Consider the following 72,089-nt stretch of genomic DNA (forward strand, 5'->3'; position numbering starts at 1 on the left):
ATTATTCCCCACAGTATACCTTTTTACTTTTTTCCCTGATGGTTCAATGAGCTATCTGCCCCATCAGTAAACTGACTGGGGACTTTTACTCCCAACCTTCCCATACCAGAGAAGAGAAACCCTCCAGACCACGCAAGAAAAAAGTGCATGGGTGCAATATTTGCCCATTCTAGCATTGGGCTGTACACCCTACACCAGAGCACCATGAAGTCTTTCTGCCCCCAAAGGGCTGATTGAAGAGTTCATCACTAATCATCCTCTCCCAGAGGGGCTTAAATACCTCTAAATGCAGGGCATTGATATGCAAAAAAGAAATGGTGTAGGGCACTGTTGTCCCACCGACCGACACCAGGTAAGCTTTCTGCCCTGTAGGGAAAATAAAGTTGCCCCCTATGTGCCAGAACATATGTCAGAACTGCACTTGAAAAATCAAAATGTCTTCCTCCTTTCCATGGAGGATGGCAGCAGTATTTGGACTCTGGGCTTCAGGGGTGCACAAAGCCTGTTTTGGGTAACAGGGTGGGATGGAAGGTTGAGGCTAGAATGGGTCAAATCCCTAATCTCATGTTTTTAACATTTGTTTACTGGGGTCTAGTGGGCTTTCTGACCCATTGGGCAGGAAAGTTGAAGAGAAACCTCCACAGGAACAAAAAAGGGTATGGCAGGGCTTCCCAGTGCTAGACTGGGCTGCCCCCCTAGTAATTTTGTAACAAAAATCAATCATACCCGGTGTTCCAGTGATCTTTCTGTCTCTCTCTTGGCGGGGCAGATTGTGGTCAGCCACACCTCCCACATTGCTTTGCCAGGAAGGCAGACAGGCTGTGTTTTAACCTGTGATCACAATGTGGCCCAATGCCAAAAAGGGCAATCCCTCCAAAACTGATTATTTAAAAACTCATCTCAGCTGATTTATTATGCTTTCTACCCCCTTTTCCCTGAGGTGGGCAAATTGAGGTTAAACCTCCTGCTAACATGCCCCCCCCCCCCATGGCAGGAAGCCTGAATTTTCCCTCAGGGTAGGGGATGCAGTCCACTGCCAGAATATCTAAAAAATATGATCCCCATTGTTCTAGTAGGCTTTCTGTTGTCTTGCCTGAGGCAGGGAAATGTGGGTTATATCCCCCAACCTGCCCTCCCAGGAGCAGAAAAACTAAACACAGTCTGGGGTGGGGAGGTCGGGCGGTCCATTGTCATGATAAGCTAGCCCCATTGATAATGAATAAAACATCCTTGGGTTTCTAATGGGCTTTCTGCCCCCTTCCATTGGACAGGCATTGTGGGTATAATCCCCAATCAGTCCCCAGTGATGCAGAAATACCTGATTTATCAGTCAGGATGGGGACAAGGGTGAGGCCTGATGTGATGATGGGTTGGCCTCCACCATATTTTTTACAAAATCATCTCTGTTGTTCCAGTGGGATTTCTCCACTCCCTCCCATCCTTCCCCTGTATAGCCAGATCCTGAGTAAAACACCCAGGGGTCAGAAAGAATGTGCTAACCATTTGTGGGGATGGGCAATTGCTCATTTCCCCTCTTTTCAATTCTCCCTGATGTCTAATGGATGGAACCTTCCTTCAGGATCACCCTTCTGTGGAGATCCCTGAGCAGCATCCTCTAGGGGAGGTAATCATGGAAAGGTGAGGGTCTCTCATTTTTAGTGGTAGCTGTCCTATTGAGATCGGTACTGGTGGCTGACATGTGCCACTAAACACTGATAACACTGATATCAGATGGAGTCTCTAGGTTTCAGCTACGTTCAGTTTCCGAAAAAGTGACATCTGTGCACATAGCACATTGTGCATCACTTTCGTGAACACCACACATCCCCAATGTATGCCACTTCTTTTTTTATCCTAAGCCTCCTTTCAGTGTCTTTTATCAAAGTGTGAAGTTTTTAGGAATGCACAGAAACGTTAGCATCAGGTCTCTTTACTATCTAGGCTGACATTTTATTTGCCATTTATTGCCATATTGCCAAAACATTATGGAGGCACACTATATAAGCTGTTGAAAAATATAATCAATATGTGAACCAATATGATACATTTATCGTGTTGGCCCCAATTTGGTCCTGAGACTTCTTAGGAGGAGGCAAGCCCTTAGAGAATCTTCTCAAGCAGAGTACCAAAGCAAAAGGACAGTCCGTAATCTCTCCAAGACAGAAGCAGCAACTGCAGGACAATCCAGCAAAGCAAACACAGCAAAGGGGTAGTACTCCTGAGAGCTCTCCAGCTCTTCTTCTTGGAGGAGTTTCCTCTTGATCCAGAAATGCTCTAAAAGTCTAGGGTTACAGGTGCAATATGTATACCCCTTTTGTCCTTTAAGTAGGCACACTTCAAAGTATAGTCATTGTAGTGGAAGATCCGGCCTTGCCCTGTCCTGGCTCCAGACACACTACAGGGGGGTGGAGACAGCATTGTGAGAGGCCAGGCACAGCCCTATTTAGATGTCAGTGACAACTCCTCCTACCACTATAGCTCAGGAAGACCCATCAACCTGGTGAAGGGCCTATCAGGATATGCAGAACACACCGTAGCTCCCTTTGTTTGACTGTCTGGAGCATGGGTACCCACAAACATTTGTCCAGGGGCCACAAAGTACGATTTTGGATGTGAATTACGATGCAGCACTCCTGAGGCAAAATAGCCGGGAGACATTTTTAAAATTGTGATTATTCTGTGTTACTCTGTGCTTTTAAAATTACTCTACTCACCAGTACCAGCTTGTACTTTACAGCGGATTTATCGCTGATAGCTCAAGGCGCAGGACGCTTCTACGAGCGCTTTGCCTCGCCCGCAGGCCACGCCCCTTTTTTAGGCCACGCCCACTCCGACATCATAAAGGGACGCTGAGAACAAGCGCCACCATTACGATGCAGCACTCCTGAGGCAAAACAGCCGGGAGACATTTTTAAAATTGTGATTATTCTGTGTTACTCTGTGCTTTTAAAATTACTCTACTCACCAGTACCAGCTTGTACTTTACAGCGGATTTATCGCTGATAGCTCAAGGCGCAGGACGCTTCTACGAGCGCTTTGCCTCGCCCGCAGGCCATGCCCCTTTTTTAGGCCACGCCCACTCCGACATCATAAAGGGACGCTGAGAACAAGCGCCACCATTACGATGCAGCACTCCTGAGGCAAAATAGCCGGGAGACATTTTTAAAATTGTGATTATTCTGTGTTACTCTGTGCTTTTAAAATTACTCTACTCACCAGTACCAGCTTGTACTTTACAGCGGATTTATCGCTGATAGCTCAAGGCGCAGGACGCTTCTACGAGCGCTTTGCCTCGCCCGCAGGCCACGCCCCTTTTTTGGGCCACGCCCACTTCCCCTGGCCCTCCCCTCTCCAGCTTTAAATCATGTGCGTTCCTAGGAAGCGCAGCGGACGAGCGCAGCGAGAGCGCCGTTTGCGCGCCGAAGGCGCGCTTAAGGCAAGCTCGTCTGCGCTCGTCCGCGCCCGGCCGGGCCCAAGGGCCACGTCCCCTGGTTCCCCCAGAGGTGACAGACTGGTATATAGCCCTGACCTCCTATGGAAGCTGCGGCCACCTACTTCTCCCAAGTGCGGATCCCTCTTACACCCCCTAGAGATCCCGCGACACTGTAAGTACTGCAACTTAGATCTATGCACTATAACCAACAAACCCAAAGTCGAGCTAAAGAACTACTCCATGCTTCTCCTCAATTGTAGGTCTCTTGTAAAACACTGCCTAGAGATCTCCCTATTATTAGAGGAACACTCCCCAGATGCAATGTTCCTGACCGAGACATGGCTGAACCAAGACTCTCAGCCAGACCTAGCTCAAGCTATCATCCCAGGATATCATATAGCGTGAGCCGACCGACCACTGGGCAGAGGTGGCGGCCTCGCGATCATATATAAAGAAACCTACACTTGTCGCCACTTATCGGAAGATATTGAAGACTGTGAGAATTTCTCCTTCTCTATCGAATTTTCTCCCAATGCCTGCTTTACCGGTATTCTCATTTACCGCCCCCCCGGTCCCATAGGACAATTTAATACATCTTTACTCTCGGTGACCTCCCAGTCGGTTATCTCTCCCTCCAACTTCTCCCTACTCGGAGATTTCAATATTCATTTCGACAACCCACTAGACCCCTCGGCACAAGAAACCCAGTCAAGCTTGGCCGCATGTCAACTCGAGCAACGAGTGCCATCTGCTACACACGAAAAGGGGCACTTGCTAGATCCGATCTTCAGCAACTGCGACCAGCTCAAAGTGGGCAGCATAACCAGACTTCCTTGGTCAGATCATTTTTTAATAGCTTTCAATTGGACCACGAGTAAACCACCCTCTTCCTTATTTACCATGAGGAAAACTCGTAACTGGTCCAAACTCCCACTGACAACTGGGTTCAAGCTTTATGTACTACGAGACCTTCCCTCTCCCAAGACCCAACCCTTAACAATAAAAAATACGAGGAATGGATAACCACCTGTCTGGACCGGGTCCTCCCAGAACACGCACCAAAGTCCAAGAGACATAGTAAAACCGCTCCCTGGTACACAGAAGAGCTCAGGAACCATAAACGCCTCTGTAAAAGACAAGAGAGAAAGTGGCGCACTTCATACAATCCCGAAGAAAAAGCCACCTACAGGGAAATGATCAGGAACTATAAGCTTGCAATTAAATCCTCGCAAGCTGCCTTTTACAATTCTAAAATCACCATGGCAAAATCCAAATCTAAAGAAATTTTTCGCATAGTCAACTCCCTGATCAAACCCCCATCTCCGGTCACAGACAACAATAACTCACCGACCAAGTGCAATGATCTGGCGGAATTCTTCTTCCAAAAAATTAATAAAATTTATCTCTCCTTCCCTAATCCATCCACTGATTCCCCTGGTCAAAACCCGCACTTGACAGTAAATCCGACCAAGTGGTTGGAGTCTCTCCCCCTGATAACATTGGAAACTGTACAGAAACTGGCACAACGAATAAAATCCGGCTCCCCGTGTGACCCTGCCCCCCCAGGCTCACTAAATCTTGCCAGCGTTGCTATTCTCCCTACGCTCCTGGATCTCATGAACTCCTCTATAACCAGTAGGACGGTCCCTTCAACATGGAAGCACGCTATGGTACGGGCTCTATTGAAGAAACCTTCCCTTGACCCGGCCAACCCCAGTAATTATCGCCCGATCTCGTTACTCCCCTGGGCGTCGAAAATTCTGGAGAAACATGTCAACACCACTCTGACAACATTTTTTGAGGAAAACCACCTCCTCGACTCCTGCCCAAACAGGTTTTCGTACCAAACATGGGACAGAGACCGCTTTATTGGCAGTGACTGAGGAGGCAAGACGGCTCCTGGATCGAGGAGGATCAGTGGCAGTGATCCTCCTCGATCTAAGTGCCGCATTTGACACGGTACATCACAAAATCTTGTTAACCCGCCTTGCCGACTTAGGAGTGACCGGAGACGCCCTGACATGGTTCAACTCTTTTTTATCTGACAGAACCTTTCAGGTCTTCGACGGCACATCCCGCTCATCAACTCGCCCCCTGGGATGCGGAGTTCCCCAGGGCTCCTCTTTAAGTCCTACGCTCTTCAACGCATACATGAAGCCACTGGCTGAGGTAGTTCGTCCGCATGGTGTTAAGATCATCTCCTATGCGGACGACACCCAGCTGGTGGTCTCCCTTGCTGAGAAGAGCGGCCTCCAGTCGCCACCAGACCTAGCGGCCTGTTTGGAGGATGTAAAGAAGTGGATGATGAGCTCATGCCTAAAGCTAAACGACGATAAAACTGAGCTGATGATCCTGGGCCCAGCCTCCCCCGCCTCCATAGAGCTGATCTGGCCATCAAGCATGGGAATGGCCCCACCCCCCAGAGACAACATTAAAAGCTTGGGCGTCTGGCTCGACAAGTCTCTGAGCCTTAACACACAGGCCACTAAGATCTCAGCTACCTGCTTTGGCCTCCTTAGGGTGATTAAGAAAGTCCTTCCCCTCCTCTGTTCTGAGGCCAAACAGATAATTATACAGGGCCTCATCCAATCTCGTTTGGACTTCAATAACGCCCTTTATTTGGGAGCACCAGACTATACCCTACAGAAGCTCCAACGCACCCAGAATTGTGCTGCCAGAGCGCTGCTGGGAATCCCCCGGAGGACTTCAGTAAGAACCGGTTTAAAGACCCTGCACTGGTTACCTGTCAGGGACAGAGTAAAATTTAAATCACTCTGTATCGCCCACCAGACATTCTGGGAAACGGGCCCAGACATCAATCGCCCCCTGATTTCTCCCTACAGGCCCAACAAATCTCTTCGCTCTTCAACAGCATTTTTGGCCGAAATCCCCAGAATACGCAGAGCCAGAGCAGGAGGACGCTCCTTCTCGTATAATGTTTCCAAACTCTGGAACTCCCTCCCTCTGCAGCTGAGGAACAACCCTAACCTGACTACGTTCCGGAAACAGCTAAAAACCCTGCTATTCAATGCCTAAAAGTAACCTCAAGAGTGCTTCTTCTGTTTTTAGCGCCTGGACGCCTCAGGGCAGCTGCAGCGCTTTACAAGTCACATTTTCATTTCATTTCATTTCAACGAGGGCCGCACTGATGCCAGAATGGTGGTGGTAAGGGGTCTAGGTGGGTCAGAGATTGTGTAAGGAGGTCTTAAAACAATGTTAAATAAACGGGCAAGCATTTCTTTGCAGGTTGACAAATGCTTGCCCATTTATTTAAAAAACTAAATCTGGATATTAGTGCTCAGCAACTAAACAGCAGTTTGTGCTGCTGTTCACCGGAGGGGCCGCATGTGAAGGTCAAGAGGGCCGCAAGCGCCCCTGAGCCGTACTTTGAGTATCACTGGTCTAGAGTGAATGCACAAACAACCCAACTGTCAGTCTAAATCAGACGTTGATTCTGGCAGACATAGGCACAGGAAAATAAAGTAAGAACATGCCTACTTTCTAAAAGTGGCATTTTCAAACACACAATTTGAAAACAGCCTTCACCAAAAGATATATTTTAAAATTGTGAGCTCATAGAGCCCAAACTCGAAATCTGTGTCTGTTTCCAATTGAACGTTGTAAGATGTTACAAGGCAGCTCCAATGATAACTAATGGGAGAGATAATCCTTGCAATAGTGAAAAATCAAATTGGCAGTATTTCATTATCAGGACATATAAACCACACCAGTACATGTCCTACCTTTCACATACACTGCACCCTGCCCATAGGCTACCTAGGGCCTAACTTAGTGGTGCCTTATATGTAGTAAAAGGGAAGTTTAGGACCTGGCAAGTGGGTGCACTTGCTTGGTCGACATGGCAGTTTAAAACTGCACTCACAGACACTGCAATGACAGGTCAGAGACAAACTTATGGGGCTACTCATGTGGGTGGCAAAACCAGTGTTGCAGGCCCCACTGGTAGCATTTGATTTACAGGCACTGTGCACACAGTGCACTTTACTAGGGACTTATCAGTAAATCAAATATGCCAATCATGGACAACCAGACATAATCACAATTTACACAGGGAGTACTTGCACCTTAGAACTGATCATTAGTTGTGAAGTGCCCAGAGTACACAAAGCAGCAAAAACAAAGTCCAGCATACAGTTAAAAGTACAGTCGGTAGAGGCAAAAAGCCAGGGGAAACCAGTCTAAGGATGCCAGGTCTAACAAATGGTGAAAATATCAAGCAAGTGAATCCTCTGGATCTCAAGCTGATTCAGGTATATAAGTACCAGCCTTACTAGGTAAATACAGGCTCGTATCCTGTGTTGCAACACCATTTGAGGTAATTGATTGGTTACCTGGTTTTCATCCTCATGCTGCATGGTTTGTTGTAGCAGATGGGATCTGGCATGGCATGATATAGTGGCCTTACAGTGTTGCATACATTTCGGTGAACTGTAAAATGGAAGTGTGAACTGCTTCAATGAACCTGTGAGAGCGTTTCCTGTCTTTGGTTGTTAATGTAGGTCTGGCCCTGTGTGCAGATGTGTGTGATAGTTTATTATTTTCAGCTCAAACAGTACACCTGCTGTGTTTTTGACATTATTGTGTTTTCTTTGAATTTGTATATTGTTTCACAGCTTTCCTTTATTCTTTACACTTTCTTGAACTCCTGCTTTTGAATGAAGGTGTTCTAAGGTGGTATTTTCCACTGGTTTTTAATTACCTTTCATACTTGTAATTGGATGTTATTTACCACTTGCGTTATTTTCCGCATGTGGTTAATAGCGCATGCATTAATTAGCATATGCGTTAAATAGCGCACATAGGCTACAGACATGCACTACTTTGCATATGTGCTAAATAACACTTCCATTGCACTTCCATTGCATTTAACGATTTCTTAAAGCCATGGGCCATTTAACCCATCATGCGGTAATTACCAATATACCTAACTCATAATCAGGGCCTTAGTGGTGGCAACAGGTACTGTTCGGGAATTTGGGGACCAGCCAGGACTGTGTTACAGAGACCTGGAGGTGTTTGTAGGGATGTATGACTAAACCACCACTTTTACAACGAATGCCTTAACCACGAAGGCTAAACAAATGTAGTACTAGATAACCCCCTAAACCATACTATATTTGTACTACATATTTAAATATATAGAGATTTTCAAGAAAAGGCAGATGGAGTTATTTGTTCAGAATAGAACAGTTTTTAGTCAATCGTGGAATCTAATATTAAAACTGCAGGATTTTAGTTTCAAAATTTGAAATTTAGCCACACATTTCCACTACCCCCACCCCCTTGTTTTCTGTCTCAACATCGGGAGACAATGATGGTATGAAAAGCGAAATTGCTTATGTAATTAATTTTATAGCTTCTAACTTGCCACTGTACACCGAACAAAACAGTCCTACTGGGAAAAATAATGTACGTTATCTCAAAGTCTGACAGGCCACCCACGCTGCCTCTGTTCCAGATTCCGCTTTTTAATCTGGTAAAAAGCATTCAATCATTCTGAACATTGCTAGTAATGATGGCAGTGATGACAGACGAAACAGCTGCTCTTGGAAATTGTCTAGAAAGTGACTGAGATGCAGTCGAAAAAGACATGGGAATTCACAAGGAAGGAGAATAGGAGGTTTAGGAAATTGTTGATTTTATTCTCATGAACAAAATGTTGAAGACGAGTTTCATTGGGAAAGTTGGCCTTTATAATAACAATTATGGGGTTAGGCAAGGTTTACTCAAGCATGGCAGTTTACAGCCATTATAACTCAGGGGACCCACAAAAACAGTTTTCAGTGCTCCTATGATGAATCTTCGACGTACAATATAAATGCCAACTATTTGAAGGGCGGTGCTTCAACCACAATGTTCGAGACAGTATGCGAAGCGCTATAAATACGAGCCGCTATCGTTATACAGCTGAGCGCAGTTTAACGTTGCCGTTTGAAGTGCTAAATTATCATTAAAAACACCAGAGTGTTAGGAAAGATAAGACTTGAGCCTTATCGTGCAACATAGTGGTGGTGCTAATATGCTGCAAAATGCAAAAAATAGCCACTTTCCGTGTGTACGGAGAGATCCATTAAAAAAATCGATTTTTGCCTGCATCTCTGAAATTCTGCACACCGTTAGTACTTGTAGGCAGTGTGTGTAAGATGGACAGTGTTATTCACAGAGGCTATGAGCGGGAAATGGATTATTGCAGACAGGTTTGCAGAAGCAAGCTCTTCATGCAACTGCGAACCCCTCTGAATTTATTGTACTGAAAGAATACAAATAACTAGGTTTAATACAGAGATCAATATGGGAGAAAAGTAGGCCAAGCTCATATAAAGAAATTCAAATTGAGATACAGATTTGCAATGCCAATGCTAAAAATCATTAATTTTAAAAAAGGTGCCAAAACAGAGAGCAATTGGAACAGCAATTGTGTCTAATAAAAATATAGCACTGCCAGGTGGCATAGAGGTAGATAAAGGATGTATGAGGGAACTCAAACCTGCGTGCGGGATTACAACATGTATTTAGTTGAAATCAGGCTGACTGTGCGACTTTTGTCCAAGACTTCGGCCAGAGCTCTTTTAAGGAGCTCATCCCTTGAAGAAGCAATAGTCCGGTGGAAAGGATTGGTCGTAAATTACAAGCAAATATGTTGCTGCACTCTTTGGATAGACATACCATGCCATGCCATACATACCATGCGATTGTGCATGGTATGTACAAAACTGTATGTGGTAGTGTGTGACATACCATAAAAATAGCTTCGGCATCTAATATCAGGACAGGTCAAGGCATAGGTGCTGGAATTTGGAGTGCGCAAAATAGCCATGCTGGAGTTCAGATGGTGAGTGAGCTACAAAGGTGCCTTTACATGTAGGGCCATATTATCAAGAATGGCGATAACATTATCGCCGCTTTAGCGGCAGGAAAGTGCCGCTAAAGCGGCGAAAAGGGGCTTGATAATATGCCCTTGTGAATTCCAATAGAAGCCCAGGTTCTGGTGTGAAGGACATCAAACCTGGGCTTCTATTGGAATTCACAAGGGCATATTATCCAGCCCCTTATCGCCGCTTTAGCGGCAGTTTCCTGCCGCTAAAGCGGCGATAATGTTATCGCCATTCTTGATAGTTTTTATCTTGTAACATTTTTTTTTTTACAGAGTTTTATATAGCGTGAACTTGACCCGAATCGGGTATCAGAGAGCTTTACATAGCACCAGTTGCATTACATGAGGACACATTCATATTTGTTAGGCACGGGGAGACTAAGTGATTTGCCCAGAATCACAGGATGTTCAGTGTCATTGCCGAGACTGGAACCCAGTTCCCCAGATTCGAGGTCAACCGCCCTAGCCGTTAGGCCAACTCCTCACCACATGCTGTGCTTTCAAAGACAGAGGGCAAATGTCAGTCTTTAAATTGCTGATAGAAAGCCTCATTAGGATGTCGGACGGACCGCCACTGACAAGCCGTCGGTGGCGGTCCATCCGACAGCTAGAGAAACTGTCTGACTGATGGATTAAGATACCAGTGGCCAGAGCGCAGTGGGTGGAGGGAAAGAGCGTCGCTTCTGTCAGGCTCAAAGAGCCCGTCGGCACAGCGGTCGGACCATAATCCCTACAATGGGGGCAGTGCCTGCGCAGGCACCTCCATTGGAATTATGCTGTCCATTTACCACAGACTTTTGATGGTGAGAATTTGGGGGCCCCTAGCAGGGGCCTTCGCTATGTGGCCAGGGTGGCACAAGGGGTACCCCCCCCGAAACACACAGTGACTGGCACACGGTGCATGGATGTTTAAAAACATCCCTTTCTCTATTGCGGCTTATGCTGCTGCCCTTTTCTGGGCTGTAGCCATTGCCCCAAAAGAAAATGGGATGTTTCTGACCGCCTACATGGCAGTCACATCATAATTTGGCGGGTGGAGCTGCCGACTACTTGTAGGCCGGTCCCCATCCCACTACGATGGAGGTCGTACGGTGGTCCGACCACCATTTTAATGAGGCCCAGAGGTTTGTGTTTATTCTTTATTCTTTGACTGCAAAGTAAGAGGATTTTTTAAACTGGCCTATCTAGCAATCTTGCTGGCGTATGGGAAGAGTCAAAGAAAATGCTGTAGAATGGCAGTTTTTTTTCAACAGATAATAAAATTTAAATTCCTATGACACTTTTTTGCAAGTCTGAAGTGTGATGAGAGCAAAGATTTTAAAAGAATCAAAACAAATAAAGAAATATTTACTTATTAATGTGCAAATGATAAACAATTGCTGTAAAACCACTTGTCACTTCTAATTTCGTGGCATGTTCAATGAAAAATTGTTGTCTGTAAATTACGGTGCACTACTATGCTTTAGTAATATATTTCCAACAGTGTGTTTGTTAGAAATGGGATTCCTGGTTGGCTGAGGTATGCAGCAAGATCATGCAGGAACCACCACTGTAGTAATGACAAGCTAGATATACAGCAAGATAACGTGTAAAGTATTTGTGAAACTTACACACACAGTAACACAATGAATACACCGCACAAATATTCCACACAGGGTTAACAAGACCAGAACAACAAAAATCCAATAAGTAGAACCAGAGTTCTGAATATTCAAAGAATAAACCAAAAACAGTGCTTAGAAATTAATAGCAGAAAAAGGTTACTTTAGGTCACGCTAGACCAGGGTAAATCCAAACTTCAAACTGACCGCGATAGAGCGCAGGTCAGATACAGTTTCAAACAAGGCGGTGATGCTGGCTGTGTGAGGACATGATGCTATGGTGGCTCGTGCTGATCTTTTGAAAGAGCAGCACAGTCCCTGTGCAAATGGGCTCATTTGTGGTCACAAAGAGCCCAAAAGCTTATTTCAGGGGCCCAGGAGCTGTAGATGATGAAAGCAGATGCAGAACACACTTCCGAGGCCCAGAGCTTGGATGGGCACCTCAGGCAAGTGTAGGACTAACAGAAGGCAACATCCAGCAGCACCAGCAGATTTGAAGGAAGTCTTTTGTGTCCCTGGCAATTCAGAAAACAGGAGGCAACCCAGCAAGCCTTTGGAGACCATTTGGATGGAAGGCAGAGCTCTTCCAACAGAGTCAGAGAGCAGCAACTAGCAGGACAACAAGCAAAACAGCAGTTCTTTTAGAAACACAGTCCAGTTGAGTCCTTTTATACAGCACAGCAGTCCTTCTGACAGAAGTTCAGTTCAAGATCCAAAAGTCTCTGATTTCAGAGAGTCAGAGACTGAGTACTTATACCCAAAAGTGCCTTTGATGTAGGGGGTGACTTTAAAGAAACTCTCTGAAGTGCACAAGGATCCCTTTTAACCCAGTCCTGCCTGCCTGACTAGCCCCGGGGGGTAAATCAGTACTTTATGTGAGGAAACGACACAGCCTATTCAGATGTAAGTGTGAGGCACCTCTCCTCCTTCCTGCCCAGGAAGGCTACCAGAATGCAGTTGAATGCAGAGGAGTGCTCAGTCACACCCAGCCCTTCCTGTGTTTGAAGCTGTCTAGCGGGAATGCACAAAGTGTAGCTGTCACCCAGCACAGACATGTGTTGGAGACAGGCTGTCAGACACAAAGAGCAGTAAGTACAGAGAAATGTCCACTTTCTAAAAGTGGTATTTCTAAAAAAGTAATGTTAACTCCAACTTCACCAGTAAGAAGGATTTATCATTACTGTGCCAAACATATCAAACATGAAAAAGCTACTCATCTTTGATCAGAAGTTACAGCTTAAAAGTGTGTAAGGGAATTCCCAATGCTAGCCTACGAGAGGAGTAGGCCTCAAAGTAGTAAAAAACAAAATAAGCTGTTTGTCACTACCTGGACATGAAAACATAAAAGTACATGACCTACCTTTTACTTACACACCATCCTGCCCATAAGGCTACCTAAGGCCTACCTCAGGGGTGATCTATGTGCAATAAAAGGGGAGCGTAAGGTTTGGCAAGAAGTTTTAAATGTCAAGTTGAAGTAGCAGTTTCATAGGCCCTGCAGTGGCAGACTTGAGACATGGTTAAGGGGATAATTATCAGTGCTGCAGGTCTACTAGTAGCACTTACTTTAATATAGTAAACTTTACTAGAGATTTGTAAGTAAATTCAATATGTCACTTGGGTATGAGCTAATGTTACCATGTTTTTGAAAGAAGCACATGCACTTAAGCACTGGTTAGAAGTTGTAAAGGACTCAGAGTCCTAGGGCCAACAAACAGAAGTTCAACAAAGAGGAGGAAGGCAAAAGGTTTGGGGTGACCCTTCAGAGAGGGCCATTTTCTGATAGTGTTCTTGATGCATCACTGACTACATACCACACTCTTACTACTCTCCTGATAAATGGGAATTGGTCATTTGCAAAACTTATTCTTTGTGTGATGCTTGGATTTTTCACAAGCCTCATGACCTCAGTGATGTAACATTGATGGTAGCACATCCACTATAAAAACAGCTCCAGCACCACTGTGTTAGAGATCAGTGAGACCGAGATTCAAGAGCCTACTTTGCCAAATTTCAGTGATAGAACAACTTTGGCAGAGGCCATGTGGAAGCAAGACTGAAATCTACCCGTCATATGGTCATCACACCCTGGCACAAGACTCAATGCAGTGTACAGCATATCTGTTCATTGAAAACTGCAGTGCTTCGTTGATAACTTTACAGGTATTTGAAATGCAAAGACAGCATTTGTGAAACGAATATGGGACATTAATGGACTCTCTGTGAGAACTCTAAATATGGGCTGTTGGCATGATAATTATCACATGGTCCAACACTTCACCCAATCCGGGTAAGTTTGGAGTGCAATCGTAAAACTTAACCCCTCCTCAAAGTCCAACACTTTACACAATGTGGCTAAGTTGGGAGTGTAAAAGCAAAACTCATCCCCCTCTACAAAGTCCAACACTTTACCCAATGTGGCTAAGTTTGCAGTGTCAACAGTAATTCTGATGCTAAGGTCCTGATTAAAAACTGCACTTTGTGGTACGCCAAGTAGTATTACAGTAGTACTACTTACTTACTACAAAATGTACTTCACAAACCTCAGAGTGTAAATATCTACTTTCCCCTCTCCTGTCTTTTCCTTATGGAGATCCTCACACATGTCATTTTACGACTTGGTAGTAAATGTGGGGTCAACCATGGAAGTGGCTGGAAAAAGGGGAATACTTGCTCCTAAATGAGAGGGGCATATGGTGGTGTAAGGGGTGGTTGAAAGGGGGCTAAGAATGGGTTTAGGGAGGCACAGATAGTCACCCACAAAAGAGTGTGTTCATTACTGTTCACAAACTGCGCTTTGGTTAAAAATATTTTGTTGAACATTTGTATTAAGACACAGTACAATAAAAAAGAGTACAGAAAAAAACAATAAGAAAATATTGATAACAATAAAGACATTTAATTGAGTGATACCACCATAATAAAAAAGTTATTAATAGAACAAAAGACAATATGCTACTTATCTAGTTACTGTATTACTAATACGAAATATAAATGATATCAATACAACATTAGTGTCTATGAAAGATTATAAACTTGAGAAACACTTCGATCCATTGGTTTCCAGAATATTTCATGTTTATGTAAGATATCAATAGGATGAAAAGCAAACATTCTAACATATTCTCTTTTAAGTGTAATCCATGCCCACCAGGTAAGTGTTGAAAACAGTTTAGAAAATTTCTACTTTGTCATAATGGATTTAATTGCTAAATGCATTAAGAAATTAAATGATAATTGTTCAGCGAAAGATAAGCTGGAAGAGAGGGCAAACGATCTATATATAAGAATAGGATATGACAATTTATTTGACATATTAATTTTACAGATAATACCCCATACTTCAGAACAAAATGCAGATGTTACAGTGGATGGCAAAAATCATCATAATATAACAGATTGGAAAAATTGGATGGATCCTGGAATGTTTAATCTATCTACCATAAATCAAGGAACTCCTTCTCATCATTAACGGATTTACAGTGAAGTCTACATCCCCAGAAACAGGAGGTGGAGGCACATTTATTATGTGATGTTACTACAGCCAAAAAGTAGACTTAGTATGTCCAGCACCACAGATGGGCAGCCATGTATACTGCAACACCCTCCCTTAGAACATAATAGAGTCAAGGACTTAAAATAGAATTCCATAGGAAATAAGGTTCAATTAAATTATCTTATTTCAACTTTTTAAATATATATAAAATTAGTCTAAGGTTTAAAAATGTAATTTTAAATATAAAAATAAATATTATTTTATAGTAAAATAGTTCTGTACATGTTTTCAAATTGAAAAGTAAATGCAACTTTAATTGGAAAAATAAATTTAAATTCATTTTGTACGTAACATTTTCTAATTGTTTATCTATGATATATAAATATAGCACGTTACTTTAGGTTTGATTTTTTAAATAAATCTTTAGAAACTCATGTTAATTTAATATGTTTAAAATACTTAAATATTTAACTCAAAATGAAGTTAATCGTGTTGTAGCATTTTTGTATTTTTTCTACATTTAAAGTAAATATATACGATTACTTTACATTAATCTTTAACATAAAATAATTTAACTATTTTCTTTCCTGTTTAATAAGCTTTTTAAATTTTCTCTATGCTGTAGCATAGAAAGATCACCCTAGTGGTGGTGATCTCCTTATGGTAATACATAAGGAAAAGAAAAAAAAGTCTATTAAATCTAAAGAAAATAGTTAAAATATTTTTAAGTTAGATATTAACTCAATTGAATTTTAGACATTTATTTTACATATATAGAACAAAATAAAAAAGCAACATCACTATTAAAGTAATTTAAATTTAATATTTCAATATTTAGAATTTTAAATTAAATGATTTTTTTGAAGTTCAATTATATAAGGAATTTTCACATAAAGTGAAAAAAAATATTTTTTATTTTGTATTAGTCATGACTCAAGGCAATGTATAGCAGGAATGATGCATTATTTGTCAATACAATGAAATTAATTTAATATTACATTATTTTTTAAATTCAAGAAAGATGTTTAGATTTTTTTAAACATCAAATTATAAATATATTCTTTCTATTTTAAATATGTTACGCTAATTTAAGTCCCAACCTCAATTGCTTTCTATGAGAGGCAGTAGCAGTGGCTGGCCATTTGTGTAGCTGAACTTTCTCCAGCTCTGACCTAGAGCATATTTACTACTGTTTTTGGTCCTTTTGGCTGTAGTATCTTCAGAAGTGTAGTTTGTACATATAATATCTGAGGTATGACCATCATTTTAATTGATTTCCTTTTTTCCCCACCAAGTGAGATTAAGAGTAGACCAATTTCCAATTTTACTTTTAACTTTTTTGACTCTTTCACTATTTAGGCGCGATTTACGATGTCGTCCAGAAAGCAGCCCAGCCAAATCAGTTTTGGAATGTTTTCCTAACAACTCAGGTTCGGAGAGTCCAACCAACTGATTACAGTGGGTCCGAACACCGTTAGGTCTGACTCCCATTGACTTCAATGGGAGTTTGTGTTTCGAAAGAGAACACGGGCTCCCATTGAAAAAAGGAGTGGTTAGGGAAAACCTTGCACCCTGTGGCAGGCCCCCCATGGTGCCTGCCACACTGTGTAAGCATGGAAAGGGAGGACCCATGGGTACTCCAACAGCCCCTATTCAGAGGGCCCCGGGTGAAGGGGGGCCTGCTACGGACCCCCAAAGTCAGATTCCGACAGCCGATCCGTGTCAGAACAACCGATTCAGAAAGGGTGTCTGAATCGAACATCCTAATCGCTCATTCGGAAACACGGCCCAAAGACCTGTACGAGTCGGCTCCGACTGACTCCGTTAATCCGAATGCCGTTCGAAACTGAGTCAGACTGTTTGAACAGTTTCCGGACATCATAATCGGTCGTCCGGAAATGTGTCCGAGTCGGTCGGAAACCAGGCTTCTGAATCGGATTCGACTGAATCGGATGCCATTTGGAGCCTTTCCGAAAGATATCGTAATCGAGCCCTAAGTGCAGAGCATTTGCAAAAATGATTTTCAGGAATTTTACTTTAGTTGGACACCAGCCAATATAATATTGTTTAATCATATCTGATATGCAATGTATATTTAAAGGAACACATTCCGCCTTATTTACATTTACAGTAAGGGTGTAACCAGAGACTACTGAGTAGGTTTTTAATTAAATGAGCAATAGTTTATCATCAGCAATACTGAAGTTTTATTAAATGTGCTATCAATCCTAATACCTTTATTATGTGGATTATTCCATGTAAGATTAGGAAGTATTTCAATAGGTAAAAGAAAGCGAAGCGGAGGGAGGGGGCACCCTGTCTAATTTCTCTAAAATGCGAAAGGAGTTGGGAGTATAACCATTATTTTAAAGTTTATTTGGAGCGGAAATATAAAGAGCTTTATTAATGTCAAAAAAGACCGATCAAAATGACACCACTCCAGAACCTTAAATTAAGATTTACTTTCTCAAATATGTTTTCTGCAGCTAATGCAAGTGAGCCTGAGGATGAGATTGTACTAATTATAGACGAAAGGACATGGCAAACCAGTCTGGTATTGTGTACAGATTATCTATTTTTCATAAAACCAACCTGGTCAGCCTGAATTAAGGGATTACATACTTTAGATAATCTAGTAGCAAGCATTTTGGCATTGATGTTTGCAATCCTGGATAATATATATCTTGGCGGGAATACTGATGTCCCACGCCGGTGGCTGTCCCAAGTACTCTGTCAAGCTGACAGCGGTCCACCCGCCATATTTAGATGCTGTGGCAAAAGATAGGAGGCCGCCACAGCGTTGGTCTCTGCTAGCTAAGAGTACACTGTCACTGTCATGCTGGCGAGTTTCCATCAAGCAGATTTAGATGTTCCTATTGTGCTGGCGGTGACCTGGCATCGCTGTCATGATGGAGTGAGGTCATAATGGTGTGGAGAAAGGGAAATACTACTTATTTTCTTCTCAAGACACATATATGTTGCAAATTTGCCAATATGTAATACTACATATAGCATTGCACAACAACAACAGAGTCACACTACTGAATGTACACTCACATCCACCACAAAAGCCTACCTCACATCCCTGCAACAACAGGGTGGCTGAGCATTGTTGTCAAGTAGCAGTAGCACATGATGGACCTGGTCAGTGGTGATAAAGACAGCGTCAGTGGTGGAACCTCCCAAAAAGGTGAGTTTTCACCTCTTTAAGTTTCATCCTGCCAAATCGAGCTTGGAGGTTTCCCTGCCACAGTTGCCTCGACGGAAAGGCATATCGTAATTTGGATGGGGGAAATCTTGGTGGGACTCCCTTTGGCAGCAGCTTCTGATACTGTTGACGCAGAGAAAGATTCTGGAATAGGTGGCGGGACTGCAGCAGTCTTCCCTTCAGTGACCATCATAGATCTAAATTGAGAAGGCAAACCGCCAAGGAGGCAGGCCTGGACACCGCCAAAAAAGTGACGGTGGGACCAGTCCCATCAAGATCTAAATCAGGCCATAAATTGGAAACAATTGTGGAGTCTTTATCTGGTGTAGACAAAGCTTCACAAAAAGAATTTGCAACAGTCACATTTTGTGCAAAATCTGTAAAAAGTGTAAGGAGATGGGGGTGTAATTTGCACATTAAGCGTTTTATAGAATTCCGCAGGAATTATATCAGGGTCAAAAGATTGTTCTAAATTAAGTGAAGCAGTGACAATTTGTATTTTGTAAAGAGAATTAATCCAAAGAATTTCAATTATCTTGAGCAAGAATAGGCAGAGTACAAGGTAATAAAAAGTCCTCAACTACTATCATTCATACCAGGGTTATATTATTGGGAATAGTATTTTTTAAATCTGGCTAACATATCTTTAGAAGTTGCCAATAATTGGCCAGAGTGAATAGAATGGATACGTAGTTTATCAGTTTTGGTACACAAATAATTAGCAAGCAGATTCCTAGACCGATTGGCTTGAAAATAAGTCTTTGCTTTATTCTTTGATATTTGCAGACCAGCTCATTAGCTGAGTGCTAAGTGATATTCATATCTTAATTTTTGTAGATGTGTTTTATAACTCATATTATTTGAGGAAATGCATAATCTTTCATATTTAGAAATCTCCTTTTTCCATATTAGAAATTTGAGAGTGAAATATCTTGTTTTTAGAGCCATAATAGAGTTAGTCAAACCTCTAGTTTAACACTTGAATGAAACCCACCTGGTTACATTAGAAGTATCATTGTCTCCATTAAGGATAATAAATTTGGCAATAGATTTTAATAATTTAATATTCTATTCCTCCTTGAGAAGAATATCAGCATTCATTTCCAGTGAGATCTAGGGAGATGGAGTTTGCGGACCAACCTATGTACAAATATATTTGTACTGGGATGCAGTTCGACATAATCAATTAATCTTAATGTTGTATTTCACAGGTTGCAACCCACTAAGAATCACAGCCATTACAGGGATGGTAGCCTGCTGAGGTCAGCAAACCTGCAATTTAACATATGTAAATATAAAATTAGCATTGCAACTTTTAAGCAAAATCTGAAAAGGAAGTCTTTGAAAAAAGAACGCAATTTTTTTATCTGCTGGAAAAGAAACAAAAGCTCCAAAGCAACCTTTAACCATTGAGGATAACATTGTACAATTCACATGCATCACCTAAATTATAAAGATATTGGTCTTATGCCTAGAAAGATAATAACTTGTCTTCCTTTGCATGGTTGAAAGTCTAAGGGCATTATTATGACTTTGACGGTCTCTGAGCGGGGCTGGCTGGCTGGCGGGCGGTTCTTTGGCGGTCCTACAGCGGTGCCTTTGAAAAAGCCACTGCAATGGGAGCACCAAAGGCAGTTCCTCCTGGGCATGGACTGTCACGTCCATACCCTGCAGGAACTGGTGGTGCATGCACACAGGGACCACAATGTGTCCCACTACATGCACCCCATGGCGCAGAGGCAACAGGGGGCACTTTGTTTCCTCACCAGCACACTTTTCATGGCATTCACACCGCCATGAAAAGTGTGGCTTTGGAAAAACTCCTAATATGCTTGGCGGTGCATTTGTGGCACCACAAGCATATCAGGGACTTCAGACTGCTACACCACCGCCAGGGATCATGGATCCCCGGCGGCAGCAGCAGTTCTGAGCAGTCCCACCATACAGTACTAATGCAGCGAACGGTACCGCCACTCTGGCAGTCAGCAGACAATATCAGGGCTTCGGCGGTCCATTGGACTGCATAACTGTTAAAAAGGGCCTAAGACTTTTGACATTTAATTATATGACCGAAAGGCATGAAAGTAGTAAAAGGAGGGAGAGAGACAACTATAAGAAAAAGAAGATTCAAAAGTACTGATAAGAGTATAAATAAAGGTGGCTTACTCTGTATAAACAACAAGCAAAGACAAACAATATATAATGGACAAACATTGAAAAATAAACATTCAGCAGTAGTGTATCTCATTTGGGTGAGATGGGCAATTGACACAAAACTATAAGCCAGCCATAGCAGTATGAGCTGAAAGATTAAAGATAATCTTTGTCCTGCTCCTCCATACTAGTAGGATCAACTAATCTTCATGACAATCATATTGCCTTTATTGAATGACAAAGTACATTTTAGCTTCAATACTAACTTGACTCTAATGCTATGTGGATAAAACTTGAAGAGGACTAAGGGCCTGATTACAGCTTTGGTGGTCCTGGAGCAGGCCACCACACTAGTGCTCCACTCCAGGACAGCCAAAGTCGACCGCTGCCCGCCCGTCAGATTACAAGTATTTTCAAGGTCTGGCAGGCCGGTGGTGTGGCAGTCCTGTGGCGATGCGGTTTACACGCTCATAAATTAACCATAAAACTGCATTGCAACGGGACCGCCAATGCATGTTCCTGCACGGCAGGCACTGAGCAGTCCATGCTGTGCAGGATCAGGGGTGCAGGCACACAGGGGGGCACAGCATGTGCCCCCTGTATGCACCCCCATGCACCTCACTGCCAGCCTTTTCATGGCCGGCTCACCTCCATGAAATGGCTGGCTGTGGGGAAGCTCGTAATATGTATAGCGGTGATGCAGTGGCACTGCCAAGCATATTGCTTCCCTAGACCCCTGCACCACTGCCAGTGTTCGTGGATCTTTGGCAGTTGTGGCAGTCCCAAAGGGCTTCGACCGCCATACTCATGATACAGCAGTTGGACCACTGGTGTGGCAGTCCCTGACCACTACTGCACCTCCACTGTGAGTTTGACGGTTTCATGGACTGCCAAACTTGTAATCAGGCCCTTAGTCAGCCCTTTTCCATTTATTTCAGTTTTATCTATCCCCAACTTTTAGGGCTTCAAAAGAAGCTCTCTTATCTTATGCTGCATTATTTTATACTTTTAATACACTTTCCAAATGGACCTCTTTATGGTGAAATCAGCTATTAAACTATTTTTTTTTTAGGTTTAGTAGAATTTTTTTCTTTTCCTTACCAGGGTGGAGATCTTTCTATGGTACAGCACAGAGAAAATTAAAAAAGCTTATGAAGGATGAAAGAAAATAGTTAAAATATTTTATGTTAAACATTAATGTAAAGTGAGCTTATATAGTTACTTTAAATGTAGAAAAAATACAAAAATGCTACAAAACTATTAACTTAATTTTGAGTTAAATATTTAATTACTTTAAACATATTAAATTAACATCAGTTTTTCAAGAGGTATGTAAAAAATCAAACCTAAAGAAAAGTGTTATATTTATATATCATGGATTAAGAATTACAAAATGTTACGTACAAAATTAATTTAAATTCATTTTTCCAATTAAATCTGCATTTACTTTTAAATTAGAAAAGGTTTACTGAACTATTTTACTATAAAATAATATTTATTTTTATATTTTAAATTACATTTTTTAACCTTAGACTAATTGTATTTATATTTAAAAAGTTGAAATAAGATAATTTAATTAAACTTTATTTCCTATGGAATTCTATTTTAAATCCTTGACTTCATTATGTTCTAAGGGAGGGTGTTGCAGTATAAATGGCTGCCCATGTGTGGTGCTGGACTTACTACGTCTACTTTTTGGCTGTAGTAACATCAAGCTCATACATTTGCCTCCACCCCCTGTTTCTGGGGATGTAAACATGTAAGTCCACACTTCTGGCAACTTTACACTTGGAAATGGTGAATAGCTAAAAGTAGTAAAGTTACATAAAAGTGTTAGAATATACGTGCACATGTAGATTTACTCACATGTAAGTTTACCTTTGTGAATAGGCCCCTACGTTTTGGTTGGAATAAGTTAATGAAACTCCCCCCTCCCCAAAGCTTAACAGTTTTCTCAGCTTGCAGCGGGAATAGTAGATCTGACACCCCTAGAGCCCAAACTGTTCTCTAATATGGCTATGTTGCAGTGGAAATAATAAACCATACATCTTCTCCACCCCAAAGTTCAACCCTTTCCCAAGTTGGCTATGCTTGATTTGTGAATAGAAATTCTGAAACTAAGGGCCTCATTCCGATTGACAGGCCGTCGGTGGTGGTCCATCTGACATCCAGTGTCTGATACCAGGATTACAATTCCGGTAGTCTGATTGAGTTGGGCAGGGGAAAAGACCGCTGCCCCTGACAGGTTCACATGGCTCGTCGGGGAGGAAGTTGGAGCCTCATTCCCTACAATGGAGGTGGTGCTTGCAGAGGCACCACCATAGGGATTAGAATGCCCCTTTCCCTCTGCCTCTACATCCCACCCATCATGGTGCACAGATGTTTAAAGACATGCCTTTTGCGATTGTGGTATGTGTTGCAGCCCTTTTACAGGCCACAGCCCAAGCCGCAATTTGAATAAGGCATATTTCTGACCAAATTCACGGTGGTCGGATCATAATATGGCAGGTGGGGCCGCTAACTACATGTCAGGCAGTCTCCATCCAACAACGATGGCGGTCGGATGCTTGTCAGTCCACCATCATCACGGGGCCTAAGTTTGAGCAGGAAAAACAAATTTCCCCCCACTGCCCCAATTCAAACACTTTCTATAATGTGGCAACATTTGGAGTGGGAATAGGAAATATAACTTTTCCAAAGTGTAATACTTACACCAATGTGTCTAACTTTGGATTAATAAGAGTTTATTTCTTCAAAGGTAAAAATTATTTGTATACATTGTTTACTATTTTATCAATTTTTATCATTTATGTTACTCTTAATATTAGCCACCGTTAATTTTAAATATTTATCAATTATATATTTAATTTGCATATGATATAAATATATAGGGCCTGATTGCGACTGCAGACACACGGTAGCACAGGAGTGGTGGCTCACCATATTGCAGATTGCGACTTACAAAGTCATATAAACGGTGGACTGCCTTCTGTGCCAGGGAACAGTCATTTCCTGGCAGTGGCGCAGAAAGGCCACAGCACAATATGCTGAGCAGGGACTGGTGCAGGGACTGGTGCAGTCCCCCTCATCATATATTGAGTTCTTGCACTGGCAGCCTTTTCATGGCGGAGACCCGCCATGAAAAAGCTGGCGGTGCTAGAAAAAAAGGGGGACCTTCAGGGCCCCCATGTCCCCCACACCACACGGATAAATTCAGGGGGGCACAACATGTGGCCACCTGTCTGTATTCCCCCCAGTTCATGCCGTGGCCCCCTGTCTGTATTCCCCCCAGTTCATGCCGTGGCCCCCTGTCTGTATTCCCCCCAGTTCCCACTGTCCATGCCGTTCCAGAACTTTTTAGCCTTTCCCAACTTTAAAATCTATTTCTGGGCAGCATTTGGCTCTAGATTTCGGTGTCTCCTTACTGACTGTAATCCCATCCCTGATACAAAAGGGCATCAATAGCTGTAGGTGCAGATTGGAAATACCTGTTGCGCAGACTGTCTGACTCAAATTGTTTTAAGCGAGTGCACTTTAAAATTATCATAGGCATTTGCAAGATATGGGGACAGATCTGTACTGAATATCGAATTCCATTTGTTCACTCATTTACACCACTTTGGAGCAAACCAATCCTTCTGTCTGTATCTCATAATTTGATAGCTCGGGCTTGGTATCAGTGCGAAGTTAGAACAGTAAGTCAGCTGGATGGCAGCCATGGATTACTTACTTTTGAAGCACTCTGCTTATAATAAAATGTTCTGGAATATTGTTTAATTATTTTTTAATTATATTGTATTTTATATATTTAGTAGAAGAAGTATTTTATTGATTCATGTGGACAATACTAGCTTGTGTTTGTTTATTATGCGTGTTTTCTGAATTAATTTTTTTATTTAAAAAAATGTATCCAGCAAAATTTGTTTTTGTTACTTTGAATTTGTGTTCTTAAAAAGATTCAATTACTTTTTTCAGTGATAAAAATAGATTAAAAATGTTGTTATTTATAAATTTGTTTAGAAGATAGTTTTTAGTTAATAGTTCATTTTTGATTGGTTATTTTGTTTTTTAGAGTGGTTTTCTGCCTATTGTTCACGATTGGATAGGTGTTCATTGTTAGACAGTTAAAGCACATTGCTTGCTAGTCTTTATGCATTTTCCACCTCTTTTGATATGATGGCTTAATATGTGTTAGGCATTGTTCTATTGATAGCACTTAAAACCTTTGTTCCTTTTTAAATATTTCAGAGAATTAATTGAGTGAGGGGACATCTGGTGTGCCATGTGTTGCTGTTGCCCTGCTGGGGACTTCTTATTACATAATTACTTCCTGCCTGGAGGAGGGGCCTACTGCGAGTTCCCCCACACCACGCACTGACAAGCACCCTCCACCTGCCACGGCGTTGGACTCCACACCTGTCAGAGCCTGGAGGAGGCTGGGCACCCCTCTCAGCTTTGCAAGCGTGTGTTGTCATCCGGCAAAGTTTGCTGGCACCTTCTACATCTGCTGGCGCTCCGCCACCCAGACACCTCGCCTGTGCTGATCTGGGGTCCATGGGAGCTTTGGTTATCGTCCTCTGAAACATCAGCAAGTCCTTGTCCATTGGTCAGAGTACACTCTACCACCTATCTAGGTCTGACTTGTTGTTTTTCCAGCTGTTATTCTGTGATTTTATGAGAGTCAGCCTACCTAGGGCAGTCATCATGCATGTTTAGTTTTAATGATACTCTGATCCTGAGAATTTCTGGGGTGCTTCTCACATTCTAATTTGGCTGCTGCATTTACCAGGTGTGTCTTAGCAGCCACATGATTAGTTCCTTATTGATATAAAGGGAGTGTTCTTAGGGTAGCTCCCTCGTACAAAACCATGTTCAACAGTATGACTTCCTCCATTTGTAGCTTTTGCTGAATATGGGGAAATGTAAGTTAGCTGTCTGTGCTCCAAAGCCTCACACTAATACTACTATGGAAGCATTTTTGCAACACGCTGTTGTCATTATTGACATAGATATTCAGCTGACTGAACGCTGCCAATCTCTCTTCTCTCCCATTTACTCACCTCCTGGATCCTTTGACACCTGCTTGTCTGTTTCCCCAGACCTCGGTCCTGGGCTGTTGATCTCGCCCTTGCTAGATCGAGGTGAGGCAGGACACTTTGCTGTTTCACCTGTTTCCGAATCTTTCTTGTCACTGAAGCCCTGTAAGATGACTATACCTTTGGAAATTGAAATACTGGTCTTTCCAAATAAGGGTCCTAGAGTGGTAGGGAAGAGGAAGAGAGTAGAGGCTAGCAGTAAATCAAAGTGCCCATGGGTTAATACAAACTTGCCAGGGAAAAGGACAAGATGGAAATTACAATGGCCTCTCTTTTTGATAAGTTGATTGCTGCCCTGGATGTAAAACTGGAACTGATCTGCTCATGGCTGAACACAATCGAAATGGAGCTCATTAAGCACAATCAGTTCATGCAAACCCTGGGAGCTCCTACACCTACCCCTGTTCCTTCTCTCCCTCCTATTGCTCCTATCCCCCTGTCTACCCATGCAGTGGTGGGGGGAACGAATGCTAGGCTGTCATGTGCTCAGGGAAATATTATATCCATTATATCCCATTCCCATGTAGTTTCTAATGCGCAGGCTTGCCTGTTGAGATGAGCTATTGTGGACAAGTCAACTCCTTCAGCCATAGCAGGGGGTGGAGGACATAGTGATGGATGTGCTCAGTCCCAAAGCACCTCACATGGCCTGATTGCAGAGGCCCGAGATAACACCTCCTCAAGATGGAGATGTTGCCTACTCCAACAAACACTGTCATTCTTAATCTACCCCCCAAAACTGTGCCCTATGTTGTTGTGTCAGGCAATGTGCCTCCGCTTAAAGGTGGCACCTTGGAAAGTTTTAATCAATTGAAGAACAAGGTAATACATTGGTTTGATTCAAACTCTTCTCTGGGGGCTCGTGTTGGAGGATAGATCAACATAGTACAAAGGGAAAACTGTCTAGGAAAGACTGAGAAAGCCTTTGAAGGAGAAACCATCAACAGGCTTTTGTAGAAGGAAGAATCCTTGCTTCTATCAGGCGCCCTTGCACTAGCTGTCCCACAACTTCCATCTCAGCCCTCTCTCTGGGGTTTTTCTACAGACCTGTGCCTGGGTTCCGCATCCCACAGTTTTCTCAGTGGCAGTTCCCTAGGCACCAAGTTCTGGCATGGGGTAGACAGCATGCAGTCCCTTGTGTGCTGGATCCTAGGTGACTGGACTTCATCAGACGCTTTGATGTGATCTGCTTACAATAAACCTGTGCAAAAACAACAGTTGATGGAAAGAATGCAGAACAATGTCATACATTCACCCCAGTACAGGGCCTAAATCCATCATTTTTTTGCTCACCATGCCGTTCCACTTTGAACCCAGCCATATGCAAATCAGTCTTGACCCTGTGCCTCATGGGAACAGTCCAGCCCGAACTGCCAAGCCAGGTCCTCGCTGGACTGGAAACAAGCATCCAAGGACCGGTTTCGGGGTTTCACCCCTCTTCAGCCAGGATAGCTTGATTCCAGTGGCATGGAGAGCACGGGACCCAGACAGGGGTCCCTTGCTCACTTTGCCACTGGATTCAAGCTAGCCTGGCTGATGATGGCTGATTAGCCAGAAACCAGTCCCAGTATGCTTGTTTCCGGTCCAGGGAAGACATGGCTTGGCAGTTAGGGCTGGACTGTTCCCATGAGGCACAGGGTCAGACTGATTTTCATATGGCCATGTCTGAACTGGGGTGGCGGAGTGAGCTAAAGAATGATGATGGATTAAACCCAGATCAGTTGACTGGGGGTGAGTGCTTGCAATGTCCAACACTCCGTCCATCATCCCCCTTGGGTTTACAATAAATCTGGGCAACTTCTAACTGTTTCCTTTTAGAGGGGTATAACAACTTCTTTCTACCTGCTTCTGAGTCACGGGCCGGTAGGCCAAAGGGAGGTTAAACAACTTTGTATCTCTGGCAGTCAAGGGCAGACTTTAAATTACACCCTCAGTAGTCTCTTCTTAGCAGACTCTATTATTGTCCTCTGCTGGCCCCTCTAAGTTGCTGTTGTTGAATTTATATAATGCTAAGTCTCCTCGTCACAATGTTTGTAATATTCAAGTATTGGGCTCCTTTCTGAGAAAAATACATGGTTCCAAACTGCCTTTGGCCAATATTATGGTTGCAGGCTATTTCAAAGTTCATTAATGCGGGATCCCATGTTCCATGGGGATTAGGCTCCTGGTTGTTTGATTTTACCTGGGTTGAACATGGTGCATTTACACCAAAGCTCAATTTTAAATGCTTTCTTGAATGAGTTCAATTTCGTTTTTTCCTTGGACAAGCTCTTCACATGCGCTAGGGATACTAACCCCACGTTCACCGAGTGGTTGTGAGTCATTTATTGATTTTATCTTTGATTCAGCACCCTTTTTTCACTATATCTCAAAGATTGGGATACCTTTGAGTCCCTTTAGTGACCATAATCCTGTGTTGGTCGCTCTATGTGGGTTCCAGCTCATACAAGAGCAACCTCTAGGTGTTATTGGAGATATTTGGACAACAAGCCAGGGCAGGAGGCGAAGGTGGTCAGAGGGAGTCCCTGATAGTTTTTGTAAGTCCCTTTACTCCGGTTGCGTAAAGGAGTTCACAATTTGTCAAGAATGACCTAAGGGATGCGGCATGGGATGATCTACTTAAGCCAAGCACTTTGAAATGAATCACAAAATTCTGGGATATAAAAATTAGCCCATTCCTGGCACCAGATGCTGCTGCTTTTTTGGGATCTCACATTTTTGAGGATTGCTGGATATCTTTCTTTGTAGAGTCTTATAACATACTACCCAATGATGCCTGTGGCGGGGGGTATGGCGGTAGAAGTTATTTTTAAATTGACCGTTGCCCTTGAGGAAGTTAAAAATGGCATAACTGTTGGAACTAAGAACAAGGCTACAGGTCTAGATGGAATCCCTCCTGACCTATATATAAATGATGTAGAGGTATGGAACCCAGTTTTGACCACACCTGTCAATGCTACAGTACTCGAGGGACCCCTGCAGTCTTGGCATTTTCCTGTCAATGTCCATGTTTTTAAAAAGGGGGTCAGGGGCATCCCTCAATGTTGAAGGCCCATTTTTCTGCTCGATTCAGTTGTGAAGGCAGTGGGACAAATTCTTCCGGACAGACTAGTGCTGTGGGTGGAGAAAAATAATGCCTTATCTGACATGCAATATGGTTTCTGTTCAGGTAGGTCAACAGTAGACCAGTGTTTGAACGTCTATTTGGTTCTGAGTGAAAATACCATTGCTCGCCCTGGTTCTAGCCATTTAGCATTTATGGATCTTACCTCGGCTTTTGACCAGGTACACCAATAAACACCATGGCATATCATGTTATCCATGGGGATGGACTGAGATATTGTCCTTTTCTTAAGAGAGCTTCACATGACAACCATTGCCTAGGTACGATATTTTAAAAATCTTCAGTGTACACAAGGCTTCTGTATTAAAAGAGGAGTCCGCCAGTGCTGCATCCTGGCCCCTTTTCTATTTAACCTGTGCGTTAATAATCTAAAGCAGGCCTGATTGCCACTAAAGCAGACTGTACAAACGTGGAGTCTCAATGTTTACCAGTGCTTTTATAAGTGGACAACCCTGTCATTAGGGCCAAAACTGCTAGGGCTCTGCAATTCATTTGAAATCCCTTTGCAAACTTTATGGAGGAGTTGGAATTCTCGTTCAATGTAAAAAAATCCCCTTTGTGGTGATGGTTGTCCCTCATACTACACAAAGACAAACAGAACATTTTGGGACTTGTGTTCTCCCAAAGACAAGCTTTCTCTTACTTTGGTATGCTGTTTTATTCCTCTGTGTGTTGGTGTTCCGTTGTAAGTAGGAAAAAGGAGGAATTCACATGGGCCAATGCTGCTGTTTTCAATTTTGCCTCAGGGCTAGGTAGAAGACCTATTAAAGCTGCACTGCAGATCTATAGTGCCAAATGCATATCCAAGCTAGTCTACAAAATTGAGGATTGGTAGTAAGTGAACCAGGCTGAGGTGCAGATGATTAAAAACACCTTCCTTTGAGGTCTTTTGCGTGTTGCACAAAGTGCCTCTATATTTTCAGGGCTATATAACCAATGTCATGGCATTTTACCCCCTTTCTCTCTGGCTAGATCTATAGTCACGGCTTTAGATTAAATTAAACAAGGAGATTATAAAGGATTGTATGTCTCTGGATAATTCACATCACATCCCTTAGCTTACGTATATCAAGGATACTCTTCAGAGCCTAGGTAGGGGTGAACTATTTAGCATCCCAGAAGGTATAACTAAGACTGATTGTAAATGGGTGAAAGAACATTTTATACGGCAGAGTTTGTTTGCCAGAGAAGAGGTTGCTTTACAGAAGAATAGGGGTACGTACGTATATTATGTTGAAATCCATTTCAACTACAGAGTCTTACCTTTTAATTGTAAAAGCATGTATGATGATTATTTGCTGGCCAGATTTTGGCTGGATTTAATACACTTTCTGTTAGCTTTTCCCCAGGACAGGAACAAGGGCCACACAGCTGTGACAGCAAGTCTCCACGGGACACCTTTCATTTTACAATGCTTTGCAAATTCTATTAGGTCCCAAGGAAGGTGTATATCATTTTGATATTAAAACAGGCAAACTTTCCCCACATGTGCCCTGCTCTTATCTACCTAACTACTCCCCGAAGACATTATTTTTGATGTAGTTGGCTTTTTGAAAGCCGCTATGAGTTTGAGAAACAGTTGTGATTAGCTATTTATCATGCTTAGTAGCGGTCATGTTTTTATATTTGATAGATATACCCAGGGTTAGTTTTTAGATGTTTTTGCCGTATATTTTGATTGTATTTTAGGTACAACATGCTTATTGTATTTGTTTATAATTAATTTACTATGAATGCTATATTGTTTGCATCTTGCACATTTTTATGACTGGATTTTAGTATAAGTTCTGTTTTTATGGTGCTTGCTTTTATGGACTTTTTCAAAAACAAAATAAAGCTTATATTTTATTGAACTGAATAGTAGAGTGTAGGGTGGCACCTTCCAAGTGTTCCTTTGAAGAAATTTTGTCATCCTTCCAATGCATTGTTAGTTTGTGCCTCGAGGGAGATTGCACTCCTATATACATTCCACTGTTGAATTTTAAACTTGGGCTGTTATCTACATCATGATTGGTGCAGGTGACCAACTCAAGTGTCTTCAAAGTAGTCCAATAGTGGAGAAAGATTGCAGTATTGTGGTCTGGAATGGGGACTCTATTAGCATATCATAGTGTGTTGTCACCTTTTATGTGTTTATCTATCTATCTATCTATCTATCTATCTATCTATCTATCTATCTATCTATCTATCTATCTATCTATCTATGTATATCTATGTATATATATATATATATATATATATATATATATATATATATATATATATATATATATATTCACTGAAAAAACCATAGGTTTCACACACGTTATAGTTAGGAATTAGCATTTAAAAAACCTTGCAAATTCACTTAAAAAACCATAGGTTTCACACATGTTATAGTTAGCTGGACATTTCACTCGTGAAAAACCATTGAAATGCCCCCGTTATAGTTAGTGCAGGCAACTATAACTCACGCGACCGCAATCCTCTGCTGATGACGTCAGATATTACATCACTGTATTTCCACACTTATTTACCCATGTCTTCTTCCATTAATCTTTAGCTATACATATATTACAAATATTTATTTTTCAGAAAGACACATATGTCATCAGTGATGTAATATCTGACGTCATCAGCAGAGGATTGCGGTCGCGTGAGTTATAGTTGCCTGCACTAACTATAACGGGGAAATTTCAATGGTTTTTCACGAGTGAAATGTCCAGCTAACTATAACATGTGTGAAACCTATGGTTTTTTAAGTGAATTTGCAAGGTTTGTTAAATGCTAATTCCTAACTATAACGTGTGTGAAACCTATGGTTTTTTCAGTGAATTTGTACGGTTTTTTAAATGCTAAGTTATGTTGTTTTTTTTACGTTTTTCACTGTGCGCGTACCGTACGCGCACGGTGCGCTTCGCGCACCGTGCGCGCGCTGTGGGCACGCGGTCTGCGAATTCGCGGAATTTTTCCATTTCTACCATACGCGCACGCTAAGCGTACTGCGCGATTTTTCGCAAAAAATTTAAAGGACATTTTGGCCCTTGGGGGTCCTTCTGGGACCCCCTGACAAAGGCTAGGGGGTCCGGAACTGTCCACCATGCCCTCTTTTCACGTTCTCCACCTTTGTTTTTCACCCCCTCAGACTGCGAGAGACAAAATGGCGGCCGACACTTCCTGGTTTCGACCGATTCGAATGTTTACTAAGATCTAACAACCAATCAGAATCGCGCTCGCGCATGGCAGCGTGCGCGTACGGTAAGTTTTACCGTACGCGCACGGTGCGCGCTTATAGATATATATATTACATTAAATGCTATTTTCTCAGGAAATACTGAACAGATTTACACCAGACCTGCAAAAGGCACATCCCTGACCTGAGGACTACCTCTCTGCCAAATTTCAAGTAATTCTGTTCAGCCGTTCGGGCTGTAGCTTGGACTAAAGGTCCTATGGAAAAATGCATGGGGAAAACGCGTTTTGGGACCCCCCCTTTTTCTCAGCCCCCGCTTGATGAATCCCCCCGAGACTTTGAGGGAAGGAGTGGAGCGGAGCGCCCCACCTATTTTGAAAATTTCGCGAGGATTCGTCAATCGGCGCCAAAGTTATTCCAAATAGAATGTTGCGGATTTCCTATGGAAACACGGTCCTAACCATAACTATCTACTGGCGACCGCCAGTAGATAATATATATATATATATATATATATATATATAGAGAGAGAGAGAGAGAGAGAGGGAGAGAGAGAGAGAGAGAGAGAGAGAGAGATGACTCAAGGCGCCATCATAAGCAAAGTGCAAGAGTGCATACAAACAGAAAATATATATCCACCACAATTAATCTTCATGAAATGGGCCCCAGACCCTAGCTGACTCCAGTGAAATGGGAACGAAGAACCTCATTTAAAATCCAACACATTCCTCTTTAGCAAGAAGATGCCGGCATCCCATTTGAAGAATTTTCAAGTGCTTTTATTTCTTTTAGGAGTATGCAGCAGTTCACTTCCCAAACATTACGTGTTTCAACTCTCTCTGAAGTCTTGATCACAGGTGAGCTTTCGCTTATCTTTTCAAAATGGCTACGTGATTCCCCTTCATTCAACCACCTTTTTATTCAGTGATTTTTGGTCGTGTTACTTGTATGGAGTGCGCAATGCAAACTTTGAAAGTCATTCTTTAAATACAGCAGCATGCTGGTTGCATCGTAGATAGTGGATAAAAAGGAGGAATTGTACTGCTCCGGCCCATTTGAGTATCTCGCAATTATCTACTGGAACCCACTCTGGTCAGATGGACCTTTTTACTTGCCCAATAGCGTGGAGGGAAAAACACAATTATCAAAATTACTGTCCGCAATTTGCCATAATCAAGGACTCGAGACTTAATCTCTTGGCTCTCTGGCTTTTATTATCAGCATGAAGATTTGCAGATACAAAGTCCTCAATACGAGGCACAACAAGTACATAGGCACTAACACAAAAGCTACTCTACGGAGAATCCGCATACGGCTAAAAATAACTAAAAGTACAATCTCTAAAAGCATGAGGTAGAACACCACCAAGCAAATGTCGATACTAGGGACACTGAACCATACCATCTCTGTCCCTACTCTGCACTAGATGACATCCCTACTTAACAATCCCTTGAGACCCTCATCGAATAAAAGGTGTCAGAGTGAAACTTCATAAGAAGACTTCACTTAGAGAGCTGGTCTAAGTTGCCCCCTCTATCTCTTCGCCTAGCCTTCCTCTGCTCAGGGCTGCTCTAATCTGCCTCCACCCTCGGGGCGCTGTCCCTAATACAGAACCCCAAATCCCAGAACACGCCCTTTGCGCCTCCTCTTCTGCGGGGTCGTCTTTCAGTAAATTTCCACAGAGCGCTGTCCAATTCCATCGTCCATCGCTTGGCCTTGAGTCCCAGACGCCATCCGCACTAGGAGTTACGATTGGCACATTCCAATACACTCCCATGTCTGGCTTTTACTACATAAGTCAAATTGTGAACAAAGAGCTTCTCTACTAACGAGCAACTGTCCTTGCACCTGGGGTGAGATCATGCAAAGCAGACATTCTTCACATCTTTTAAGTTGCAATTTACTACAGCCTAAAACCTCTATTGGAATAAATCCTTTTTGGCCTATTGCCCTTGGCTAACATAAGAAAATACCAGGCCTTTCGCCTCAACGATATATGCGAATTCTGGCCACTACTTCGGTTACACAAGCAGGTTTCAATCACAGTATTGACATTTACGTCTTTCTTTCATGTGTGGTCAAACTAAACAGTCCACAGACACGAAGTCTAATCTACACGTTTTAACATCACATTGTTCAAAAAGAACGAAGCTCTATACATGGCTTCAATATATACATACGATACTTGTACATAGCTGGCACTTCTATTAAAATCGATATAGGTTATACAATTCGTAATACATTGCACACAAAATACCTGAGTACACATTTGATTATATGCGGGTGCCGACTAACAATGAGTATAATGCACCCCTACAATTTTCAAACTTTTAAGCGCTACATCAGTTCCCCCCTTTGATGACATCCGTCATCACACCCTTACATTTCTCTTCTTTAGAACTGATTTAGACCGCGCTAGTCATAACTTGGCCATGTCGAACTCCCTCCAGTTTCTTAAGACTCTCATATTGCTGCTCCTGGAGCTTCGCCATCCTTTTCTCGTTTGCCTTAAGAGCCCTTTCAACCTTGCCTCCTTGATACCACTTCCATGCCTTCACGCATCCCCACAAACAAATCACGCAAACCACAGCAATGATAATTGGCTTCAACACTGATCCCAGAAATCCTCTTCCCAAATTCGCAAACCAGGTTCCCACTCTTCCAAATCCTAATCCAATCTTCTCCCACACATTCTCCTCCGTCAAATCCATAATCTCCTTGTGAATAGTCGTGATGTTATCTATGTACTTCCCTATCTCGTTCGTGTTGTCTGAAATATATGTGCAGCATTCCTGAACCTTCAATAATTTGCAGACTCCGCCTTCTTTTGCTAATAATACATCTAAAGCAAGGCGATTCTGCATAACCATATTCCGTATCGACAACATCTCTCCAGCCACCAACAACAAAGATCTCGCCGTGTTCATAGACAACTCATCAACCACAGTCGCCAACCTCCGAATCTTCACATCATTCAACACCACACCCATACTAGGTATCATTGCTCCGTATATGTCCCCAATCACTGCACCGGCGTTCGTAGCCCTACGTTTCCTAGACTGTCGCTTCATCTCTAACAACTCCAAGTCCTCGGGGTATTAGATCTTCGGTAATATAATAGCCAAATAGCATATGCCATACCAATTCGCAGGTAGCCTGACATAAGCATTCTTCCCACATACATAATATACTGTCGGAATTACCTCTACTGGACCTACCATAAAATTCTTAGCAGAAGCTTCCACTGTGAAGGTCTGAGAACAAGTGCTATGTCCAACTGCGACCTTATCCGTATCGGATTGAGGCCGTCCAATACACAAATTCCCTCTCTGTACCTCATCTAACGCTATTGGTCCATAACTTCCCTTGGATCTGTGAGCCCTCTCCTCGTCTGTCCAATCTACTGGGCTATCTCCGGTGTGTCGTGTCTGGGTCAACTGTCTGTATCTGTCCTCTACCTGGTCTATGAATTTCTTCTCTATCTCAGATAACGCACATGTCAGGTTATTCCTGTGAGCATGCGCCGTATCCAACTTCATAGTCGGTCTAAAATACTTCAGGAGTCTGTCCTCTTTCTTGCTAGAATCATATTTGTTCAAATGCTTGATTGCTGGAACTTCAGGAAGTACCGTGTCAAAATTTGAAAAGAAATACTCGAACTGTCTCCTGTCATAAAATAAACTGAGTAATAAACTACAAGAAATCCCATAAGTCAATGGGAGATGATGATACTTGATACCCTCATCCACTGAAGCAGGCAACTGCATACACACATAGCACTCCTTCACATCCATCGCATCAACATACTCATACAGCAACCTTGCATACGCATTAAGCTTGAAATCACCCTTGGACAAATCCATGTGGAGTCTGCGATCATCCCTCATCTTCGATGTTTCCTGTTCCCTGATACTGACACCACTCTGCCCTGGGGTAATAGGTGTGGGTGCTCCCTGAACCTTCCCCTCTTGCCTGTGAGCCACCATGTACGAACTTATCACTACCGCAAATATGGTGACTATCACAACTCCTACCAATGTGCCTATTATCAATTTAGCCCTACGATGTGGGTTTGCAGGATCTGCCATCTTCGGAATGTACTCAGTGTCCAATACAGTCTCTGAAAGGGTAAGTCTCTTTCTCATCAATGTCTCTTTCGGGAACTTAGGCAAACCTCCCTAACTTTTCTTCGTTCTATAACGGAAAAATCCCTAATTTTGTTCTTCTTCCGCTCGGATCTAGGTTATCTTCTTCTCTGCTTGCAACCTTCTCAAATCAATCTAACATAAGCGCTGGTCCTAACAGTTCCAGGACTCCCTGCAATATTTCGAGCTTAAGAATGATCAGTTCTTGTGGGTCTGGCACAGTCGTGAACGTCGGGAACTCCAAATTGTCCAAGATCATACCTCGAATGACACTCAGGAATGGCGGACTTGGAATATGAATCGTCAAAATTCCTTCGATCTCCAATCCCGGAACCTTCAGCAACACTTCCACCCTCTGGAGCGGGACACTGTTGACCAATGTCATCGACATCAACCTTCCCGTGCTCGGTAACCCTGGCATCAGTCACTTGATATGCCCACTCTGGTGAAGCGTACTTCCGACTTGGCACTCGAGTTCTCTTGGACCTTCTCACACCACCTTGAGGATTCTCCTCGTCACCTGAGTCTTCTTCTGGCTCTTCCGAAACTGGTGCAAGGTCTGTGTCCGGAGTCAACCTCAGGTTTACCCGGTTCTGTCTTGCGGGCCAAACCCTTTCTGCTTCGGTAGCACCTCCGGTCTTCCCTTCGATACCCGGTGCACTGACCTCCTCTTCTTCGGCAGAACTTGATTCTGTACTACCCACTGCACCTCTCGCTCCTTCGCCGGTTTCTGGGTCAGTACTTCTTTCACGTTCTTCCCCAGCTCGATTCAGTGCACCATCAGCCGCTTCAGCAACCCTTACAGCTTGACTGGCCCTCTCAGGAGGCTCTGTCGGCTCACCGGGATCTTGGTTCTCGAGAGGGGCTGTATCTTCCAAGGGTGCTGGAACTCTACGGGTATGAGAAGCATGCACCCAGTTCGGTAAACCTCCACACTTGACAGCTGTGTTCGTGACAAGGATCACTTGGAAAGGGCCGCGCCACCTAGCATCCAAACAACTCTTCCTCACGTGCTTTCGGACTAGGACCCAATCACCTGGGTCCAAGTCGTGGCACCGGTCACTCGCAGCTGGAACCGTTGCTGTCTGCACCTGCTGAGACACAGAACGGACCACGTCAGCAAGGCCTTTACAATAGTCCAGGATCATATCATCAGTGATATTTATCAGGGCAGTAGCAGGTATTGCAGGCAAACGCATCGCTCTTCCCATGAGGATTTCATGGGGTGACAACCCAGTCCTTCTATCAGGCACACTTCGGAGGCTCATAAGGACCAAAGGTAATGCATCAGGCCATTTCAGAAACGTAGACGAACACACTTTCGCCATCCGAGCCTTCAGAGTTCCATTCACCTGCTCCACTATCCCTGATGCTTCTGGTCTATAGCTACAGTGTAACTTCTGATCTATATTCAAAGCAGCACAAAGCAACTTCATAACTTCGCTGTGGAAATGAGTTCCTCTGTCCGATTCAAAGGACGTCGGGAACCCGTACCTTGGAATGAGTTCTCTCAATAATAGTTTCGCTACTGTGAGTGTGTCACATCTGCGTGTAGGGTACGCCTCCACCCACCTGGAAAAGACACATACTATCACTAATATGTACCTCAACCCATTACACTTCGGCATTTCAACAAAATCTAACTGCATCCTATTGAAAGGTCCCCCTGACCTCCCTATGTGGCTCAACGTCACAGCGGTTCTTTTCCCTACATTCATCTGTTGACAAGTAACACACCTCTGACACACCGTTTCAGCCACTGCACGAAACTTCGGATTGTACCAAGTCTGACGAAACACTCTCATCATGGCATCCCTACCAAGATGTACAGCACCATGTATCAACCTCGCCATAGGATTCAACAAACTTTCCGGCAACACCGCTCGTCCATCATTCGAAACCCATATATCCGCCTCTCCCTTCTCACATCCCGCTCGTATCCAACTGTCACGTTCCTGATCCGAGACCCCTTCCTGAAGCTGTTTCAGTTCCTCCCATGAGTCGGCCATTGCTAACATCTGACCGTACACCACCTCCTCCCCAGTTTCCTCAACGTGGGTCTCAGTGAAGTTGCATCCCTGTTCTGCACAAAACCGGGCTACTTCATCAGCGTAGTTATTTCCCAACGAAACGAAATCGTTCCCCTTTGTGTGTGCAGCACATTTAACAACAGCAATTTCATCAGGACCTTGCAATGCTTTTAACAATTTCCGCACATGATCACCATTTCTTATAGGAGAACCTGAAGACGTCATAAACCCTCTCTGGGACCATAGCTGTCCGAAGTCATGAACCACACCAAACCCATACTGGCTGTCCGTGTAAATAGTTACACGGATCTTGTCGGCTGCCAAACAGGCACGAGTCAGAGCAATGAGCTCAGCCACCTGCGCGGAGTGTACTCCGTCTAAACAAGCGGCTTCAACCACACCCGTGATGGTGCATACAGCAAACGCTGCTCTCAATCGACCGACACTGTCTCTTAAACATGAACCGTCCACAAAGAAAATCTCATCTGACACTGGGAGTGGTTCATCGACAATGTCGGGTCTCGGTTTGGTGCATAGTTCCGTAACGTCGAGACAATCATGGTCCTCACAATCTTCATTATCATCTATAATTGGAATAGGTAACAATGTAGCAGGATTTAAAACAGCACACCTCTTCAATGTCACATTATCGGCTGCAAGGATAACTTGCTCATAACGAGTCAGCCTATTATTCGTGAGGTGCTGTGTTTTAGTCCTAGTCATCAACAGTTCAACAGAATGTGGCACATGTACAGTAAGAGGATGACCCATCACAATGCTCTCACATCTCTCGATGCTGACACCTGTTGCCGCAACGGATCTGAGACATCCGGGCAACGCAGAAGCTACTGGATCTAAAGTAGCTGAGAAATAAGCAACTGGTCTACGGAAACCTCCATGATTCTGGGTTAACACTGCTAATGCGCAACCTTCTCTTTCGCAGCAGAATAATGCAAATGCCTTGTTGTAATCCGGCATTCCCAACGCAGGAGCGCTACATAAGGCTTCTCTCAGCCTCAGAAAGGATTTCAAACAGTCGTCGTCCCATGGTACCGGATCACTTACATCCTTTCGCGTCAGCCGCTGTAAAGGCTTCGCTTCAAAGGAAAAGTTTGGGATCCACTGGCGGCAATAGCCCACCATCCCCAAAAACATTCTAACTTCCCTCTGCGTCGAGGGAACTGGCATTCTCAGAATCGCATCAATGCGATCTGTAGACACCTTCCTTTTACCCTTCTCAATTCTGTGCCCCAAATACTGTACCTCAGGTAAACAGTATTGCAGCTTGTTTGGAGACACCTTGTGACCATTCTCTCCCAGAAAATTCAACAACGCAATGGTATCCACCCTGCAAGCGTCTTCTGTCTCTGACGCGACAAGCAGATCGTCAATGTATTGCACCAAAACCAAGTTTTTCGGCAACACAAGGCCTTCAAGATTCTTCTTTAAGAGCTGATTAAAAATCGACGGGCTCTCCGTATACCCCTGTGGGATACGACACCACGTTAATATACGATTCTCTAGCCTAAATGCAAAAAGAAATCTACTCTCTTCATGTAGGGGAATCGAAAAGAATGCCTGACACAAGTCAATCACTGTGAACCATCCAGCTTCGCATGGGATCTGGAACAGTATCACAGATGGATTCGGTACCACTGGACAACATGGAACAACTATGTCGTTTATTTTCCGCAGGTCTTGCACTATCCTGAACTTCCCACTTGGTTTCTGCAATCCCATAATGGGTGAGTTACACGGACTACCCATGATCTCCACCAGTATTCCCTGCCTAATCATAGACTCAATCACAGGTTTAATCCCTGCAACTGTTTCAGGCGATAGTTTATACTGAGGTGTTCTCGGGAATTCCGCGTTTGGCTTAACCTGTATCTTCACTGGTTCCACTCCCCTGACTAAGCCGATCTCCTCTCCGCTTAGATCCCACACATCGGCCGATACAGACTCCCTCAAATCCGGTGAAAGCTCCTCCACTGTCAAAGCCGGGTACACTTCCACGCACACCTGCTGATTTGCAACCTTAAAGGTCGCGTCATCATCCCTTGTCTGTACCTCTACTCCCTTCGGGGTACAGTAAATTGTGCAATTGAGCTTACACAATAAATCTCTTCCCAACAAACAAACAGGACTAGAATCGCACACCACAAACTGATGTCGATCCCTAAAGTTTCCTATCCTGACTGGAATCGGTTCTGTCAAGGGGCTCACTAACCTCTTGTTCGCCACTCCAACCACTTGTATGCATTCCCCCGAAAGGGCTACCCCCGGAATTACCGCTGACCTTATAGTTGACCTGGTAGCCCCCGTATCTACCAAAAAGGTAGTAGGGTGTCCATCGAGTTCTGCTTCCACAAAGGGTCCTCTCTGATCTACCTCTAGAATAGCCCTAAGTAGGCAATCATCATCCTGACCTAAACTTAGCTGCGCCAGCAAATCTGCATCCCTCTCCTCTCCCACTTCGAACATGGGCATTTGCAAATAAGTCCGAGCTCCCTGCTGTATGTTCTGCATCCTGGGTGGCTGGGGAACCTGCACCTGCGAGACGCCGGTCCCCCCTTGCATCATTCTTGGTACAGTCACCGTCTGTACCTGCTCCGCCCCAGGGACCTGACCCATTCCTCCCTCCATCTGCGGCTGATTATAGGGGTTCAAGGGACACTCGCGCCTCCAATGTCCCACCTGGTGACACTGGTGACAAGCAGTCGTCTTCTTCAAGATCGCTACATCTATGCCTGTCCTAGGGTCAACGGGCCTCGGCCTTCCCTGACCCTGCGCGTTCTGATTCCCTGTCTGATAATTTCCCTGTCTCCGCACCACTTGACCCCCATTCGGCGGTCCCTGAGCAGCTTGCATCTGAATGAGCAATAGGTTATCCTTCATCTTCTTGTGCTTGGACTCAATCTCATCCGTGCAGTACCTGGCATACCGCAAGATCTCATCTACGGGCTTATTCTGCCAACAGATCAAATGCTGCTGTATCATGAGACTGACCTCGGGCTTCAAACCCAGCACGAACTTAGACACAAACTGTCCCATGTCCTTCGTTTCCAGCTCATCTAGGCCACTGTACTGCTTAAAAGCCTTCAAAAGTCTCTCATAAAATTCATGTACTGTCTCCTTTGGCTCCTGCACCGTCCTATCTATCTTCACCCAATCAATGTCTTGGGGTGAAACCTTCGATTTCAACCAGGTAATTACTTTATCGTACAGCCTCATCACTACGGGCGACGGGCCATTTGTAATCATGTTCCTATCAGGCTCATAGTCCGGCCAATCAACAGCAATTTTACACGCGTTCCACAGATCCCCTGGAACCACAATATCGAATAAGGTGTTCAGGTCTATCCACAACACCTTCGAAATCTTAACAAAACGCTCAACTTGCTTGTACCACTCTGCAGGCTTCTCCCTGAGCCTGGGAAAATCATTCGTAAATGATGCCAAATCCCCCCTGCTCCATGGTACATGCACATATCCTCCATTCGCCACTTCCCTAAGGGGAAAGGTCTTAGCTAATAGCAACCCCTCTGCCGGAGTTCCTCCGTCCGCTCCCCTTGGGGTCTTTTTCTTTGACCATTTCTCTTCCCATTTATCAAGCGTCAACCATGGCCGCATGGCTAGGACCAGTTCTCTAGTATGTGACCTCAGTCCAACAACCCTCTTCTCCTCTAGCTCCCGCTCTGTATAATGCATCCTATGGCTTCCTTGCAACGCTCTAGTCTTGGACAGATCCACACCATATTCCTTCGCCAATCCCCTCAATTTCTCGTGTGCCATTCGTGCTTTCCGCGTCACATCCTTCGCCACGAAAAACAGGTCATCTGGATTGTAGGATACTATCCTCTCAAGAGGTAAACTTCCATATATAATTTCATCTGCCTCTGCCTTAAGCCTTACTACGTCTATCATCCCTGCCTTCAAGGCTCCTTTCAACACCTGACAACTTGCTCCACGTCCCTCATCATATTCACATTCTGGCTCCTTCTCCCTCCTCTCTTCTGGTGGTTCTATGGGAGCAGAAGGGCTCTGAAGGACAACTGGAGTTGTCCCCGCTTTGCCCATATTCCAGCACATTTGCTTCTTTGGCGGTACTCATGACCTTAAATCTGATCTCGACTCCATCAGAGTCCTCGGCCTCTCCGATCTCTGGTCTTCCTCGCCCCTAGATGTGTCTGACACCGCTGCTAATGGTGTACTCCATTGTACAGGGCTTGGAGGTCGGGCAGTTGCCCCTTCCAACTCACTTTCCCCGCTTTCTCTCCTCGTTCTTTCTGCCACTCGTTCTGACCTCTCTCTTTCCTCTGATTCCGGACTGTATATCGACACAATCGGTCCAATGGTGACCGGTACCCTTAAGGCATCCGGTAACCTCATCTCTCTTTCAATCCTCCCACTAGCCTCAGACTGACCCTGTGAACTCGCGGTTTCAAACGAAACCAACCCTTCCACTCGGGTCTCAGGCTGGATTGTTACCCTCCTAGAGTCTCCCCTCTCACCCCACCTATCATCCGCTTCATCTGGATTATAAGGGGGTGGTCTCTCGTCCAACAATCTTTGCAATACCCCATCATCGGAATCACTATCTTCCTCTTGTGCCTTCTCCTGTGCTTTCACATGGCGTATCCCCGTCGAATCTATTATTACGGGATACAGTTTCGCTTCCTCAATTGTCTGTACTCTCCATCTTTTCTCCGCTGCGTCCCACTTGGCATCCTGAAATGCCCTAATCGACTTCCTCATTCTCTCCTGACTTCTTCCCTTTTCCTTATCATGCGCTGCTCTAATCCACGCATGTAATGCTTCAAACTGTGCTGGTCTTGGCAAGGGTTTTAAGGACCCCATCACCGTCTTCAGTTGGTACAGCACCGCTAATCTAAATGAGCCGTACCTCGGGAAAGCTAATTCCCCTTCACCTTGTGTAACCTTGTGCCAGTTCTCGATCCAAACTATAGTATGTAACCCCACATTCTGTGCCATATAATGTGCCGGGGTATCCTCGGGAGGGGCTTCTTCTCCCCCACGAACCACCACATGCTTATCGCCTCTACACAACTCTCGCAAAGCCCTAAGGCACTTCATAATGAGCAAATTCGATCTCGCGCTCTATTTACTTCCTGTTCTCGAATCCTCCAATAACAGCGCGACTCACACCAACCGGCCTATCCCAGCGCGACACTCTCTGACGTCACCTTCCTTCGTTCGCAGCAGTTCCCTTCTCCAAACTCGTTTCACGTTTACTCACGTCCCATTCATACACTGAAATAACCGATTAAGTTACTTCTCTGGCTGTCCGTCCACAGCCTCTGACTGTTCGTCCACAGTCTCTCGACCTTGTTGACCTCAATTGGCGCCCGTCTGCCCCGTCCGGCCAGACGACTCGCCTCTGATAGGTTACTAACACTCCGATCTGCACACCACAACCCACGACCAGCGTTAAGTTGCCATACACACACGCATTCGCTCCCCCTATCTCGGTCCAGGTGATCGATGGTACCTCACGATCTCCTTTGGGTGGTCAACAAAATCTATCTCAGGTGTCTTCTACACCACAATTCCCGGGCTGCGCGCGCTCACAGCCTGATCTCACAATCACACGACATACACAACAACTCCGCAAGACATCACACAACAAATCAACACCGCAATCTACAACCACTCATTATGTTCATACTCACTCCTGGAACTGCTGCTTTCTGCCGCACCGCTACTCGCCGTCGATGCTCATCTGCTGCCGTCTGCTGCTCGCCATCTGATGATTCAGCATCACTTATCGTCTCTTGGGCCTCAAGGGTCACTTATCCTTATCTAATCTTCCCTCGCTATCAGTAAGAAACCATCCTCGTTTGCTACCAACTGCTCCGGCCCATTTGAGTATCTCGCAATTATCTACTGGAACCCACTCTGGTCAGATGGACCTTTTTACTTGCCCAATAGCGTGGAGGGAAAAACACAATTATCAAAATTACTGTCCGCAATTTGCCATAATCAAGGACTCGAGACTTAATCTCTTGGCTCTCTGGCTTTTATTATCAGCATGAAGATTTGCAGATACAAAGTCCTCAATACGAGGCACAACAAGTACATAGGCACTAACACAAAAGCTACTCTACGGAGAATCCGCATACGGCTAAAAATAACTAAAAGTACAATCTCTAAAAGCATGAGGTAGAACACCACCAAGCAAATGTCGATACTAGGGACACTGAACCATACCATCTCTGTCCCTACTCTGCACTAGATGACATCCCTACTTAACAATCCCTTGAGACCCTCATCGAATAAAAGGTGTCAGAGTGAAACTTCATAAGAAGACTTCACTTAGAGAGCTGGTCTAAGTTGCCCCCTCTATCTCTTCGCCTAGCCTTCCTCTGCTCAGGGCTGCTCTAATCTGCCTCCACCCTCGGGGCGCTGTCCCTAATACAGAACCCCAAATCCCAGAACACGCCCTTTGCGCCTCCTCTTCTGCGGGGTCGTCTTTCAGTAAATTTCCACAGAGCGCTGTCCAATTCCATCGTCCATCGCTTGGCCTTGAGTCCCAGACGCCATCTGCACTAGGAGTTACGATTGGCACATTCCAATACACTCCCATGTCTGGCTTTTACTACATAAGTCAAATTGTGAACAAAGAGCTTCTCTACTAACGAGCAACTGTCCTTGCACCTGGGGTGAGATCATGCAAAGCAGACATTCTTCACATCTTTTAAGTTGCAATTTACTACAGCCTAAAACCTCTACTGGAATAAATCCTTTTTGGCCTATTGCCCTTGGCTAACATAAGAAAATACCAGGCCTTTCGCCTCAACGATATATGCGAATTCTGGCCACTACTTCGGTTACACAAGCAGGTTTCAATCACAGTATTGACATTTACGTCTTTCTTTCATGTGTGGTCAAACTAAACAGTCCACAGACACGAAGTCTAATCTACACGTTTTAACATCACATTGTTCAAAAAGAACGAAGCTCTATACATGGCTTCAATATATACATACGATACTTGTACATAGCTGGCACTTCTATTAAAATCGATATAGGTTATACAATTCGTAATACATTGCACACAAAATACCTGAGTACACATTTGATTATATGCGGGTGCCGACTAACAATGAGTATAATGCACCCCTACAATTTTCAAACTTTTAAGCGCTACATCAGTACTCATGCACATGCGTGAAAGTTGAACATTATGATGAGAATAATATGCACTTCGACTTTCAAGAGAGAGTTACAAAAATGGTCCCATCCCTGTAGATACTAAGAGCAGGGTAGGTTTTATGAAAGCACTTGCACTTTAATGTTCATTAGGATGAACATATTTAGCACTTGCACTTTCATGAAGTTACTCCACTTGAATGAGTATATAACTTGTGAGCAAGTTCTATAAAGGCACTTGCACTTTAGAACTTTGTATGGAGTACTGAGGCACTTGCACTTTATTTATAGATGTAAGTATCCGTATCTGAGGAATGGTTTCAAAATATCAGGAAGCGATGGTGTAGATAGAACTATAAATTATATATTTTATATATTTGTTACATGTTATTTTGTATATTGCATAATTCAATTGTATTTATTTGGCAATTCAGGGAAAATGAACTTTGAAACCCAGCTTTCTGCACAGACTGACATGTACAGAAAATACTGGGGGAGAGATGCATTTTGTGAGAGAGAATAGATACCCTTCTTAGTAATAAGGTGTATTATTATGTGGATTTGAGTCTAATTTATATTTATTTTGATTTTCCCATTATTGTATGTTTTTAAGAATACTTGTCAATGAATTAGCAAGCACTTGCACTTTTTGTTAAAACAGAGGAAAATAATAGGAGACGCTCCCTTTCTGTGAATGTGAGTCCCCGAAACTGAAAAAGTAATAGGCAATGGACAATGATTCACAATTGTCATCGCGTTTGGTTAATAATGGAAGACAGGCCCGGGCAAATTTTAATTATCAATGCTGGTTGCAATTGCGATAATGCGTATGACAGTAATACTGCCAGCAAGGGGGTCTTCAATGCTGAGTCTGTTTTCCATGTTATTGAGAAGGAAGTACAATGTGTCCAAAAGCCCTGCATTTTAAATGATGGATTGATGATGACGTTTGTTGTGTGAGCAAGGCAGGAAGTGCTGAAACGTGTTACAGCGTAACAAAATAAACAAGGAACATATTGTTAATCTTGCTTGCCCCTGTGTCGGTGTCCGTTTCTGGATTTGAGAATATGTCTCCTGTACACAAATCTCTTAAGGGAGACACCCCTCACCTAATGCTCTTTTGGTGAAGCCTAAGTACTGTTTTATGGTACATTGGATAAGCAACTAGTGGAAATGCCTACTAACTCCTCACTACTTGAAATATTGAGATCTGTTATTTTTTTATTTTATTTAGTGTGCAAGAAGTCCTCACAATCACAGGAAAGATCAGAATACTGAATGGGAGCACCTGGGTTAATGCAGATGAAAGTTTATTACAGTCATATTCGGTGCAGCTGTTGTTATGGTACTTACTGCTGGATAATTGAGAAGATTTTCTTGTGCAAAATGTAGATACACGTAAATGGATAATGGATGCATCCATTCTAGTTAATGATTCTTCAATACATCACTTCTATTTTCCTCTCTATGAGATTCTGGTTGCCCTCAAATTAGTTCCCTTTAGAGCAGCCACTCTGGAGTAATGCTTTCTTGTGGTAACATGTAGACACCTACCCCTGAAAAGCATGCTAGGAGCAGATCAAGGCTTTCACCTTCCTGAGAAAAAAGTCCTAATTTGGTTTGCTATAGTTTTGAACTTGCAGTGTTTCTTAAACTAAATGGTAGTGGGCATCTTCCCAGATGGTTTGGTTGTAATATGGTGGTCCAGTTCTGTACTTTTAACAGCAGACCTGCATGATCTGTGAAATTATGCGTCTAAGATGTTGCAGCTGTGAGCACCTTGTCTCCTCAAGGCTAGGAATATGAAAAGTGGCAAAGTTGAGTGATGCCCAGCTTCATAAGTACTTTTTTTTAACCTAAATGAGCTTTGAGAAGTGAGAGCATGCAAAGTGTAACCATGAAACGTTCAGCTTTAGCAAATCTTTTCTCCTGTGGGATAACATTACCGCTACTGCTAGAATGAAAAACTGTGTGTGTGTGTGGGGTGGGGGAGTTTGTTCCAAATGCTTGTTTGAATCCCCAGCTCCAGGTAAAGTGTTAAATCTTTTTCTTTAATTATGCTTTTCCACATTGCTGCTGCTCCCTAGACTATCCCTCTCTGTGTCAGCCAACACATTGTCTGATCTTCTTACCTGTTCCATATGCCTTCATGGGGAGGGTTGCAGAGAGGCCTGAAAGTCAGAATATCAAGTACACGAATATCAAGGCACACAAATATAGATTAATCAATATCAAGCACCTTAATGTAGCCTTTGTATGTATTAAACAAAAATACAAAAATATTGACTACGGAAATGTTGTCAGAAAAAATCTTGAAATACATATATCAGAAACAAAATAAAGAAGTGTACAATTGAAAGAAATGAACAATGATCCAACAACAAAAACAAACAATTGGCAACTAAAATAAAAACAAATAGGGCCACGACATGCTTTGCTGCACTAGAGTTGCTAATTTTGGTTCCTCGTGTTAAGAATCCTTGCACAGATCCGAAAAGACAATGGAATTTTCAGTAGACAAAAGAGGAAGTTTGGAATGTTGATTAAAATCAAGAATGTTATATAAAGGTAAGCAGTGTGAGCATGGCTGTCTTTACTGTATGTCAAAATGTAAACCACAAAGATAGTGATGGATATCAATGAGCTTTCTCTCTTGTTTTAGGGACATCATAGTTAATAATATTTAGGCAGTGCTACTTTGAAAAGTTGTCCACATGCTTGTTTACAACCAACATCCTAGTGATGTAGATAGGCTACATGTTGACCACATTAGTACATCGGCTGATTCAGTCTCCAGGTTACTATGTTACTTCCGGGCAAACCAGAGCAAACAATGTTATAAAATGGCAAATATTCTGACAATAATTACTGTTTAGAAATTCTGAAGAAAGTAAGTGGCCATAGCTATCCTTTTAGGGACCCTATGGTATTTATTATATATTTTGTTTTAAATGTTTCACACAGTAGCTTTGTTTGCTCAACAGTGAGTTGATCAGTAAACTTTCACAATATTTAACATATTTCACAGCATGATTTAAAGAAGTCTACTCATATGTAAAACATTTTTCCTTTTAGCAAAATTAATTTAGTCTGCATAAACAATATCATCAAAGTAACAGATGAACAAAACATCATACCCTGAGTGTAACTAATTATCTATGTGACTTAACATGTAAAAACAATTTTTGAAAAATTCAGGACTATTCATAATATTAACAACAATTAATTGTCTTTTGGAACAACAGAGAGCTAATGTCCAACTAAAAAAAGGCATGATGGATGCAAACTTTGCCTTTTCAGTTATAAATTCATCTAATGTCTCAGTGAACAGATATGAAATTGACTCATGTAATATTTGTCTAGGTTAGGTCACATTATTGCATTGCACTGCATCAGTTGTCTGTAAGGTACAATAACTGTTAAAGGACTTTGGTTTCTCTGATATTTTTAATTTTTGGAACTTTTTAGAAAGCCATTCAAGACTGAGATTCTGTAGAATGGTCAACGCATTTTGGCAAAGAAGCCATGAAGTGATATGAAGGGAGATGAATTGCTAAACAAAGAAACCTGCAGGGTAACCAACAGAAAGTGGACAAATGTAAGTCCCATCACCAAAAGAAAAATGTAACTCTGCAACATAAAGAGCTGAAGCAAATCTATATGGAGACTTGACTCTTTCTACAGTGTCATCCCTAAACTGTTTGCCTTCACCCGCCTGTTTTCTGAACCTGTTGTTATTAGCCTTTAGGACTCTGCACACTTTCCCCCTGCTAACCATGCTAAAGTGCTTGTGCTCTCTCTCTTTAAAACATGGTAGAACTGGCTTACATTCAATTGACCTATTTCATTTAACTGTAATTCCCTAGTAAGATGGTACTACATGTGCCCATGGCCTGTAAATTAACTGCTACTAGTGGGTCTGCAGCCACCCATTTAAGTAGCCCTTCAAACATGTCTCAGGCCTGCCTATTCAATCTGTGTGTGCAGTTTTAAACTGCCATTTTGACCTGAAAAAATAAACCCTTCGCCAGTCCCAAATCTTCCTTTTAGTACATATGTCATTCCTAGGGTAGACCTTGAACAGCTTAAAGGGCAGGGTGCAGGGTACTTAAAAAGTAGGACAAGTATTTTCAAGTCCTAGATGTCCTGGTCATGAGTTACCTTATTAAATTTACTATGTTGCAACTTCCAATTGGGAGCAGGTAGACTGATCGAATTTGGTGTCCATATAATTGTAATTAAAAGCCCTCTTTATTCGTAAGGTCAGATTTTTTATCATAATTTTGAAAATGTCACTTTTAGAAAGTTATCTCGCCAAAAGGAACCATGTCAGGTCCCTAAGCAAGATGCACAGCCAGTAGTATGTATGAACTTTTAAACATTTTATTAAGTTTGTATTCCAATAGTAATCCACGTTTAATCCAATGATTTTTCGTCATTTTTACATCTTTCCTTTATTGTTCATATTTTTTCATCAATGTTATCCCAGTGCCTCATGGGGCTTTCTCGGCGCAGCACTAGAGGGTGCAATATTCCACATGACGCTTCCTCTTTACATAATACCCAATGCATTTAAACAAAATATATATCTGCTAAGTGCACTCCACCATTCACTGTGTGCAAACGTTTAGAAAGTTCACATTTTCTTGTCCTAATCATTTGGTGCCTGCAGGCTGATCCTGGGTCAAATGATTAGGTATAGCTGGCAGTTGGTCTTTGTGTATTCCTCTCAGACAATGAGAGACAAGGAAGAAAGGGGCTGACATGATGGGCCACTCTGAGTTACAGAGGGATGCAAACTGTCAGCTATCAAACCTTCACATCACAGAGTTTCTGTCTGAGCGCTCTCATAAAGAGTTTGACACTTGTCCTTCGTGATCCCAGACAAGCTGGGTCCACGACTGTGAGGAAGGGGATGCCAGACATCTCAGGGGGTAGAAACCTCTAGAAGCTTCCTCTGCGTTTAAGTGGGCACCAGGTTTACATTAGAACCTAACAATCAACTCCTCAGTACACCTCTGGGGTTGTGGATTTTGCCAGGTAGAAGGACAACTGTGCTACTGAAAGGACAACCACTCTGCTCTACCACTGCTCTAAAGTACTGCTGCCCTGCTGTGCTGACCTGCTCCTTGGCTGCCCTCTTGCCGGGGTGTGAAGGAATGGACCTGCATCTCTAAACACAGGGTCCCAGAGTGTCTCCTTGGGCTAGCTGGCTAGCCTCCTAATCAGAATCCTCAGGAACATAACAGCTTCCCACCAACCTCGAATCCAGCACCTGGACTCTGCCATCTGTGAGTCATGCCCTTCCAAGTGATACCACCCCAGTCCTGGACCATTTGAAGTGGGCCTGAAGGTGCTCTCTCAGCCCATCTATGGATCCAGTAGAACTGATGGGTTTCCTCAGTAGCACGGCACATCTCTCGCAGAACCGGTGCATCACCTTTGCTGCTCAATGCATCACCCTTGGAACAATGCATCACTTCTGCTGTGCAGACTTCCCTAACGCAAGAAGTTCACGTCACCCATCGCAGTCCATTGGAGCCGGAGCGTCTCCACACAAGGACATTGCCTCACTCAGTGCAGCCCATTGAAACCTCCGCTGGGTGACGCATCTCCAGGCAAGGACATTGCCTTGCATTTCGCAGCTCCCCAGAACTGTAGATGCACAAAGCATCTTTTTGCCCGGACCTTGCATCTCCTCTGCTGCACGATGCATCCTTGACAAATTACTTCACATCCCTTTGCAACCAGAATTAAGGTAGTTTATCCAGCAAGCTTAGGTGAGTCACTGCAGCCATCCCGCACTCCATCACATTCGACTTGAAAGCGCTTTGTGCTTTGTGGTGCAATTTTCACTTAAATCTTTAAAATTGCATATGTCTGGTTCTACTAATTGGATTTTTGTTGTTTTGGTTTTGATTTATTTTTAAAATTTTACTCTGTTGATCTAAATTGGTTTGGGCTCTTTCTTGTTTTTTTTCCTTCACTTTATTACTGCGTGAAATGCCGTATAAATACTTTACACATTGCCTCTAAGTAAAGTCTGACTGCTCTATGCCAAGCTACCACAGGGATGAACATAGGTTAATTTGGGGTTTGCTTGTGACTTTACCCTGACAAGAATGTTATTTGCTTCTTGAGTAGGATTTCAATGCCCTCAAGCAGTAACCTAATTTTTTACACTGACCATTTTAAATATTTCCTAATGAACAGGTTTAATTAATTAGGAAAAAGGAGGAAAACACCCATAGTAGGTAAAATTAGGACAGGACAGAAGACCACATCATTTATCAAAAAACTGTAATTGAAAACTGTTGAACGTCGCTGCTCCGCTGGTCCGTGGGCTTGCCGGGGGACTCAATGCCCCAAAAGTCATCACTCCCTGGAGGGAGAGCCACAATTTCGTGCTCTTAAGCGCTGGTGTCATCCTACGGCACGGGACACTGTTGAATGCCTCTGCCGTTGCTCTGCTGGTTCGTGAACTAGCCAGGGGACCCAAAGCCCCACAAGTCATCACTCACTAGAGGGAGGGCCACAGTTTTGCACTCTTAAGCGCTGGTTTCATCCCGGGGCGCAAGATGCTGTTGAACGACGCTGCCGCTGCTCCGCTGGTCTGTGGGCTTGCCGGGGGACTCAAAGCCCCACAAACCATCACTCCCTGGAGGGAGGGCCACAATTTTATACTCTCAAGCGCTGATATCATCCTGCGGCACGGGACGCTGTTGAACACCGCTGCTAATGCTCCGCTGGTCCGTGGGCTCGCCGGGGGACTCATAGCCCCACAAGTCACCAATCCCTGGAGGGAAGGTCACAATTTTGGGCTCTTAAGCGCTGGTCTCATCCCATGGAGCAGGACGCGCCCGGGCGTGCCAGTCCTGCACCCGTCAGCTTCTAGAGAAGGCCGTGCTGGGCCACCCCCTGACAATCTGCCGTTTAAGGAATTGGACTGTTTCTCCCTTAAGGTACCGCACACCATCGACTTTCTAGCTGTATATTGTCCCCTATAGTCAAATTGCACTTACCCCCCACTGCAGTATTGATTTGTTGACATGGGGAAAAGGAAAGTGACTGAGGGCGGGACGGGAGGCGCAGTGAAGAAAAAAAACAAAGAAACGGATCCAGATTTCAAGCCCTGAAGTTGGGAGGGAAGGGGAGCATGGGGTGAATGTGCTAGATCGTATTGATAATATAATTGCAGACCGCGAGGGCCTGTTTGTGACACCCACACCTTCTTCTGACACTCCTTCCCTTACCCATATGGCCTCCCAAGCACATACTCCTGTTGGGCCCACTAATACAGGGTACAGGAATATACCAAGCTTATTTAAAAAAGTGGTCAGTAAGACACACCCAATGATAGCTCCAAAAGAGCCCCCTTGTAGCCCTTTGAGCGAAGCCTGCACGACCGAATGTGTCATGTTAGCTGATCTCCCCCTGAGTAATCGCTTTGCACCTCTTGCAGAGCAATCCTCCACAAATGATGTACTTATACGCACAATAAACTCAGAACCTATGAGCCCAGTAGACAATAGGCTCAATACGAGCTCCTCTCAGGGTGGAAGGTCGGCAGCCTTAAAGGTAACAATTGAGACTTTGACTGCTTTAATGTCGAGGCTGTATGTTAAATTAGAACAATGTAACAGATCCGAGTCTTCTCCGCCTGTGCCCATTTCGAACAATATCATAAATTCAATGTTGAGTTCTGCCACCCCTCATTGTATGCAAATCCAACACAATGTTCTGAATATTAATTCTGTAAGTTCGTTTGGCTCCGTTGGCCACTTTGATAGGATCCCTTGTATTTTAACAACCGCACATGGCAGGTACCAGGAGGATCAAGGGTGGGAACACAGGGGTACTCCTCAGGGCACAGTAGGGCTAGGGATGCCCGCAGAGCAAGCACCACTGTGACCGAGCACAGGCTACTTTCCATCCATACTGCACCCCTTTCTACTACTACTATTTACATGACCAATGTACCTAAGGGTGACTGAAATAGCATTGAACACAAGAACGGTGAAGCCTTAAAAAATAAAGTCATATATTGGATGAGGCACATTAGGGGATGAAGATCTATAATAAGGGACGATATAGAGCGGGTAAAAAGATGCGTCCTAAATCACAGCACTGTTGACGCAATAGAGCTTACTCTAGCTAGTGAACATCTGGTTCACAATTTAGTAGCCCTTGAAGCTAGAACCTGCCCACCACCTGCTACAGTTGAACATCCCTAGCTTGACTGAACCTGCTGAAACTGCTTTATTGCCCCCATGGGACTCCCCTCTTTCGACTCTGTCCCAGAATTACTGACTACCCCTAGAACTCATTCAGGAACCTGTGCACCTTATTAACACAGATCCTGACTTTACTTCTTTTTCATTGTACATTCGACAGGAGGGTCCTTCCCAAGGTAATGGGCCAATGATATCTAAACCACAGCCTGCACCATCTACAGTTATAATTCCACTAATGGGAGATCACTCGCAGGCCAGAGTCACAGACACATGCATCCACCTAGCAACCCATGTGACTGAATCAACTATCCCACTCCCTCTCCAGACTCCTCCCCTGATTTTAGACATTAGGAAGTTGAAAATAGCATCATGGAACGTGGCAGGCATAAGGGGGAAGCTTGATCCACCCATTGGCTTGAGCTCATTAACCAACATGAGATCTGCATATTGCAGGAAACTTGGAGCCTGACCCCTACATTCTTTCCGGGGTTTATGACATTTCACAGACCGGCAATTCCTTCAAAACATGGCCGGCCGCTAGGTGGACTGCTTATCTTGATTAATACTTCACTAAATAGCGATTTTAAGGAGCCGTTCACCAACAGCCCAGATATCCTTGGGATTAGATTAAAAGGCGGTAAGGGTAAGAGCATCGACATTTACAATGTCTATGCCAGGCGCTCTAGAGGAGGTAGTTCCCCAACCTTCCAGGCCCTGGATGAGATACTGGATGCCAAGCATGACAGTCACCCCCTAATAGTTGGTGGAGACTTCAATGCTACTTATGAGCCACTTGATTGGGTAGACTCCCATGAGGTGAATGAGGAGGATAAAATGTGGTTGCTACCATCACTGGAGCTTCCTCCCATAAAAAAGTGGTCGCAAGCAGCCCTGCAACTGAATGCCATAACTCTGGAGCATAGGCTAAGGGCTGCTAACGGTAGAACCAGCTCCAACAAAGCAGGGGGGATGACCTTTACCGGGCCAAATGGGTTGAGTCCGATAGATTACATGCTTGTGGACCTTACACTATGGCCTTTAATACAAGACATGGTCATCATCCTCTCTTGTGATAGTGACCACAATCTTCTTAGCTTGACTGTTGAGCACCCATTGGGCGAAAAGGGGAGGGCTGCATTTACCTCACTTAGGGCCTCATGTAGGTAGCCAAATACCGGTCGGTAACGGCCGATTTTCGGTAAATATGCCGTTACCGACCGGTATTCAGACAAGTGAGATGTAGGAGTCCAAAAATGACTTTTCGGTAAATATGAGGCGGTAAATACCGAATCATATTTACCGAATTCTAAAATACCGAATCAGATTTACCGAATACATACTTAACGAATCGGTAAATATGAAGTGGTAAATATGAAGTGGTAAAAATTAAAATGACATGTAGGAGCACTCGGTAATTAAGAAATCCAAGAAAATCGGTAAATAAGAGTCGGTAATTAACACGGATTGAAAGCAGGTGGTAACCATCAACAGTGCATATAAGCAATCCCAAAATGCAACAGCGTGGACAACATGGCCGCTATGTATGTCATTGCAAGGCGCCTACGTCTACAGGCAGCAGGACTGAGGGTTTGGCGACGGGAGGAACGCATCTACAGACAGCGCATCACACTATTCCACCTGACTGATGCAGAGATACATGAGAGGTACAGGCTACACCCCGAAACCATCATGGACTTAATCAGGGACCTTCACCCACTCCTGGACCAGCCAATAAGAAGGGCGCACGCCATACCCCCACATGTGCAGGTGCTCTGCAGCCTACATCTGCTGGCATCCGGCAGTTATCAGGTGGTGATAGCTGCGGTGGGTGGTGTATCCCAGAGTTGCCTGTCACGTTTCTTCAGGAAGTTCCTGGATGCCATGATGCAGAGAATGCACCACTACATCAGCTTCCCCAACACACAGGCTGCACTGCAGAAAACAAAAACAGACTTTTATCACATGGCACAGTTCCCCCATGTCATCGGCTGTATTGATGGTACACACATCCCAATCTGTCCACCAGCTGACACAGAGCACATCTACAGGAACAGGAAGTCCACCCACTCCATCATGTGCAGGTGATCTGTGATGCAGGGAACATCATCACAGATATTGTTGCAAAGTTTCCTGGGAGCACCCACGACTCGTACATCTTCCAGAATAGTGGGATCTACACACGACTGAGTGCCGGAGAATTTGGAGAGGGATACCTGCTAGGTGAGTAACAGTGACGCCCCTTGCAACCTGCAAATCATAGTGTAAAGAAGCATGTGACTGATGTTTCCCTTTAACTCATCTAGGCGACAGTGCATATGCATGCCGGTCATTCATCCTCACTCCCTACCTACAACCAGCAACCCAGAGTGAGAGACGATACAACGTGGCACACAAAACAACACGCAATGTGGTGGAGCGCACGTTTGGACTACTGAAGAGCAGGTTCCGCTGCCTCCACAAGAGCGGAGGCGCACGCCAGTACACACCCATCACCTGCTGCAAGATTATTGCCACTTGTGCAATGCTGCACAACCTTGCCACGAAAAAAGGTACAGATGTGGAACTAACATATTTTGAGGACAACGAGGATGAGTCAGGCCAGCCACAGGGCAACGCAGCTAGAGTGCCAACTGCAATCGATGGGAGAGAGAGACGGACAGAGATCACATGCAACTATTTCTGAGTAAGTAAGGGGACACAGCCAGTTGTGATTAGTCATGACGTAGTTTTAATGTGGCACCACGCCATGAACACATGAACAAGCCAATCTGGCAATATACCATCTATACAAGGAGTATGTCCAGGGTTACGTCACCCATTGGGAAGTGGCTAAGCAGGGCCACATCAATGTTTGCGCATACGCGCTGCAGTGGTGGATGGCACGGCCTGTGCATCCTCACTAGAGCCAACCCCAAGCCGCCTGCTGCTCCTGCGTCCTTCTGGGACGGGGGGTGTGATGCTGCTCCTGCTGCTGGTGTCGATGCTCTCCGCAGCATCCCCTGCAGCAGTTGTCGACGCCTGACTAGTAAATAGCACCCCTAGTGCACTTGTCACCTGCACCATCCCCCGAGACAGGTCGCTGCAGCAGTGTGTTAGGCTCTCCTGCATCGTCACAGAGCGCCGGCACAGTAGAGAAGTCGCAGTTGCCAGACGGTTGAGTGCCCTGTTGGTAGTGTCCCTTCTCTGCCGTTCCCGGCGCCGTGCCTCGATGTCAGCATCTAATTTGCTGCACAACTGCTGGATTGACTGGGACATGTCCCGAATGCCCGCAGCCATGCCGCTGATGTTATTGTCCATGTTGACTAATGTAGTTTTCATCACCCGCATGTGCCTCTGGACTGTCATGACTGCCTTTGTTTGCAGGCGCTGTTGTTTCAACATTTGGCCCTCGAGACCCAAGAAGACACCATGGCCGTCAATGGGTGCTGGTGGACTCTGGACACGCGACCTGCGGCGCCCTCTTGCTCCCGTCTGTGCTGCCTGTGAGGTGTGGGGCACAGTGGCATGGCTCCCTTCCTGGGGCCTGGTGAGTTCTTCAGGGCCCATGCTGTCGTCTGACGAGGTGTCTAAGGCTCGTAGCCTGGCTGCTGGACGCCTCCTCATTCCCACACCTGCAAGCGGAGATGTGGCCGGTGATTCAAACATGAGTGGCGATGCTGGCTCTGGGTGAGGTGATGCTGGCTCTGGGTGAGGTGATGCTGGCTCTGGGTGAGGTGATGCTGGCTCTGGCTGCGGCGAGGCTGCCTGTGTTGGTGGTGCGGCTGCCAGTGGGCCTGCTCCCTGGTCTGAACTTGTGCTGGCTGGAGGTGATATTTGTGGCCGGTGTGCCGTCTCTCCTGCAGCATGCCCTGTCCTGCATGATGTCACATCTGTGGACAGAAATACAACATTGGCTCAGTGTCCCCGAAGGGCTGCATTGAAAGCGTCACAATAAATAATTTCACATTCCAAAATGTCCTCTGTCTCCTTGTGCCTCGAGTGCGTGACATGCCTTGTTGCCCTGTAACATTTACGTCATGGTTGGTGTTTCCCTGACTACATCTCCCGGAATGCATTGCCTGTCTGCACTGACACGTGTGGACTGCAGTGTGATTCTCGTTTCACAATGGGGGATGTGGGATAGGGATAGGGGGTGCTACATTGCTGTGCTTTCGTCTTACCTTGTTGTGTGGCGGCTCTGGCAGAGCTGTCGGCGTCCCCAAGACCCACGACGCTCTCTTGCTCGATTGTGGCCCCCACCAGCTCCTCCAGTTCGGTGAGGGCAGGTGCCCTGTTGGTTCCACCTCCAGTCTGGCTGGCCTCCTTCTGGATGTCGCCCATCTTCCTCTTGGTTACAATCCTCAGGTCATACCAGCACTTCTTTAGGACCTCTATGTCCCTGTGGGTCACTCCCACAGCATTCACATGGGCCTGGATGGCCAGCCATATGTTGCGCTTTTCAGCCTCAGGCACTTGAAGGGATTGCCTTCCAAACAGCTTCTGGTGCTGCTTCACCACCTCCTCCACCAGCACCTGGAGTTCCTTGGGGCTAAATTTCAGCTTCCTCCTCCTTTCCCCTCCGTCTCTCTGTGTTCTCTGGCTGGACATGATGTTCGTTTTCCCGCTCGCACAGGCACCGGATCCCTGCCTCTCCTCTGCACTCCAAGCCTCTCCAGGGTCGGCTAATTATGTACACCTGCCTGGGTGTGGCCACTTCCTGGTTGGGTGGGCTGTGGTTGCACAGGATTAGCTGTTTCGTCAAGTCATGTGATTTTATTTACCGATTCCGTACATACCGATTCGGTATTTTCCGATTCGGTAAATACCACCTCGGTATTTTCCGATTCGGTAAATACCACCTCGGTAAATACCGAGGTGGTATTTACCGATTCGGTGAATTCCGATTCGTGTTTACCGAATGTTACCGAATCGGTAACTGTTACCGAATTTTTACCTACCTTTAACTTACCGATTCTAATTTACCGATTCGGTACGGCTCGGTATTTAAGAAACGGTAAAATTTATTTACCTACATGAGGCCCTTAGTACTAAGGAGGTAATCCCTTCAAACAATAAACGCCGGCTTAAATGGCCCTCAATCATGGCAGATGACCTAAAGCTTAAATCTCTAAACTCCGATTTAGAAACACATTTGGGGACATTGGTATCTGCGCCCGATGAACTGATCCCACAGGCTAGTTGTAGTGCTCTAGATACAGACTTTTTCAAACATCTGGCCAGAAACTTTCACGTTCAGTGACACAGGGCCAGGAGAGACCATTGGGAACAAATTTGTGGTTTAACAAGGAGTGCAGGGCACTAAGAAGGAGCTTGTCTGCAGCCATCAGAAATAGGGATATTCCCCTGACACGTGAAAGAAGGAGGCACTATAAACTGGCACAAAACAAAGCTAAGAGAGAGTGGGATGAAAGGAGTTGGGAAGAACGTGGCGAGGCCATTTTTCACCCAGACAGCAGGATGTTTTAGTCACTTCTAACTAAGGGCAATTTGAAAGATCTCCCCCTTTGGCCAACAACATCCCAGCAAAGGTGTGGCAAAAACACTTCAGTGCTCTGTATTCCGTTACTTGCACCCAAGACAGAGCTCCAATGCTGCTTGACATTGGTCAACCATTATGTAGCCTCTCGTTCACAAGAGAGGACATTTTGACCTCCCTGGAGGCAATTTCACCAGCAAAAGCCCCGTGTCCGGACGGTATCCCTGGTGACCTTTTTCGCTCAGATAGGGAAAACTTGGCAACCTATCTCACGACACTGTCCAATGAGATCGCTGGCAGGGGAATGAATCCAGTATCATAGAAAGGGGCCAAAGTGATCCCCATTTTTAAGAAAGGTGACAGGTCGAACCCCTCCAACTACCACCCGATCAGCTTGATCGATTGTGCCCAAAAGGGCTTCTGCTGGTCTCTCCTAGTTAAGATCCAGGATTGGATGGATGAGAATCACATCCTCTCTCCCCTCCAAGCGGGCTTTCGGCAGAAGACTGGCACAACCGATCAAGTTTTCCACCTTGTCATGCTATATTGGAAGGTAGTTCTGTTGGGCAAGGGTAGTCTATATATATTTTTCATAGACTTAAAAACAGCCTTCGACCTCGTTCCCAGGGATCTATTGTGGCGGATGCTCAGGGACATGGAAATGCCCTCGGGAATCCTGGAACTCCTAATGAGGCTGTACTAAGAGAACTTTGCCCGCATAAGATGGGGTAGTTGGGTTCAAATTTCTGATCCCATTAAGATACAGCAGGGGTCCGACAGGGCTGTGCTTTAGCCCTAACCCTCTTCTCACTTTATATCAACCAAGTAGCTGAGCTCGTATCCTCTATTTCAGCTGATGCTCCCTCATTGGCAAACCATAACATTTCTACCTTATTATTTGCAGACGATACCCTCCTCGTATCAAAATCTCCTATGGGCCTGCAAAAGTTACTGAATCAATGTAAGTTTTATTGTGATGGGAGGGGGTTGGAAATGAACACCTCCAAAACCAAGTTAATGCTGCTGAATCCCCACAAGTCCTTCAAGTGAAATCTGTTCCTGGACAATGCTCTGCTTGAGAGAGTTAGCTTCTTTGACTACCTGGGACTCAAGCTTTTGGAAGGTATGGCCTGGAAGCTCCATCTTAAGAAGCCCTTTTTCAAATGTTCCCAGGTATCCGGGGCACTGAGGAAGGAGCATTCTCTCTTACACCAAGCCAGTAGCACCTGCTCTCAAACTATATAGCTGCAAGGCTGTGAGCAGTTCCCTATGTGTGCCTGAGTTGTGAGGCATGGTAAAAGCAAGCAACCTTTAAGCAGTGGAGAACAAGTTTCTTAGAAATTTGGTATCCTTCCCACAAAGCACCCCTCTCTTCCCACTTAAACTTGATTTGGGCATTAAGCCTATCAATGATCTTGCAAGGCTCTGCCCACTGTTGTTTTGGCACAGAATGGTCACCACTCCCGAATTGGCACCTTATGCTGCAGTTTTCAATGAGGTTTCCGCTCTGGACACTATTAAAAAGATTTGCTGGATCAAACATGTAAATAGCCTTTTGTCCAGCATTGGCTTGTCAAAGCACGTCACTGGCTGTCCACTAACCTATACCAGATGCCAGGTCAAATTATTATATTGGGCATGGGTTGAGCAGAACACATTCTCTGAAAACAAACAGGCCAGAGTAACAGAAGTCTTTGGAGACTTGAAAGACAGCTGTTCCTTAGAAAGTTTTTTCAATATCATCAAGGTCCCAGCCAATAGGAAACTTTATATTCAATTCAGGCACAGCAGTTTACCAATTAATGCTTTCACAATCTCTTGGCTAATTGACAAATCTCAACCCAAGGGCTACCCTTGTTGTCCTTGCTCACATGAATCGATAGGCCATTTTCTCTTTGCTTGTACAGCCGATGTGAAACCCAGGAGCAAATGGCTAGCCCCAGTGTGCAGACAACTTGGGACTCAAAATTCCAAAGTGGCCCTGCGCATATTGAAATCATATGCTAGACCTTTATACGCTTGCGCAACTGCAAAGTTCCTAAGTCACTTTTGGGCGATTAGAAGGAGGGCGCTGTTAACTCCCCCGCCTAGCCCGAGAGCCAAAAATGTGATGACCCGCTTACACAAGATTAATCGCCATAGATGTTATTCTTTTTTTATATTGTAAATAGCTGTTTTTGTGCTAATATTCATGTACTTTTAACTTTGTCATCGGGGTTCGATTATGAATGATGGTGATTTTAATATGTTTTTATGAACTTTTATATGTTATTCTTGGAATGTAAATTCGGGGTCTGTTTCACACACAATTACTTGAATGCATTCACACTTTAGATAAGGGTTTTAATCAATCTGTTACAAACTGCTTGAGGCATTATATTAATGAACTATGTGACAATTGTCTCATCTACACCCTTTCCGTATGTTGCTATTACCATGTTATCTCCAGCCAATTTCTTAATAGTATCTTCTTTTAATATCCATTTGTATGTCAACTCTTGAGCCAGAATGTATCATACACTACTCGCATAGCCATATCTTTTATGGTTCTTTTACTGAAATTAAGAGAGTTTGACTTGACTTGCAAATGGTCTCAACTATTCAACTGGAAGGTGTATGTAACCCTGTAAAGATGCTGAATTAGTCATATCCTCTGAAACCTTTATTGGGTCCCTGTACAGTCACATGTTACTTTGTTTAGATTCTGTTAACCAGAGGTATTTACCACTAGTGTCCAAGGGCTTAACCTTACTGTTGGATGTAAAACGGATCACCAAGTAAACTTATAGCACTTAACTCTGAGGGTGAAAGTGAGCAGGCCAAGGTAAGGCTTGCTCAGGAAAATGGTGTGGGGTCAGCCCGCAACAGTCATCAGATGAGAAGCAATAAATTACTGTCCAGCCAGTACCTTTGTTTATAAAGTACCCTAACCTTATCACACACAATACAAAAAAGATCACTCTACACAATTTAGCCGAGGTTAGGTAATCAGGCAGGAATGGGAACAGTAACTTTGGAATGTTATAGACAGTCTTTTCTGATGCAGTACAGTTACCCTTGTCCCTGCACTGGCTGAAACATTACAGTGCCTGGAAGGGGCTATTGCTTGGTCCTCTGGTCCTTTACAGTCAATGCCAAATCTCTCAATTAGCCCCCGCCCAAGTACACTTACCTTTCCCCTTGGAGAAAACTGTCACAGTATCACTCTTATTTCTAGATGCTGAAATTCATGAAGACTGTGTATATTGTGGTCGGTGGAGGACACCCTTCGCCGATGGTGTATACATGGCATTGCCCCCTCAAGCAAGTATTCTTTATTCAAAGCCTCGGGCCAATAGTGGAGTGTCTGCTTCACATCACACACAGTCATAACCAAAGTTTCGTCGTGGCAGCACCTGTACAACTCCTGTGGAGTGCCAGTAGGGCTTTTGATCATGCAGGTCTTGCCTCATGAGTCTTCCTTGGGCCCATTTCCAAACCCTTTCAAACAAGCAGGGACCCAATGTGAGTCACAGCAGTGTCACTCCTCCAGATATTGTTGCCTTTCTCTAAACACTTAGAGATCTTTGGAAGTACAACCACATTAATGGTTGCAGTTGCCTCAGTGCTCCAGACATTTGGGACTGTGGACATCGGTCCCAGCCTTCTATGTAAGTTACGCTCCTTGCCATCACTGCTTCTTCTGAGGAAAGTCTTTTTCACACAAGGACACTTCCAATATCCCTCTTCAGCAGTCAATCAGATTTCTCCCTCATAGAATTATGCAGGCAGCCCACTTGGCATGTTCAGCAAGTGTTTTTCTGGTTACTGTTACCAAACCAAGCAAAGGGAGTTGGTGAACAGTATCCCAACCCGGAAGCTCACAGAAATCTCCTGGTCGCCACTGGTTTATATAGGGACATCTTGGCTGGCTAACAGGAAGTTTCTGCCTCATCTTTATACCAAAATTACAGAGCGTCCCTTTGTATTCCAGCAGTACAGTTATGTGGCCCGTTCTGGGAAGTTCTGCACTTTTGTGAATTCTGCATGGTCTGATCCATGGGAAGAGCTGAGTGTCTTATCTTAGGATCACCCAAAATAAGAAAACAAAAGTAAGGAAACTGTCCCACTTAACTACCTATTAACCTGCAGGGGGGTTTTGCCTTTCCAGGGGGAAATGGACAGAAATGGGCAAGCATGTAGCCATAGATTGAAAAGGACTCTCCGTATCCTTTCTTACTTTCAGCAATACTTCACTATCTTACCTTCTTAAAGAGATGCCTGGAATTTTCTGGGGATAAGCCCTACATAAATATTTTCTGTCTAGTCTCTTTCTTCAAACCTCCATCTTTGGTACCATGCAGAGCATGTATGATGCAAAATGGAATCCACTGTGGCTGTAGCTACATGCACTGTCTCACTCTCCACATGCATTCTTGACACATGGGCAATATGTGTACATGCAACATGTAAATAACTGTAGTACATGTACACACAACATCCATTCCATTGATTGATGGGCAATGGACCTGTTTATTAGGGACTGGAAGAATAATTTAAACAGGTAAGAGACTGGTAGCTCTCCCTCCCAAATCAGGGCACAAAGAAAAATGTCTGTCCTGTACAATCATTATTACACTGCCTCCACTGTCAGTCCTCTACAGCCCGGACAATTTGGAACCACAAAACAGGGGTACACCCTCTCCATGCAGGTTACCATTATGCTTCCCTGAAAGAGCCTATGATGGTGAGTAATTATATAATTAATCATTATTTTTTGCTGTTTAAAACGAGTGAAGTAAGCGCAGGGTCCATCACTTCATCATTGTGTTTCAACACTCACGGTTAAAGGGTATCCACTAAGATCTGAAATGGACTCCAGCATCTGCTTGCTCAGTCTGCAAATGGTACAATAACTCACTGTAGAAAATCTTTCATTGGGGACTGACATAGTATGGGTCCTTTCATGTAGTTCTGCTGTGTCCAGAGACCTGCAACAATCTAGGGTTTCTCTACTCCAAAGCCTTATTATCAGTGTGAGCCATGCTTCTACCACCACTGAACACTTTGGGGTGTGAGGTACAAAGATGAGTACAAAAAATACTGCACTTTGAGTTAGCCTCTGCAATTTACAACAATATAGGTGTCCTGGGTGTGCTCATTTTAAAATCTTGTTTGTGTCCTCGGATCTATAAGTAGATGGTGAAGATGTATCCTTTAGAACCCATGCTATCAGGTTCATAACTAGATGTTTACTCGACAGGTGGAATGTGGAAGAGAGAGAGAGAACTAAAAATAAATTCTTCCTTAGAAATAAAGGCATCTAGTGTGGCCTGCAAGTCACCATGGTTCAATGTCTGCAAAGTCAGCTCAGCCTTTTATATTCCAGAGGTTGATCGATTGAGTTGCATGTTGATAGAAATCTGCTTTTCAAAAAATCAGAACTAATTAAATTAAATTAAATAACGTAGGTTATATAGCAATGGGCAAAAGTAAAAATTGTTATTAAACCTCTTAAAATGAACAAAACCATTTTATTAAGCACTATACAAAAGCAAAGTACAGTTAATATCGGTTTGGGGGCCCTATACAAGAGCAAAGTACAGTAATATAGGTTTAGGGGACCTGAATTGCAATTGTCTGACCTAAGCTTTAAACAAGCATTGTAGGAAGGTGGAATCTGACTAATGGTTGCCCCCAACTTTTTGCCTGGTATTTGAGTGGTTTTTGACTAGTCTGTCTGGGATCCTGCTATCCAGGACCCCAGCCTATCTGCTTTCTCCTTAAAACTGATGTGAGTACCCTAGGTACAAACCAATTGGATACTGAGGATACCCTGGCAGTCCCTTGTAGATGGTGCCCTAGGTACCCAGGGCATGGGTCCCTCAGTAGGCCTACCAGGGCTGCAGCACTTATTGTGCCACCCTGGGACAGCCATACAAACTGACACCACCAGACCACTACTGTAGTCTGGGTAAGGTGGTGCTAGCACCCCTTACAGGGATATAGGTACCCTATATCCCACCCCATTACAACACATATACTCTCATAGGTCACCCCTATAGCAGGCCTTGGTAATCCTACAAGGCAGGGTGCTGAGGTATGTGTGAGGGGGGACCCCTACTCAACCTTCGTAAAATCATTGCTGGGTTGTTTGTAGTGTAGCCATACCATATACTCTTAACCGCATTATAAGTCTTTCGCGATAACGCGATAACTTGAGAATGGCTACACAGAACCATATCGTGTTTGGTGTCAAACATGTAGTAATCATACCCCCAGTCTAGCCATGGGCATGAGGGCACGATTCCCCCCTGCTAGTGGGGCGATATAGGAAAAGCGGCAGAATTTAGACACCAATTTAAAAGTGCACAAGTAGTACAAAATGGCTACTACCCGCCACCCACACGACTCTGGCTGACTGTTGCTGGGGAAAATCCCAGCCTCGCCAGCTGGACAATAGGGCTCCTGTGGCAGGGAGGTGCTAGCATCTCCCCAGACAGGATATGTGGATTGGAACTGGGTGGGTGCACCTTAGGATGCCTTTCAGAGTTGCACGTAGGCAGCTACAGCGCCTACATTCTGCATACACCGCTTAGAACCGGTTCAGGGGCATCCTGCCCCTCGCCCAGGTGGGAAACACACAAAGGGGAGAGGGTGTAGCCACCCTTTCCCGCCTCACCTCTCATTGGTGGACACTACTCTGGACACTCCCCTAATCTTGGGGATAAAGGTGAATAACGTAGCCCCAGAGCCTCAGATTAATCTTGGACTTCACAGACTTGACCTTCGACAAGCTGCTGCCCAGCTGACTGAAGAAATCTCCCTTGGGATAAAGGAGTTATCCCCCTGCTTGGCAGGCACCTGAAACACTGCATGTGACCCAGTTGGAACTTCGCTGCTCCTACGGACTTCGTTGACTCCCAGCAACCTTGAGGTGGGTTTCCAGAGCATCCCAGAGGCCAGTGAGTGTACACAACAAGTCTGACCACCGTGGACCGTGTGGGTGCCGAGATCCCCAATACCCCAGGACACCAGCCACCTCTTGCATAGCACACGACCCTGACCAGTGGGGAAATTGTGCTTTGGCTCGTTATTGAGCCAACCACTTTGCAGCAATTGTGCCAAAGATCAGCGCCCTAGCCCCCTCCGGTGGCCCGTGGGCTCCCTTTTACGCACGCCAAATTGCCGCCTCCCGCGGTCCCTTGTCTCTCAACTTGTGGGCCCTAGTGGAGGTCAATCTCGACTTTTAAGAGTTCCCCTGGTTGCTCTAGGCCTGCTCTCCAGTCTCTCTAAAAGAGACCTCTCACAGACCTCGTGGGTCTGCACCAGTAGCTGATTTGTTCATCTTGCGTGGGTTGCGGTTGCCAAGGCTTAGTGGATCCAATTCGGACACTAGCACCGCAGCGACCCTCACCTGACCTGGGACAGTTGCCCTCCAGAAGCTGGCTTTCCTTGAAGCCTCCCGAAGCCCGTGGCTGCAGATCCAAGCTACACCTCTTTCCACTTGAAGCACCCGACATTGAAGGGCTCTTTCCTTTGAGCTCCCTGGTCACTGTGCCGTGACCAAGACTCTGTCCCCTCTGCTTTCAGGTTCTTCTCTACAAACTCTACAACTTCAATCTTCACGGCATCATCAACGCTTTTGGCTAGCAGCAGTTTTGTACATTTTCCCATTGAAAATCAGCCCGCGACCCGACATCGAAAACGACCTATGCACCCGGCTTCCCTGGGGCAGGTAACAGTGGTACCTCGGTACTCTCGTGGTAGTGGGCTACTCAAAAGCTTAACTGTAAATTTTTAACTTTGAACTCCTGCTAGAAGTGTCTTTAATCTGTTTAAATCCAACCGCGACATTCTCTGTAGGATATAATAGAGATCCCGATAGCAGCTATTTCCACAGCACGCGCCTCCCGTGGGTCCCCTTCCTCATAACCTGGGGTGGATTCTTAAGGGGCCAGCGATCCTAAATGCCCTAGGCATTGTCTGTAGAATTGTCGTGGTTCTTATACCACTTTTTTAATATATGGTTTGGTCCCCCCCTGGGGCCCTGTGATTCCAGTGCTATTTATTGTGTTTATAAATGCTTGTTTGAATTGTAACTTTGTCACTAGCCTCATAAAGAGACTGTGGGATTCTGTCTAGAATAAATACATATATTTTATATATATACCTGTGTGGGCTACTCTTTCATTTGGTCATTCAAGAGGTTATCTATGGTAAAACAATAAGCTTAACACTCCTTCAAGACTTAGCCTGAAGGCTGCTCTCCACTGCTACCACTAGGATAGCTTTCTTTAAAGGTTGTCTTAAACCTATCATCAATAAGAGTCGAATTGGACTGGTGCAAGGTGTCCCCTATAACTAGGAGACAGCATATGCCAGGCCAACTTCTCACATTGGTGTGCAGCGGTTGGATTCAAGCTTGCCATTGTTTTACCAGATAACAAATTGAATTTCTAAAGTGAAAGCCACTTGGTACCAAAGGTACATATGTATTCAAGCTAGAATACAATAAGTTCTACTGAATTTAGGAGTTGTGTGTAGAGGGTTTAGCACACCTTGACTACAACTCAAGAAAGGGTTCAGTAGGCCACACCTAGTGTAGGTAGATACACCAGTACCACTACACTAGAAAATGTCTTCAGGTTCAGGTGCCCATAAGGCTCTGGAAGGACCCCAGAGGGTTCCAGCCGACAAATATGATCATCTTTCCTTTGCTGATCTTAGGGAGATGTGCACCTTTAGGAAACTTAAGACAACCAAGGGTGCCAATACTCAACGTCTCAGGGAAATCCTGCTCATAGCAGACTTCAAGCAGACTTTAGTGTCTGAGGGGGTAGACCAGTTAGGTGGGCATCCCTCAGGAGAGGACACTCCCAGAGTGGACTCTGATGAGAACCAGGAAGAGGAGAATGATCCTGACCTGGAAGAACCAGACCACTCACAACATGGAGGTGATGGCCCAAAAGGCACTCTCTCCATCCCTAAAGGGAAAGTGGTGGATCCAAGTAGAAGGAACAGATCCCCCTCAGAGGGGTCCAACCATTCTAGGAGATCCAAAAGGACCTCTGCCTCTCCTCAGAGGAGAGAATCCTCCCAAGAGAGGAAATGCAGATTGCTCCAGTTTGAGCAGGCAAAACTTCAGCTCAAGAGAGAACAGTTAGCATTAGACAGGGAGTCCCTGGAGCTTCAGAAAGCTTCAAGAAAGTGGGGTCTAGAGACCCCTGGTGGCAGTAATGAAACCCCTAGAGTTAGAGAGAAAGTCCCTGACAATAGGAACCTCCACAAGATTGTGCCCCCCTATCATGCAGGGGATGACATCCACAAATGGATCTCTGCTATTGAGAGGGCCTGTAAAGTACAAAGGGTCCCAGTAGAGCAGTGGGCAGCAATCCCGTGGCTCTCCTTTGCAGACAAATGTAGAGACAAGCTCCTCTCTGTAAGAGAAGAGGATGCAGATGATTACTATATCTTGAGAGATGCTTTAATAGATGGGTTTGGCTTAACCACTGATCAATATAGATTAAAGTTCAGAGACACCCAAAAAGCACAGGATCAAGATTGGGTAGACTTTTTGGATTGTGCTACCAAGGCATTGGAAGGTTGGTTAAATGGCAGTAAAGTAAATAATTATCAAGGATTGTATAATCTCATCATGAGGGAGCAGATTCTTAATAATTGTCAAAACCAACTCTTACACCAGCACCTGGTGGACTCTGATCTGACCTCTCCCCAAGAATTGGGAAAGAAGGCAGACAAATGGGTCAGAACCAGGATCAGGCCCAAGAACCAAGGTGGTGACCAGAAGAAAGATTCTACTAAGCCCAAAGAGAAAGGTGGGGATAATAAAACAGAAAAGTCCTCTGAAGGGCCCCAAAAACCCAGTGCTGGGGGTGGGTCCCAAAATCCTTCCTCTTGTAACAAGAAACCATATTGCCATGTGTGTAAGCAACCTGGCCACTGGAAAACTGACTCCAGTTGTCCAAAGAATGGCAATAAAGAAAATGTTCCTCCCATTGCAGCTCCAACACCTCCTGTTGCTACTAGTAGTAATCCCCCAGTTGGGTTTTCTTGGGGAACTCAGGTGGACTCTGGCCTAACCAGGTCCCCTACACAAGCAACTCTAGTCTGTGATGGTGGCATGGGGTTTGCCAGCTTTACCATGAGTCCCAATATCTTGGGCAGGTACAGACAAGAGCCCATGATCAATGATCAGAAGGCTGTGGCCTACAAGGACACAGGGGCTAGTGTCACCATGGTGACCAAGAGACTAGTGCCCCTAGAACAGCTTTTACCTGGGTTTAGCTACCAGGTGACCAATGTTGATGGAGTTAGGACAGACCATCCCATGGCAGTGGTAAATCTCAGCTGGGGAGGGGTCACTGGCCCAAAGAGAGTGGCAGTGTCCCCCACCTTGCCTGTAGATTGTCTACTGGGGAATGATCTGGAATTCTCAGCCTGGGCTGAGGTAGACCACAATGCCCATTTAAAAATGGTAGGTATCCCTGAGAGAGTGGATGAGACCCCGAGGGCCTCACCTCCACCCCAGGAGAAAATAAAGGGAGTGAAGCCTGAAACTATGGATCACTCCACACAAACAGAGAGCATAGGAGGGGAGGAACAGCCCTCCCCCCACCAGACTAAAGGTAAGGGTCAAGTTTCTCAGGGAACTGATCCTGCCCCTTGTGAAGTAACTGCCCCAGAAGTGGACAGGCCTGGCCTGGCCACCTCTCTGATGGCAGGGGATCCTTCTAAGGTGGTACGCAGTCTGGAGCAGGTATCCTGCCCCTCTCTACCCTGCCTCAGTCAGCCCAGGGCTGCAGAGGCCAGGGAGGTCAGTGGACCCTTAATGGGCCCCTGTCCAGAGGAACCCCCTCATCAGCAGATTAGGGACACCCAGCAGAGTAGTTCTAGCCAGGTGAATATTCCTCTACAAACTGAGGGATCCCCCTTACCCCTAGGTACAGGTACCCCTCAAATGGACGTTGTTGGGCACAGGGAAACCTGGGGCATAGTTGCCCCAACCCTTCCAGTGCCCTCCACTATTCCAACCAAAGGGACCCAATCCCTTTTTTAGGGTTTTTAGCCTCTCCTGAAAGGCCCGAGTATATTCTTGAACCCCTGAAATCTTCCAGGCAAGAAGGTTCATCTTTCCTTCTAAGAGAAGAGGATGTACCTCTCCATCTGGGCCCTGAAGGAGGTCCAAACTCCCTGGGATAAGGCGTGGAGTTTCTACTGCCAGTGCCATCACGCCTGGGAACCATATTTGAGAATTCCAAAAAGGAGTAATTAGAACAATGCGGCAACGCTCCCTTCGAACTTTCAAGAGAACTCTCTGGATTAGTGCGAAAGGAGGGAAGGCATAACAATTCAGTATGTCCCAAGGTTGGAGAAGAGCGTCCACTGCAGTTGCTAGTGGGTCTGGCCTCCAACTGTAAAAAAGATTTATCTGAAAGGTCAGCCTGCTGACAAAGAGATCTATCTCGAAGGGCCCCCACAGATCTTGAACTCTGTGGAAAACCGAAGGATTCAGTTTCCAGTCACTGGAGTCTCTTAGGAACCTTGAGTTCCAATCTGCCCTTGTGTTTAGATGGCCTGGGAAGAATTCTGCCCTCAGAATTATTTTGTGATTCCAACAGAAATACCAAATCTTCTTGGCTAGATCTGCTAGAAGCTTTGACCTTGCTCCCCCTAATCGGTTGATGTAGAAGACAGCTGTGAAATTGTCTAATTAGATTAGAACTACACTGTTTTTCAGGGTAGACTTGAAGCTCATTAGTGTGTTCAGGCTGGCAACATCTCCAAGCAATTTATGTGTAGAGTGAGTTCCTCCTGGGACCATTTCCCCCCAGTTTCTATTTTTCCTAGTCTGGTACCCCAGCCTAGATTGCTCGCATCGGATTCCAGTGTGTGATTTGGAGTATTCCTGAATATTGCTTTCCCATTCCAACAGTCGAGGTTGTTACGCCACCATAGGAGATCCTCTCGAGCTTCCAGAGACAGGGGAACAATGTTCGAGTACCAAAGACCTTTCTTCAGTCCTGAAGATTTTAGTCTCTGTAAGGCCCTGTAGTGAAGGGGCCCTGGGGAAATTGCTTGAATGGATGAAGATAAGAGCCCTACTAATCCAGCCAGAGGTTGACCATTAGGGTCAGATATGACACAGTCATGGGCAGAAAGGCTTCCATGGTGACCAGTGACCTGAGGAGGTTGAGACCACCCCAAATAGGGCCTCACTTCCAGACTCAGACACCCCACCAGCCCACCTCTGTACCAAAAACCAATACAGGTAATTCCCCTACACTTTGGAGAAACTCTAGAACCCCTTGGGGTAGGATTTCCTAAGTGGACCATGAAGCAGGGAGCAACCATGCTGGTGCAGGTTCTTCCTTATATGGCCACTCAGGAAATAAAGGCTTATCTGGACAAGGTTAGCCTTATCTCCTTTCGTTTGGGGGGGGGGGTTATGTAGGAAGGTGGAATCTGACTAATGGTTGCCCCCAACTTTTGAGATGAGTACAAAAAATACTGCACTTTGAGTTAGCCTCTGCAATTTACAACAATATAGGTGTCCTGGGTGTGCTCATTTTAAAATCTTGTTTGTGTCCTCGGATCTATAAGTAGATGGTGAAGATGTATCCTTTAGAACCCATGCTATCAGGTTCATAACTAGATGTTTACTCGGCAGGTGGAATGTGGAAGAGAGAGAGAAAACTAAAAATAAATTCTTCCTTAGAAATAAAGGCATCTAGTGTGGCCTGCAAGTCACCATGGTTCAATGTCTGCAAAGTCAGCTCAGCCTTTTATATTCCAGAGGTTGATCGATTGAGTTGCATGTTGATAGAAATCTGCTTTTCAAAAAATCAGAAC

The sequence above is a fragment of the Triturus cristatus genome, chromosome 5_1 (genome assembly GCF_964204655.1).
Source record: "Triturus cristatus chromosome 5_1, aTriCri1.1, whole genome shotgun sequence".
Lineage (NCBI taxonomy): Eukaryota > Metazoa > Chordata > Amphibia > Caudata > Salamandridae > Triturus > Triturus cristatus.